Source organism: Drosophila ananassae (genome assembly GCF_017639315.1).
Source record: "Drosophila ananassae strain 14024-0371.13 chromosome Y unlocalized genomic scaffold, ASM1763931v2 tig00000155, whole genome shotgun sequence".
Classification (NCBI taxonomy): Eukaryota; Metazoa; Arthropoda; class Insecta; order Diptera; family Drosophilidae; genus Drosophila; species Drosophila ananassae.
In genome coordinates, this window is record NW_025319088.1 from 41,458 (window position 1) to 113,546 (window position 72,089).

At 33.3% G+C, this 72,089-nt stretch overlaps 1 protein-coding gene, 2 long non-coding RNA genes and 1 pseudogene across 3 annotated transcripts; all 4 read right to left on the reverse strand.

The window, feature by feature from the left end:
* Positions 1-8,028: 8,028 nt before the first annotated feature.
* LOC123258247 lies at positions 8,029-8,562 on the reverse strand. The gene is made up of 2 exons (XR_006508003.1): positions 8,421-8,562; positions 8,029-8,365 (listed from the first exon to the last, which is right to left on the reverse strand). It is a non-coding gene; the product is annotated as an uncharacterized LOC123258247 (long non-coding RNA).
* Positions 8,563-15,887: 7,325 nt separating this feature from the next.
* On the reverse strand, positions 15,888-16,655 carry LOC116654886. The gene is made up of 2 exons (XR_006508002.1): positions 16,283-16,655; positions 15,888-16,227 (listed from the first exon to the last, which is right to left on the reverse strand). It is a non-coding gene; the product is annotated as an uncharacterized LOC116654886 (long non-coding RNA).
* Positions 16,656-36,514: 19,859 nt separating this feature from the next.
* LOC123258248 lies at positions 36,515-41,770 on the reverse strand. Its single transcript, XM_044718120.1, has one exon. The coding sequence runs from the start codon at positions 41,768-41,770 to the stop codon at positions 36,515-36,517; it is 5,256 nt and encodes a 1,751-aa protein (XP_044574055.1).
* Positions 41,771-70,291: 28,521 nt separating this feature from the next.
* LOC26513650 overlaps positions 70,292-72,089 on the reverse strand; it is a 2,284-nt pseudogene continuing 486 nt past the window's right edge.

Consider the following 72,089-nt stretch of genomic DNA (forward strand, 5'->3'; position numbering starts at 1 on the left):
TTTTTGCCAAATATAACATGTGTGGAAAGTCCCAACCTTCTTACTTAAAAAACACCAAAGTTATAGCATTTCCGATCAATCAGTTATATGGCAGCTATAGGATATAGTCGACCGATCCCGGCCGTTCCGACTTATGTACTGCCTGCAACAGAAAGAAGGGTGTGTGCAAAGTTTCAACTCGATAGCTTTAAAACTGAGAGACTAGTTTGCGTAGAAACAGACAGACAGACAGACGGACAGACGGACATGCTCATATCGACTCAGGAGGTGTTCCTGATCAAGAATATATATACTTTATAGGGTCGGAGATGTCTCCTTCACTGCGTTGCACACTTTTGACCAAAATTATAATACCCTCTGCAAGGGTATAAAAATTAGTTCCACATGGAACCAACTTAAAAAAACACTAAAATTATGCCAATTCCGATCCTTATATGACAGATAAAGGATATAGTAGGCTGATCCTTATGCAATTTTGTTGATAAGATATTTTGGCCAAATATAACATGAGTAGAAAGTCCGAACCCCCTAACTTAAAAAACAGCAAAGTTATAGCATTTCCGATCAATCAGTTATATGGGCAGCTATGGGATATAGTCGCCCGATCCTTATGAAATTTGGCAGATGGGATTATGTTGCCCAAAACGGAATCTGGTCCAAGTCCCATCTTTCTAACTTAAAAAACACCAAAATTATGCCAATTCCGATCCTTCTATGACAGATATAGGATATAGCTGGCCGATCCTTATGAAATTATGTAGATAAGATATTTTTGCCAAATATAACATGTGTGGAAAGTCCCAACCTTCTTACTTAAAAAACACCAAAGTTATGCCATTTCCGATCAATCAGTTATATGGCAGCTATAGGATATAGTCGACCGATCTCGGCCGTTCCGACTTATGTACTGCCTGCAACAGAAAGAAGGGTGTGTGCAAAGTTTCAACTCGATAGCTTTAAAACTGAGAGACTAGTTTGCGTAGAAACAGACAGACAGACAGACAGACGGACAGACGGACAGACGGACATGCTCATATCGACTCAGGAGGTGTTCCTGATCAAGAATATATATACTTTATAGGGTCGGAGATGTCTCCTTCACTGCGTTGCACACTTTTGACCAAAATTATAATACCCTCTGCAAGGGTATAAAAAGGTTACATGATGGAACAGTAAATCACCCCCAAAATAAAACAATGAAAGTTAACAACATACAAGAAGATTGTTTTTTAGAAGAAGGTCAGGAATAAACCTACTTTATCTAGTACGAATCAACAAAAAATATAACAAAGAGTTCATAGTGTTAATCGATACAGGCGCAACAGCTTGTTACGTTAATAGCAGAATATTTTCAAATAAAAACGAACTTCCAATACACAAAAGAGTATCAACGGTCAATGGATACTCGATAATAAAATATTACCAAATAATAACAATTTTTAATAAAAAATACATATTTTTTTTTGAAATCGAAGGGTTAGAAACTGACTTGTTAGTCGGCTATAACTTACTGAGAAAAATAGGAGCAATAATAGACACGAAAAGAGGTGTCATTTGCTATCATGGGAAAGAGGAAAAGTTACTTTTTCATAATAAAGTGTGTAACGAAAAAACTTCGCACACCGAGGAAAAAGGTAATCATTCTCTGAATGAATTCATGATAAACAAATATTTCAACAAGATGAAAGAATCCAAATCAGATTCAGTCAAGGTTGAAATAAGCAGCACAAAGTCCGACGCTTCAAGTGATAATATTTCTATTAAAACTCATGATAATAATACTGAAGATTTGACTTCAATTTCTCAAGCTTCGGTCACAAACGATATAATAAATAATATTAAATTAAAACCGGAGGGCCAAACTCCGAGAAATAATTACAGAACATATAAAGGAGGAACACTCAAAAATAAATATGCAAATCCCGTTCAGAACGGATATCAGAGGCGAAATAAACCTCGAGCACGGCAGACCAATATATAGTAAGCAGTATCCTTATGCCCAATCGGTGGCAGAATTCGTGAATAAAGAAATTAATAGAATGTTGGATGAAAATATAATCCGACCCAGTAGGAGCCCATATAATTTTCCAGTACTTGTAGTGCCAAAAAAGGGGTATAATGAAGACGGCACTCCAAAATTAAGACTTGTAATCGACTTTAAAAAATTAAATGAAAATACAATTCCTGATAGATACCCAATGCAGGACCCAAGCGTTATTTTAGCCAATCTAGGAAAAGCAAAATTTTTTTCCACAATTGATTTGGAATCGGGATTCCACCAATTACTTATGTGAGAATCAGACATATGTAGAAAAAACTTCTTTTTCTATAAATAACGGAAAATATGAATACCTAAGAATGCCTTTCGGGTTAACAAATGCTCCAAGAATTTTCCAACGAGCCATGGATGATATATTAAGAGATCAGGTAGGAAAAATCTGTCACGTCTATATGGACGATATTATAATCTTTTCGAATTCATTAGAAGATCATTATACCGATCTGGCCAAAATAGTTAACATTTTATTAGAAGCAAACATGAAAATTTCCTTAGAAAAATCCAAATTTTTTTTAATGGAGACAAGCTACCTTGGTTACGTAGTTTCACACAATGTAATTAAAACGGACCCAGAAAAAATTGCGTCAATTCAAAAATACCCAATACCAAAAAATATTAGGGAACTCAGAAGTTTCCTTGGATTAACAGGCTACTGTAGAAAATTTTTCCGCAATTATGCTTTTATAGCAAAACCATTGACCACGTATTTAGGAGGCCAAAATGGAAAAATATTAAAAAATATGTCAAAAAAAATGTTAATACAGTTAGATGATGCCGCCATAAAATCGTTTAACGACCTCAAACAAAATTTATCAAATCAAATCGAATTAGTCCAACCAGATTATAGTAAAAAATTTATTCTAACTACAGACGCTTCAAACGTAGCACTGGGAGCGGTACTATCACAAGAGGGCAAACCGATAACGTTTATATCAAAGACCCTAAATAAAACTGAACAAGCGTATGCAACTAATAAAAAAGAGTTACTAGCAATGCCTTTGCTGATCTAGGTTCTGAGGTATGGGCATTAAAAAATCTCAGAAATTATTTATACGGAGTAGTGGGGATAGAAATACATACTGATCATCAACCGCTAGTGTATTCTATATCCGACAAAAACCCAAACATAGAAATGAAAAGGTGGTATTCATTTATACAAAGCTTTACTCCTACTATTAAATACCAACCAGGGACAACAAATGTCGTAGCAGACGCTTTGTCGAGAATACAAATCAATAATCTAACCGAAACAGATCTATCAGATAATGGATCAGAACATAATACAATTCATTCCGCAGAAAGCAGTTTTGAGAATGTAATTGAAGAGACAAAAAAGCCACTAAATCAATTCAAAATTCAACTCCTAATCACAACTGGAAGATTAACTATTCACGAGTCAATAAGAATATTCAATAACACAAGACATATTATTGAATATGACACTCCAGAAAATTTAGTATCAATTTTGAGAGAATACATTCAACCAAATGTAACTGTAGGCCTCCATTGCACACTAGAAGATCTATATATTATACAAAAACCTTTAAAAGATAACTTTGTAAACAAATTTCTTTTTACAAAAATTTTTGTCCAAGACGTAGAGAACGATGAGGATAAAGCCATAATTATTGAAGAGACTCATTGCCGCGCTCACAGAGGTTTAGAAGAAAATTACAAACAAATAAATAGATTGTATTATTGGCCACAATTATTTATAAAACTAAAGGAATATATTAAAAACTGTACAATTTGCAACCAGAACAAATATAATAGACATCTGATAGAAATACCAATAGGCGAAGCACCCATACCAGTTAATGAAGGCGAAAATCTTCATGTCGATATATTTTACGCAGATAAAAAAATGTTATACTCAAAGTTTCTAACAGTAAAGGAAATCGAAAATAAATCTAATATTGAGAATAAAGTTTTGGAACTCTTACAACATTATCGTTTAGCAAAGATAATCATGACAGACAATTTATGGCATATTCGATCAATCATATAATAAACATGTAAATTATATGTTTTAATTCCCGATTTAAAATAAAAAAATAAAAATTAAGATTTTTATTTTATAAATTTTATTATTAAATTCAAGAATGAGTTATAAAGATATCCTATTGGATTGATTGTTGATTATAAACTGATTTTAAAAATTCAATTTTCTTATAACTATAGCTTTTATCGGTGACAGCGACGCTGGCAGAATAGATGGACTTTGGTTGAATAGTTTTGATTGGTCAGATTTTTATGCTGACATTTAGGTTCCCAGGATGGGCACTTGTTTATGAATTTGGAGCAAAAGGGGTTTGATGTTTACGTCTACTGTCGTCGATAAAGGCGTGTGAATGGTTTATGTCTATGTTTATGTCTGGATGCCAATGATAATGCTATGGGAAAGGGTTTGTGTCTAGCCTATTTGAATTATTCCCACAAAAGGCTCTGGAATGTTGTTTATATACGATTTGATAGGTATGGCAGGGTACACTGGTTTTTTGGGGGTTCGTTATCTAGGGTATTTGCAGATACATTAAGTGTATCTGTGGATACACTACTCGCCCCTCCTTTAGAAATTTCAACATCCTTGTTGAATTCGACAACAATTTCCTTGTGGTTGGCTAAACGCTTATAAGTGAATATTACATAAATTGTTATGCTTACAACTATAAGTATTAGGCTTATAAATACAATCCATTTGTAGACAATATCTTGTTTTTGTTGATTGATTAATGATTCTTTAAGTTTTAAAATTGGTGTTGGTTCATGTAGAGTTACATTGGTACTTGACAATATTATTTTATATTCATTTATATTCTTTGAAGTAGTGAATTTGATATTTCTTATTTCAAGTGTACATTGGCTTAATTGTATAATATTATTTCCTTCAATTGTTTTATTAAATAATTCACAATTTTGGTTAATTTGCGTTTTACTTAAATTATATGTTATTATAATATTTGGTTCAATGTATTTTATAAATTCTTTTTCTGAAATAAAAGTGTGTTGACAAATTGCTAATTGATTTGTAAGGATCTTTGAAATACATTGGTCAGTTACTAAATATTTTTGATCCATTACATCCACTAAAGGATTTGCAGAATTTTCCAAATAATAAACACTTTTATTATTATTCATAAAATATTCAAATTTATCATTTATGTCAATTTGGCGGCCTAAATTATCTGGATATTTAATTATTCTGTATTTTTGAGTTTCATTAAAAGATGTTGGTATATGGGCTAAAATAAAAGTATTTTTGGTTTGACTGCATATCCAAGCTGAAGTCTTTATTGATAATAATTTTTCTTCATTAATGTCATCTAACTCTTCATGTTTTAATATTTTAGGATTAAATATTCCAATTCTTGTTAACTGAATCCCCATTTGTAAATCTTCAATGTATTCTAGAAAAATGTGTAAAGAATATCTAAAAAGGTGCAAGGCCTCATTTTCCTCTTCTTCCCGTATTAATTTATTTATGTCTTCTGTATGTTTATTTATTATACCAATGATTTCATTAAATTCTGAATTTTCTATCATATTTTCTTTTATATTATTTAATTTTATTTCTAACTCTTTTTTATCTTCTTCTGTTAGTGTACCAAACAAATATTTGTGAGCTGATCCTACAATATTTACTAGTCCCCGTTTTTGTCTATTTGATGGGATAATCCCTTTTATTTCATGTTTTAATTGTTTAAGTGCTAAAGCTATATCTGGAATTGTTTTATATAAATTTTCATATTTTATAAATTCTTGGTATGTATTTAATATTTTTGTTTGATTTATTTCTATCATGTGGTGTTCGTAATTAAGAGGTATTTTTATAGTTCCTGTATTCAATAGTAAATAGCCATTTTTTGAAGTAATTGGGACAATACTAATTTGCTGAGCTGTTATTAATGGTAACGTTGTCCATGGTACTATTATTATCACTTTCAATATCAGAGTCAGAATTTTCAACATTTCTGGAATAACGAGAAAAATTGCGTTTTTTAAGTTTTTTAAATTTACTTTTGTGTTTTATTACTTTGTGACCCCTATTTATTTCCTGCCAGTGTTTTTCATCTTTTTGTAAAATTTTTCCTGTTTTTTTAAATGGATTAACAAGTTTCGGCTTACGTTTCATATCTTTTTCAACTTTTGCATAATTTAAATCTACCTCATACTCTTCCCGTTTTTCATTAATATTATCAATTTTTGATTCTTTTATTTTTTGGAAATTTTTATTAGGTTTCATACCGAAAATAAATATTTCAGCAGGGGTTCTACCTGTAGTGTCATGTGTTATTTCATGATTATAAACATATGTAGCTTTTTCGATATTCATGAGCTTGTCTTCCGCATCATTAAGTGTATTTATGATTCGTAATTTTTCATTAATTGTTTTGTGAACTCTTTCTATATCAGCTATACCATTCTTGCTGCTAGTAATTTCGATCTCAATATTTTCTTTTTCTAACCAATTTTGTAATGATTTGAATACTAATCCGGGATCTTGATCCATTTTTATTATTTTTGGTTTACCTAACATATTAAATATTTTAAGTAATGCTTTTTTACTTTCGATCCAATCTGTGGTATGAGTTTCTATAATTGAAACAAATTTTGAATAGATATCAATACAAGTTAAAAATTGTAACCTCCTGCATAGCTGTATCAAAGTTTTTCTCGGGCTGCCATAATAGGCAAATCCAGCTACTGCATAATTTACTAGATACTAGCAACGGGACCCTTATTAAGTGTAGCTCTTTCGGGAGATGGGGTGGGTTTTGCTAATATCAGTAAATTTGATCACTACAAGAATCATTAAAGAGTCCCTACTGAAACTAAATTTCCACTTGATCGTGGAGAACGCACAAAAAAAAAAAACCAGAAAACTTGGGGTCATTGCCCCCGAGAAGATAAGCTTAGGAATTGCATGATAACAAGGAGGAAAGAAATCACAACAGAGAAAAAGAAAAAAAAATGTGCCGACAATGATGTTAGAACTCGGACACGGTTTCACTACCCACCCTACCTTAGTCTTAAGAGAATTGTTGTTAAGACCCCAATTATCATTTCTACTCACATTTCCAAGGTCACGGAAATACTGACTTACTCCCTCATACTTCTATTTTTTTTAAAGTAATATATTTTCACAAACTTCAGCTTAACTTTAGGAGCTTACAATAATAAAAGAGAAGTAATTTCATGTTCAATTCAGGTATGATCTTAGAATTTTGGGTTAATTAACATTATTGGCTAAAACCTATCTTAATAATATAGTATAATAATAATAATAATAAGATGGACCTCATTCATTATTTGAGATTTAAAATTGACAACAAATTTTAAGTTGCTAAGTTGCTCTATTTGAGTTCGCATGCACTTGAAGGTTTAGGCTAGCAAAAAAAAACAAATGACGAAAGCAAAACAAACAAGCACCTGCTGTCTGCAAGCTTATCGGCTTGGCAGAGATTATTAGTGGTTATTGATATGAGCATGGCAGAATAGCATAATTGCTCGATTGATAGGTAATTTGTTTTCTTTTTTTCATATACATTTTTTTTTTTTTTTTTTTTTCTTTTAAATCTTACAAACCAGTTCTTAGAATTTTTAACCTCCTACACATTCTGATCTTTTAAAATTTTTCTCTTTTAGGCATTTAGTTATCTTTTAAAATTTTCTCTTTTAGGTAGTTAGTTATCTTTTAGGTTTTATTTTTTTTTTTTGTTCACTCACCCCAATGTGATGATCCTCGATGAAGGCCTTCATGTTGGAGTCTCGTAGAGGTTGGGCTGATTAGTTGAGAGGTTGAATTTCTTAAATATATCTTACAACTACATTATTTCTCTTTTTGCATGCCTTTCCTTATTTACATTTTTGTTTTTCTTTAGTTCAATTCGAGTTCGTAGAATTTAATGTACTTTAATAGAATTCATAATTTCTTTTCACTATATATATATATTTTTTTTTTTTCTCTAAATTTCTAGTTCAATATAAGTTCATAATATTTTAATGTAATTTAATTTTTGTGTTTGTGAACAACAACCGAAATGTAATAAACGATTGGAAGGCGACTCTCGTTCGCTATTGTATACTTTGATATCGTTTTATATTTATAGGTGATATCCGAAATTTCTCCTATCCGGTGTATCAGTATTGATTTGCGAATAAAGGTAGACGGGATAGACTAAGTGGGTGTTTTTTTTTATCTTTGATAGGGTTACTCATCCTGATAAAAACTATGTGTAATGATCCAGGTATGGAATCCAGGTGGTGCGGGTGGGACTCTCGTGGATTTTCGGCCATAGAAGACGCCTTATGGAAACAAGGTTGAGATAAAAATTCGGCTGGCGAGCTTGAAAATCATTACCTGATCCCAGGCTAGGTTTGTTTGCGACTTTACTGATGTCGTTGCTTTACTTATTTTTCCAATGATGTGTGGGGATTTTTCAGATTTAATTTGTTTTATTTTGTTGTGATCACTTTGCACGTGTTTCACCCACTTGATTTATGTATATGTATATATATGATTTATGTATTTATTGACAGCTCAAAAAAGAAAAAGACTTTTGAAGGCACCTAATAAGCTGCTAGGGCTAATGTCAAGGTAAGTACTAACGCCTAGTATGCACATTAGGAATGAATAAAACAAAAAAAAAATTGCTAACACCTATCGATAAAAGTGGAGAGTTTCGTTAAGATTAGACGTTATTCTAATCTAATTTTTTTTGAAACTCGAATGGGCAGCACAGGTGACCATTACAACCACAGATAATCTGTCGAGTAATCCGGAGACATGATTAGCTGGAATTAGCATTTTATATCTTTGGCATGATACGTTCCTAGCTCTTTTCCACTCAGGGTTTCTAGCAAATAATAAGCGTTTCCCAATTTCTTCTTCACTCTGCATTTCGAAAACAACGGGCCTAACTTTTTATTGTAGTTTTGACTAAAGTTGCTCAACTGGAAATTTCTTTTAAACACTTCTTGGCCTTCTTTAAACGACACAAACTTGCTTCTCAAGTTGTACTGTTTTACATTCTGTTCATAAGCTTTTCGACTATTTGTTTGTATTTCCTGACGTAACAATAAAAGCTTTTCTTGCCGATCCATTGTAGGAGATTCTTCGAGAAGTGATAATTTGTTTAATAATCGGTAATCTTCAGCGTGGTTAATCATATTGAAACCAAAAAGAGCTTTATAAGGAGAACATCCAAGAGACTGATGTAAAGCTGATCGTAAAGCGGACGAAATGCGAGTTAAATTCGCATCCCAGTCTGTTTGATCATTTTTGAGATAGGAACGAATAGCTGCAATTAAAGAGCGATTAACTCGTTCAGCTGCATTGCTTTGCGGAGAATATAGCGCGGTAAAAATGTGTCGAATTCCAAACTTAGTCAACATTGCTTCAAATTCTTTTGCTTTGAATTGTGAGCCGTTGTCACTAACAATAGACTCTGGAACTCCAAACTCACAAAAAATTCGCTCTTCTAGAAATGTGTTAATAATTCCTGTAGTAGCTTTCTTTAACGGACAAAGCCAGTGATATCTACTGAAATGGTCAAGTACTATAAATAATCCAGTATTGCCTCTTTTACTACGGGGATATGGGCCGAGAATATCAATATATAGTCTTTGGAAAGGACGTATGGAAATACTTTGTTCTCCCATTGGCGGTCTTAATATTTGGTTAGGGGCTTTTGTCTGTTTACAAACTTCACAGTTCCGAATGTAATCTCTGACTTCTTTAGATAACCCTGGCCAAAAGAGATTGCGACGCAAGCGTTCTATAGTTTTTTGCATTCCGCCGTGTGCAGACACAACACTATTATGAGCTTGCCAAATAGCCTGGGCTCGTAATGGTTCTGGAACCCATAGTTTCCAACTATCGGCTTCTTGATCTGGATTACCAGTCGCATGCTCCGTTCGGATATACACAAATTTTTCGTGTATACGTAAATCTGGAAGTTTATCTTTATTCTGCTCTACTTTCAATCGAAGTTCGACATAGTCTGACTCCATAAATGCTGGTGAGTCTAAGTCAATTGCGGGTCCTATCATCTCTAAACTGTCTATGGACTCGTCACACATTCGAGACAACGCATCTGGAACGATATGATCTTTCCCTTTACGATGAGAAATGGTAAATTTAAATCCTTGCATTCTATCAAACCATCGGGCGACTCTTCCCGTGGCACTTTTTCGTTGTTTTATAAGCCATGTTAGACTAGAATGATCGGTCACTACTTCAAATGGCTGCATTTCTAAATACCCCCGAAATCTTTCGATGGCTGCAATAACTGCTAGACATTCCCGCTCTGTTACACTATAATTTCTTTGAGCCTTAGACAATTTTTTTTGACATGTATGCGATCGGTCTTTCTTCTCCTTCGTCGGATAATTGCACTAACACAGCCCCAATGCCAAAATCACTAGCGTCACAATGAAGAAAAAACTTCTTGGTAAAGTCAGCATTTTGCAAAACGGGTGCGGAAGTAAGTTGGACTTTCAATTTTTCCATGGCTTCCTGCGCTTCATTCGTCCAGGTGAACTTTCTACTTTTTTTTAACAGTTCTGTCATAGGAAATGACAACTCCGCGAAGCTAGCAATGAACCTACGGTACCAATTACAAATTCCTAAGAAACCTCTTAATTGTTTCATGTTACGAGGAGCCGGCCAATTTAGAATACAGGATATTTTTTCCGGATCCGTAGATATTCCTCCATTTCCAATTATGTAACCCAAGTAGTTAACTTTTGTTACACAAAAATGGCTTTTCCTAACATTTAACGTTAAGTTTGCTTTGCGAAATTGCTGTGCAATTCGTACAAGGACTGCTAAATGGGATTGAAAATCATCTGTAACAATACACAAATCATCTAAATATCCGAAAACACAGTATCGTAGATCTGGTGGAATAAGATCATCCATCAGACGACACATGGTTGACGGTGCGTTGCACAGACCAAAAGGCATAACTTCGAATTGAAATAATCCTCGACCTGGCACTGTAAACGCTGTTAAGGGTTTAGCTTCCTCGGTTAATTCAATTTGCCAATAGGCATCTTTTAGATCCAGTTTACTAATAATATTTGCCTTTGGAAGACGCGAAAATATTCCCTCAATACTTTGTAGTGGGTATGCATCTTTCAGAGTAACCTCATTTAATTTTCGAGCGTCCAGACAAATTCGGACTTTATTTGGTTTAATAACCATTCGAATGGGTGAGCTCCATGCACTTTTAGATGGTGCAATCACTTTAAGTTCTAGCATACGATCAATTTCAGTATATAAGACTTTCTCCACAGCTGGACTAATAGGATAATGTCTCTGTTTAACAGAAGACGCATTTCCCGTATCTATATGATGTTTAATTAAGGACGTTCGCCCCAAACCTTGTTTTTCGAAATTGGGAAACATTTCTTTCACTGCTTCTAATTGCTGAAGTTCCATGGCAGTCAACGGATATTGATCCTCTTTGGCGGTGTTAAAGTCCTGCCCACTATCTGCTGGCTCAATGGATCCCACTATTCCGGGCGCTAATTGAAACGTTCGCCAGAAATCAATTCCGAGAATAAGACGCTGTGCAATTGTCGGAATAACATAGAGTTCCACTTCCTTTTCTTCTCCTTTATATCTCATTGCTACTTTTAATATGCCTGAAACTTGATGTGGTTTAGCATCCGCCGTTTTAACCTGCGATACTATTGATTTATATCCACCTACACCACTAAAGTCTTGGTTTGCTAACTCAGCTCCAATACAACTAATATTTGCTCCGGTGTCTAGTAACCCCCATTCTGTAAAATCTAAAAATTCTACACTAGCATAACTTCGGTTATCCGCATTATTTTGAAATATAGTAGATATTAATCTATGTTGTTTCTTACAAAGGTTCTTATAATATTTCTTTATCCGAATCGAATTTCTTTTTCGAGGGATTATATTTTCCGAAAAAATTTTATTTCTAACTTCATAATAATTTTTCAAACGTTCTTCATATGGCCTAAACTTAGTATCTACCTCATTTTCTATCTTGGCATCTGGTATATTATCTTGAGTTGTAATGATACGCTCTTCTAGTTTCTTATTTAAAATTGTGTATCTATTTAAATTTGTAAACTCCGAGTTATTTATTGGTGGGACATCCGATTGTTTTGAGATGCCCCGGATTTCCGGTTTTCCGAACTGGTTTTACAGTAAATACAATTGGGCTTATAGATGTCAGGCTTCCCGCATCCATAACAAAATATACGTCTATCCCCTAGACAATCTTGCCAAAAGTGTCCAGTTACTCCGCAATTCCAACAAGTTATGTTAGACGGATTTCTATGTATAGCCGCGATGTCTACGCTGTTGTTTTCGGATTTATTTTCCTCAATCTCCTCTACTGCATATACACGATAAGGTCCTCCCTCTTTCGGTTTCGTTACGTTGCGAAGAGATCGCCCTGCTTCTTGTAAAAAGTGTTCTCTCCTTTGTACTAGCCGTCTTAGATGATCGATGGAGTATATTTCTTCAAATAATAATCTATCTTTCATATCAGTAAGTAAATTTCCCTGGACTAGTTCGATTAATTCTGATTCCTCAAACTCAACAGATAGCTTATCCATTAGTTTGCAAATAGCTTCGTAATATGTGTCAAATGTTTCGCCAGGTTTTTGTTTTCGAGCTCGAATTTGTTCACGCAGTTCTGTTTTTGAACGATTCTCTTTATATTGTTCACGTAACCCAGAGCAAAATTGATTCCAAGTAAATGTTTCTGTTCGTTTATGAAATCTCCAGAACCATGAACTAGCTTTGCCTGTTAAAAGCTGATGAACATTTTTGGCCATTGCCTCAAAATCATTATTAAGGTGTTCTCGTGTTAACACTTTAACTCGATACAAAAATTCGTCAACAGATAATCCTTCCGCAGTTCCTTCGAACCGAACTCCCCATTTTTGGATAATATCTGCTACTTTGTTGCTAGTATGCCCTGAGGAAAAAGCTCTAGGGCTTGGTACATCGAAGTCCCTTTGATCTTGACCCATCGAATTTTCAACTCCGTTTCTTAGTACCAATGAAGAAAGCATTCTATCTACTGTTTCTCTAACTAGGTGTTCTATGTTTGGTCGTACCCAATTATCATTATTTCTTGGAAATTGCCTTGGAGGTCTGCCTCGCTGTGATCTTCCCCGTTGTGGACTAGTCCTTGGTATTTCATAATTTAAAGGCCGAGTATTTAAGCTTCTTTCACTCTCGCTTGCTGGGTTGCTTTGAGCCCAGTTCAATCGCTGCTCAGACCGAATCTGTGACGTACCTACATTTCCCTCCTCTAGCTGGAGCTGTCTAACCACAGACCTAGTGTTTGGTCGATTTAACTGTCGCTCTTTTTCTTCTCCAGGCTTCGCCCCAGGAGAACAGTTTCCTACTACTACTCGTACATCCTTTTTCAATACTTTAGCTAAACATGATGGACATTCATTCTCCTTGTCAGGATGAAATCTCAGTTCCATACAAGATTTATGAAAAATATGCTTGCAATTGGTAATTACACATGGCTGCGTATTTTCCATGACGTTTTCGCAAATAACGCATACGTTCGGTATTGCCTCTGCACCACTTTGTTCCGGGGTACGTTGAATTGGCATTTTAAATTAATATTTTTTTTTATATTTGTATAGATTGATTACTTAAAAGTTTCCGTTTGTTGACCTTTGTTGGAAATGTGAGTAGTTAATTTTCTTTTTCTGCATATTGTTAACTGTCCCTCCTCTAAATTTTTAGGTTATTTATTTTTTTTTTTCTCTATTTAATTAATATGTTTGGTCTATTTCAATTACATTAGGTTACACTAGAATGCTTCAAAAAGGTTTTGCTTCTACGCTTATATCAACGGACAAAAATACGCTCTCGCATAGGTTTCTGTATTCCAGCCAATACTAGCATAATAACAGAACCAATTCTATTCATTCCCTTTATACATATGTAACCCACTGGATGAATATTTGTTGCTTGACTCCGGTCTTTTTAAAATATCCCTGATTATATACCTTACTCTTCGGTCGGGTTGTTCGATTATTCAAGCTCCCCAAATTCCAGAAGGGTATACCATTTCGATATTCTATCCTAACAACCAATTTTCATACGAAAGCAAAACGAGCAATTATGTTTACTGTGGATGAGTACTCAGAATTAGATGTTCAACAGTATTCTGCACCAGTGTTCCGAAAAGTTAACCTCTTTCCTTTGGTCGCAATTAATAAGCCTCCGCTTGTTAATGCAAAATCCTAAATAAAAAAATGTTATTTCGGCTCTAACGTTCTACTCTTCCACGGGCCGACGGTTATTGAATCTATTACGAATCCTTTTCACCGTGCCTCACCGTATGGGCGCCAAATTCTTTGTAACCTCCTGCATAGCTGTATCAAAGTTTTTCTCGGGCTGCCATAATAGGCAAATCCAGCTACTGCATAATTTACTAGATACTAGCAACGGGACCCTTATTAAGTGTAGCTCTTTCGGGAGATGGGCTGGGTTTTGCTAATATCAGTAAATTTGATCACTACAAGAATCATTAAAGAGTCCCTACTGAAACTAAATTTCCACTTGATCGTGGAGAACGCACAAAAAAAAAAAACCAGAAAACTTGGGGTCATTGCCCCCGAGAAGATAAGCTTAGGAATTGCATGATAACAAGGAGGAAAGAAATCACAACAGAGAAAAAGAAAAAAAAATGTGCCGACAATGATGTTAGAACTCGGACACGGTTTCACTACCCACCCTACCTTAGTCTTAAGAGAATTGTTGTTAAGACCCCAATTATCATTTCTACTCACATTTCCAAGGTCACGGAAATACTGACTTACTCCCTCATACTTCTATTTTTTTTAAAGTAATATATTTTCACAAACTTCAGCTTAACTTTAGGAGCTTACAATAATAAAAGAGAAGTAATTTCATGTTCAATTCAGGTATGATCTTAGAATTTTGGGTTAATTAACATTATTGGCTAAAACCTATCTTAATAATATAGTATAATAATAATAATAATAAGATGGACCTCATTCATTATTTGAGATTTAAAATTGACAACAAATTTTAAGTTGCTAAGTTGCTCTATTTGAGTTCGCATGCACTTGAAGGTTTAGGCTAGCAAAAAAAAACAAATGACGAAAGCAAAACAAACAAGCACCTGCTGTCTGCAAGCTTATCGGCTTGGCAGAGATTATTAGTGGTTATTGATATGAGCATGGCAGAATAGCATAATTGCTCGATTGATAGGTAATTTGTTTTCTTTTTTTCATATACATTTTTTTTTTTTTTTTTTTTTTCTTTTAAATCTTACAAACCAGTTCTTAGAATTTTTAACCTCCTACACATTCTGATCTTTTAAAATTTTTCTCTTTTAGGCATTTAGTTATCTTTTAAAATTTTCTCTTTTAGGTAGTTAGTTATCTTTTAGGTTTTATTTTTTTTTTTGTTCACTCACCCCAATGTGATGATCCTCGATGAAGGCCTTCATGTTGGAGTCTCGTAGAGGTTGGGCTGATTAGTTGAGAGGTTGAATTTCTTAAATATATCTTACAACTACATTATTTCTCTTTTTGCATGCCTTTCCTTATTTACATTTTTGTTTTTCTTTAGTTCAATTCGAGTTCGTAGAATTTAATGTACTTTAATAGAATTCATAATTTCTTTTCACTATATATATATATTTTTTTTTTTTCTCTAAATTTCTAGTTCAATATAAGTTCATACTATTTTAATGTAATTGAATATAATTATGACTATTATTTTTCTATATCTATAATTTCTTTCGTATTCATTTCTTTTACATCTAATTTTTTTTTCAATTTCTAGTTCAATATAAGTTCATAATATTTTAATGTAATTTAATTTTTGTGTTTGTGAACAACAACCGAAATGTAATAAACGATTGGAAGGCGACTCTCGTTCGCTATTGTATACTTTGATATCGTTTTATATTTATAGGTGATATCCGAAATTTCTCCTATCCGGTGTATCAGTATTGATTTGCGAATAAAGGTAGACGGGATAGACTAAGTGGGTGTTTTTTTTTTTTATCTTTGATAGGGTTACTCATCCTGATAAAAACTATGTGTAATGATCCAGGTATGGAATCCAGGTGGTGCGGGTGGGACTCTCGTGGATTTTCGGCCATAGAAGACGCCTTATGGAAACAAGGTTGAGATAAAAATTCGGCTGGCGAGCTTGAAAATCATTACCTGATCCCAGGCTAGGTTTGTTTGCGACTTTACTGATGTCGTTGCTTTACTTATTTTTCCAATGATGTGTGGGGATTTTTCAGATTTAATTTGTTTTATTTTGTTGTGATCACTTTGCACGTGTTTCACCCACTTGATTTATGTATATGTTGTAGCTGGTACTAAGGTGTGCGTCTGCTTAGTTTGACAGCTCAAAAAAGAAAAAGACTTTTGAAGGCACCTAATAAGCTGCTAGGGCTAATGTCAAGGTAAGTACTAACGCCTAGTATGCACATTAGGAATGAATAAAACAAAAAAAAAATTGCTAACACCTATCGATAAAAGTGGAGAGTTTCGTTAAGATTAGACGTTATTCTAATCTAATTTTTTTTGAAACTCGAATGGGCAGCACAGGTGACCATTACAAAATTTTCTTTGATCAATAAAATAATAGTCAATTACATATTTTTCACGGATATTTTTACTTTCAGGGGTTTTTTCAAATGTTAATGCTACTTTTCTATGTTCTGCCTTGCATAAATTACAAATATCGCATTTATTAATTATATTTTGGATTAATTTTTGTGCATCTGGAAAATAGTATTTAGCTTTAAAATCTTCATATGTTTTTTTAATACCTTGATGAATAGTTTTCTCATGAATATTAATTACTTTCTCGTGAAAATCTGCGTAGGTAGATATATTAGGAAGTATTACTGATGTTTTCATTAATTTTGTTCCCAAATTTGGTTTAATTAATTCCATGAAAGCCCTTTGAAATATTGCGAAATCTTCGTCATTATTTATGTACATTACAAAATTGTGTCCACATACAAATTTAAGAATAATATCTTTTGCTGTACGTTCCGTCATGTTACTATATTTTATTGTATTAATTGATTTATTAAAATACCGGACTAATTCATTACTATCTTCATTTCCCTTTTCAAATATTAATTGGTGACTGAAAACATTAATTGGACGCTCTGTAATCTGAATACAATTGCCATTATCTTCTTGGGCGCTATGTATAGTAGCTCCTGTGCTTTGTAAATTATCTTCGTTTTGAAATGTTTCTTCTAGTTGTTCATTATTTGATTCTTTTTTAGGTAGCCTAGATAAGGCGTCTGCTACATAATTTTCCTTTCCTTTAATGTAATTCACACCACAATCATATTGACTAAGATATATTTTCCATTTTTGCAATTTCATATTAGGTTCTTTAATATTGTGTAACCAAACTAGTGGTTTATGATCGGATGTAATTTTAAATTTTCTTCCAAATAGATAGGGTCGGAAGTACTTAGTTGCCCAGACTACGGCTAATAACTCTTTTTCGATAGTTGAATAATTTATTTCATGATCATTTAATGTTCTACTTGCGTAGCAAACTGGTCTACCTTCTTGAGCTAGGACAGCTCCTAAAGCATAATTACTAGAATCAGCCGTTAATTCAAATGTTTTTTCAAAATCTGGATATCTAAGGATTGGATCATTTGTAATTAGTGTTTTTAATTTTTCAAATGCTTCAACGTAATTATTATCTTTGACATTAATTTTTGAACCCTTCTTAAGGCACTGGGTCATTGGTTTAGCTATTTTTGCAAATTCTCTAACAAACTTTCGGTAAAATCCACAAAGACCAATAAATGATTTAATTTGTTTAGGAGTACTTGGAATTTTAAAATCGTGAATAGCTTGAATTTTATTTGGGTTTGTTTTAATTCCTTCAGTAGTAATTATATGGCCTAAAAATTCTGTTTCTCTGTTCATGAATTCACATTTATCTAATTGAAGTTTAAGATTGGATTTTCTAATTCGGACGAAGACTTTTTGAAGGGACTGAATATGTTCTTGTAAGGTGGTTGAAAATATAATAATATCATCTAAATATACTAGGCAATGAGTTCCTATTATATCATGAAGAATATTATTCATACATCGCTGGAATGTAGCAGGAGCATTTTTTAGACCGAAAGGCATTCTAGTATATTCATAGTGTCCTTTCTTGGTGGAAAATGCTGTTTTTTGAATTGATCTTGGGTCCATTTCAATTTGATGGAATCCCTTTGCCAGATCTAACGTTGTAAAATATTGACATTTTCCTAACTTATCTAGTATTTCATCCATATTGGGGATGGGGAATTTATCGTCAATAGTTATCTCGTCAAGTCCTCTGTAATCAATAGCCATACGAAATTTTGGAATGCCCGATGCATCCATTTTCTTGGGTACTATTACTATAGGACTACAATAAGGAGATTTAGATTTGCGGACAATACCTTGTTTAATCATATCTGCTATTTGGTTTTCTACTTCATTGTCATAAATAGGGATAAGTATATGGTCTTCTATATATGGGATCTTCATGTTTAGTTTTTATTTTATGTTTGATTTCATTTGTGAAGATCAAATTATCACCCTCATGATACTGAATATCAAAGAATTTGGACATTAGAGTGCCGATTTTTCCTCACTGTTGAGATTATCATCTCGAATATAACTAGTTTTTAATTCCGTTTCCAATGCGTAAATGTGTTCTTCATCCTCTAACATGTTTGTATTATTTTTGTTATGTTCCTTTATTATATTGATCATTGGAAACTCGTAATTATTTAGTTTAACAGTATTCTTTCCAAAATCTATTTGGGCTGATGTAAGGTTTAAAATATTACGTCCTAAAAGAAAATCGTAATGATTGGAAAATTCTTTGACAAAAAATTTTTGTTTAGATTTAAATAATTTCGGAATTATAAATTCAATGGATTTATTCAAAGTGACTGAATTTCCTACTGTTTCAACTTTTATATTATTCTCTTTAATTGGATATTTTAAAAAAACTACATTTATTAAACTTATACTGGAACCAGTGTCAATAAGGCAAATGCATCTATTCTCAATAGACTCTATTATAAATTTTTATTTTTATTGCTGTTGTGTTTCTTCCGAGGCTTGTGTCTGAAATATTTTATCGTATTTGCATATAGATATGTACACTCGTAATGGTAATTTTTCACGAATTACTTCTGCTATATGATCACCTAATACTCTCGAAAATATAACAGTGTTTGCTGCATTATTTTTCAGACTTAACTTATTACAAATTTTGCTTGTCTGTTTATCTAATTCATCAATAAACTTAAACTATTTTGATATTTAATTTTATGTAAATCCATGATCATGAGATGTGGGGGTTTTGATGAGTTGAATTCACTGATGAGTAAGGTTTTTAATTCATTCCAGTCCTGGGTTGAATTCCTAAGAAGAATTGTACGTGCAGGTCCAACGATGAGGTTTAGGATAGCTCCTTAAATGATTTCATTCTGAGTAGACAATGTTGTTTTGTATTGGGTAATCAAGTTATCAACACTTTTTATAAATAGTGCTAAATACATTGTATCACCATAAAATTTGTCAATTTGCTTTAGTTGCATGAAGAAATGATTCATATTGCTGTCAGACAGGATGTGCCTTGCTGCAGCTGATGTGGATGCTTGTTCAGATTGCATTTTAAAGTTTATTTATTTAATTTGGTATATATATGTTTTTATTTTTTAAATTGTCTTGATTATGTTAATAATTTTATTTCATTTGTTTATTTCAAATAGACATTAGAAATCCTCATTCGTGATTTGACTAATGCTGTGTTCCCTGGTATTAAAATTTTTTTTTTATGTAATGTTTGTTGCACTTCACACTAGAAATTCTCATTCGTGATTTGTTTATAGATTCGTTTTGCGGATACAATAAATTCGCGATGTATTTAGTTCGATACTTAAAACACGCGAGGATAATTGTATCCTACCGACTGCGCCAATTATATGTTTTAATTCCCGATTTAAAATAAAAAAATAGAAATTATGATTTTTATTTTATAAATTTTATTATTAAATTCAAGAATGAGTTTTAAAGATATCCTATTGGATTGATCGTTGATTATAAACTGATTTTACAATTTCAATTTTCTTATAACTATAGCTTTTATCGGTGACAGCGACGCTGGCAGCATAGATGGACTTTGGTTGAATAGTTTTGATTGGTCAGAGTTTTATGCTGACATGTAGGTTCCCAGGATGGACACTTGTTTATGAATTTGGAGCAAAAGGGGTTTAATGTTTACGTCTACTGTCGTCGATAAAGGCGTGTGAATGGTTTATGTCTAAATAAATATTTGAATTATTCCCATAGTAGGCTATGGAATGTTGTTTATAAATGATTTGATAGGTATGGCAGGGTATACTGGTTTTATGGAGGATTCGTTATCTAGGGTATTTGCAGATACATTAAGTGTATCTGTGGATACACTACTTGCATAATATTTTTTCTATTGAATGGTTTTTGTAATAAAGCGAAAAGCTCTCGGAAAATTGTAAAAGTTCACCATCTTGCAAGAGCACAGCACGAACAAAAGTGAGCCGTTTAATTTGCATTGTATTACCATATCGAGGAAGGTCCTTGCCATCTATACGTTCAATTACATTTATGAGTACGTAAAAGCATATATATTTGTTGAAATTTGTGGGCTGATGCAGGTGCTCGCTGGCGGCAATTATCGCGGGCTTTGGCTGATTAAATTGAGATTTCTCTGGTTGAGCCCGATTCGGATTTCGACCCTTTACCACTGAAATCGGGCTGGCGGCGTTCTGCCAGTTGTAGTACCACTGTTGTATAATACAAAATAAATATCATTAATTTCCCAGAGCCACAAACATTATCAAACAAATTGGTTTTTTTATAGACTGGAACTATTTCTCAAATTTTCTAAAATTTAATTCACTTTTTCAAAAAATTTCATGGCAGCAAAAAAAATATAAAAATAATAAAAAATAATAAGGAAACAGTTTTGGGATGATACTTCGGACGCGCATTTACAAGAAACTAAAATTAAAATTTGATTTAGGAAAATCTAAATTAAAATAATGCAAGTATTCATAGAAGAAACCTCCTTGCTTGGGCTGGCGGCGTTCTGCCAGTTGTAGTACCACTGTTGTATAATACAAAATAAATATCATTAATTTCCCAGAGCCACAAACATTATCAAACAAATTGGTTTTTTTATAGACTGGAACTATTTCTCAAATTTTCTAAAATTTAATTCACTTTTTCAAAAAATTTCATGGCAGCAAAAAAAATATAAAAATAATAAAAAATAATAAGGAAACAGTTTTGGGATGATACTTCGGACGCGCATTTACAAGAAACTAAAATTAAAATTTGATTTAGGAAAATCTAAATTAAAATAATGCAAGTATTCATAGAAGAAACCTCCTTGCTTGTCCAGTTCTCAATAAGAACAAAAGCAAAATAATATAAATATAAAAATAGAAGGTAGAAGAGGAAAGAAAGGTGGAAGTTCCACCGTGAGATCATTATACAAGAGTCAAAATAAAATTAAAAGTAATAGACTTGGGGCGGAAACTTATATGGAACAACCCGAGAATCCAAACTTTAAATTAGATTTAAGAAAAACTAAATAAATATAATCAAAATATATAAGAATAAAAGAATCCTCCTTGCTTGTCCAACACTTAAGAAAAACAAAAGCAAAATAATATAAAATAAAAAATAGAAGATAGAAGACTTAAAGAAGAAGAGATGAAAAACGGAAGAAGGAAGAAAAAGTTCCACAAATGAGATCATGAAAAAAAAAATATCAAAATAAAATTAAAAGTAATAGACTTGGGGCGGAAACTTATATGGAACAACCAGAGAATCCAAACTTTAAATTAGATTGAAGAAAAGCTAAATAAATATAATAAAAAATATGTAAGAATAAAAGAATCCTCCTTGCTTGTCCAGTTCTTAATAAGAACAAAAGCAAAATAATATAAATATAAAAATAGAAGGTTGAAGTGGAAAGAAAGATGGAAGTTTCACCGTAAGATCATTATAGAAGAGTCAAAATAAAATTAAAAGTAATAGACTTGGGGCGGAAACTTATATGGAACAACCCGAGAATCCAAACTTTAAATTAGATTTAAGAAAAACTAAATAAATATAATAAAAATATATAAGAATAAAAGAATCCTCCTTGCTTGTCCAACTCTTAAGAAAAACAAAAGCAAAATAATATAAAATAAAAAATAGAAGATAGAAGACTAAAGGAAGAAGAGAAGAAGAACGGAAGAAGAAGTTCCACAAATGAGATTATGAAAAAAAAGAGTCAAAATAAAATTAAAAGTAATAGACTTGGGGCGGAAACTTATATTGAACAACCCGAGAATCCAAACTTTAAATTAGATTTAAGAAAAACTAAATAAATATAATAAAAATATATAAGAATAAAAGAATCCTCCTTGCTTGTCCAGTTCTTAATAAGAACAAAAGCAAAATAATATAAATATAAAAATAGAAGGTTGAAGTGGAAAGAAAGATGGAAGTTCCACCGTAAGATCATTATAGAAGAGTCAAAATAAAATTAAAAGTAATAGACTTGGGGCGGAAACTTGTATGGAACAACCCGAGAATCCAAACTTTAAATTAGATTTAAGAAAAACTAAATAAATATAATAAAAATATATAAGAATAAAAGAATCCTCCTTGCTTGTCCAACTCTTAAGAAAAACAAAAGCAAAATAATATAAAATAAAAAATAGAAGATAGAAGACTTAAGGAAGAAGAGAAGAAAAACGGAAGAAGGAAGAAAAAGTTCCACAAATGAGATCATGAAAAAAAGAGTCAAAATAAAATTAAAAGTAATAGACTTGGGGCGGAAACTTATATGGAACAACCCGAGAATCCAAACTTTAAATTAGATTGAAGAAAAGCTAAATAAATATAATAAAAAATATGTAAGAATAAAAGAATCCTCCTTGCTTGTCCAGTTCTTAATAAGAACAAAAGCAAAATAATATAAATATAAAAATAGAAGGTTGAAGTGGAAAGAAAGATGGAAGTTCCACCGTAAGATCATTATAGAAGAATCAAAATAAAATTAAAAGTAATAGACTTGCGGCGGACACTTATATGGAACAACCCGAGAATCCAAACTTTAAATTAGATTTAAGAAAAACTAAATAAATATAATAAAAATATATAAGAATAAAAGAATCCTCCTTGCTTGTCTAACTCTTAAGAAAAACAAAAGCAAAATAATATAAAATAAATAATAGAAGATAGAAGACTAAAGGAAGAAGAGAAGAAGAACGGAAGAAGAAAGAAGAAGTTCCACAAATGAGATCATGAAAAAAAGAGTCAAAATAAAATTAAAAGTAATAGACTTGGGGTGGAAACTTATATGGAACAACCCGAGAATCCAAACTTTAAATTAGATTTAAGAAAAACTAAATAAATATAATAAAAATACATAAGAATAAAAGAATCCTCCTTGCTTGTCCAACTCTTAAGAAAAACAAAAGCAAAATAATATAAAATAAATAATAGAAGATAGAAGACTAAAGGAAGAAGAGAAGAAGAACGGAAGAAGAAAGAAGAAGTTCCACAAATGAGATCATGAAAAAAAGAGTCAAAATAAAATTAAAAGTAATAGACTTGGGGCGGAAACTTATATGGAACAACCCGAGAATCCAAACTTTAAATTAGATTTAAGAAAAACTAAATAAATATAATAAAAATATATAAGAATAAAAGAATCCTCTTTGCTTGTCCAACTCTTAAGAAAAACAAAAGCAAAATAATATAAAATAAAAAATAGAAGAAGAAGATAGAAGACTAAAGGAAGAAGAGAAGAAGAACGGAAGAAGGAAGAAGAAGTTCCACAAATGAGATTATGAAAAAAAAGAGTCAAAATAAAATTAAAAGTAATAGACTTGGGGAGGAAACTTATATTGAACAACCCGAGAATCCAAACTTTAAATTAGATTTAAGAAAAACTAAATAAATATAATAAAAATATATAAGAATAAAAGAATCCTCCTTGCTTGCCAACTCTTAAGAAAAACAAAAGCAAAATATTATAAAATAAAAAATATAAGATAGAAGACTAAAGGAAGAAGAGAACAGGAAATGAAGAAGTTTGAAGTTCCATGAGATCATTATAGAAGAGTCAAAATAAAATTAAAAGTAATAGACTTGGGGCGGAAACTTATACGCCACAACCAGAGAATCCAAACTTTAAATTAGATTTAAGAAAAACTAAATAAATATAATAAAAATATATAAGAATAAGAGAATCCTCCTTGCTTGTCCAACTTTTAAGAAAAACAAAATAATATAAATAAAAAAATATAAGATAGAAGACTAAAGGATGAAGAGAACAGGAAATGAAGAAGTTTGAAGTTCCATGAGATCATTATAGAAGAGTCAAAATAAAATTAAAAGTAATAGACTTGGGGCGGAAACTTATACGCCACAACCAGAGAATCCAAACTTTAAATAAGATTTAAGAAAAACTAAATAAATATAATAAAAATATATAAGAATAAAAGGATCCTCCTTGCTTGTCCAACTTTTAAGAAAAACAAAATAATATAAATAAAAAAATAGAAGATAGAAGACTAAAGGAAGAAGAGAACAGGAAATAAAGAAGGTTAAAGTTCCATGAGATCATTATAGAAGAGTCAAAATAAAATTAAAAGTAATAGACTTGGGGCGGAAAATTATACGCCACAACCAGAGAATCCAAACTTTAAATTATATTTAAGAAACACTAAATAAATATAATAAAAATTTATAAGAATAAAAGAATCCTCCTTGCTTGTCCAACTCTTAAGAAAAACAAAAGCAAAATAATATAAAATAAAAAATAGAAGATAGAAGACTAAAGGAAGAAGGAAGAAGAAGTTCCACAAATGAGATCATGAAAAAAAAGAGTCAAAATAAAATTAAAAGTAATAGACTTGGGGCGGAAACTTATATGGAACAACCCGAGAATCCAAACTTTAAATTAGATTTAAGAAAAACTAAATAAATATAATAAAAATATATAAGAATAAAAAAATCCTCCTTGTTTGTCCAACTTTTAAGAAAAACAAAATAATATAAATAAAAAAAATATAAGATAGAAGACTAAAGGAAGAAGAGAACAGGAAACGAAGAAGTTTGAAGTTCCATGAGATCATTATAGAAGAGTCAAAATAAAATTAAAAGTAATAGACTTGGGGCGGAAACTTATACGCCACAACCAGAGAATCCAAACTTTAAACTAGATTTAAGAAAAACTAAATAAATATAATAAAAATATATAAGAATAAAAGAATCCTCCTTGCTTGTCCAACTTTTAAGAAAAACAAAATAATATAAATAAAAAAATAGAAGATAGAAGACTAAAGGAAGAAGAGAACAGGAAATAAAGAAGGTTAAAGTTCCATGAGATCATTATAGAAGAGTCAAAATAAAATTAAAAGTAATAGACTTGGGGCGGAAACTTATACGCCACAACCCGAGAATCCAAACTTTAAATTAGATTTAAGAAAAACTAAATAAATATAATAAAAATATATAAGAATAAAAGAATCCTCCTTGCTTGTCCAACTCTTAAGAATAACAAAAGCAAAATAATATAAAACAAAAAATAGAAGATAGAAGACTAAAGGAAGAAGAGAAGAAGAACGGAAGAAGGAAGAAGAAGTTCCACAAATGAGATCATGAAAAAAAAGAGTTAAAATAAAATTAAAAGTAATAGACTTGAGGCGGAAACTTATATGGAACAACCCGAGAATCCAAACTTTAAATTAGATTTAAGAAAAACTAAATAAATATAATAAAAATATATAAGAATAAGAAAATCCTCCTTGTTTTTTGCGCGGTTCCCACTGCATACGTACAGCCCACCTCCCGTCCAACCGACCGAGGGACGCTGCCGCGTAACGTACGGCTCGAATCGCGGGAATAGATCCGAGACAGATAAGCGAGGAATAGGAGAAAGATATTACGAGGAAGGGTGTTGCATAGATAAGGCGGTTAATATAAGCGATTTAAGATTGTTAGTAGAGCAAAGTGATAAGATGTGGTAGAGACCATTGTAGTCCGAACATAATACCCTGAACGGATCGTGTTGGGCATATGTCGAACTACAATGGCTGAGGAGTAGAGGACGAAAGTTTCTGGTCCTTCTACTAGGAATGTTAAAATTTAAACGTGTTAGTAAATGCTGGTCTATATTTCCATAAATAAGATTATATAGAAACATGACACCCAGCATCGTTCTACGATTTGTTAATGATGGTAAGTTGATTAGTAAAAGTCTACTATGATAAGAGGGGAGGTAAAGATTTGCATCCCAATTAAGTCCCCTAAGAGCAAAAGTAAGGAAGTTTTTTTGTACAGATTCAATGTGATCTTGGTGTACTCCATATTGAGGACTCCAGACACACGATCCATACTCTAGAATCGGACGGACCAGTGATGTATATAACGTTTTAGTTATGTACGGGTCATTAAATTCTTTTGACCATCTTTTGATAAAACCAAGCACACCCATGGCTTTATTAACCATGGTAGATACATGGTCGGTAAATTTAAGTTTCAAATCTAATAGGACACCTAGATCGTTAACCTGAGTTAATCGTTCTAAGGCGTTCCCATAGAGAAAGTACATAGCCTGGTGAGGACTAGATCGGTAAAAAGACATAAGTTTACATTTCGATCCATTAAGCTTTAGGTTATTTGCTAAACACCAATTTTGAAGTTTATCCAAATCGGATTGAAGTCTAGACTGGGCGCTAGTGAATTTATACTGAAGGCATAGCTTAACGTCATCAGCGTACATAAGTACAAGTGAATTAGTTAAGGCAAGGGGCAAGTCGTTAATAAACAAAGTAAAGAGTAGGGGTCCAAGATGGCTTCCTTGGGGCACCCCCGATGTGGCGCGGACTAAACGCGAGGTAACATCTTTAAAGAAAACACGTTGGGTTCTCCCTGATAAGTAGCTCGAAATCCACATAAGAAGATCAGTTGGGAATCCCAAAAGACTGAGTTTACTTATAAGAAGCGAATGGTTAACAGAGTCAAATGCTTTACTGAAGTCAGTGTATATGACGTCTGTTTGTAAGCCATTCCGGAAGCCATCCGTGATAAAAGATGTTAGCTCCAATAAGTTGGTAGTGGTACTGGCACGGAGTTATTATTGAACTACATAGGTGTTGCAAATGTGGAGTGATAAGTTTTTCAAAAAGCTTTGGAATTGCTGACAATTTAGAGATGCCTCTATAATTAGCAGCGTCGGATTTTTTCCCTTTTTTATGCAGCGGAATAATGAAGGATTCCTTCCACATAAGGGGAAAGATCGAAGTTTCCAGCGATAGATTAAAGAGTTTAACAAGCGGTTTGCACAGTGCCTCGGCGCAGTACTTCAGAACACAGCCTGGTACTCCATCAGGGCCTGGCGAATACACGGGCTTAATCTTAAGAAGATCCGATAACACACCACTTTGATCGAAAGATGGGCAAAATATAAGGTTGCACAGTGGTTCCACAAGAGGCCAAAAATCAAAAAAAGTGATAACAAAGAATAGAAAAAAATTGCACGCAAATTGTCTCTAAAATGTTCAAACTTCTTGATGGCAAACTGGTTTTGTCTGGAAATCTAACGGGACTTTCTAAAAATTGAATGCAAAGCGTAATCATGTGTACATTTTTGAAGTGCAGCTGTACTAAGCAAGAATTTTTACAAAACAAAATTGCGATTCAAAGTGGTCAAACGTTTGTCATAGTGATCCGATTTTCATTATTCAAAATGCATTTTGAAGTTGAAGGTATTTACTTTAAATGTATATATTAAGAATTAAATAAATCCAACAAATTTTTTAGTGAAATTAACAAATTTGATTTAATATTTTTTGTGTATTTTGTGAACGTATTTTTTATGTTTACCTAAAGTTTTAGTTGTGTTCCCCCCCGATTCCCCCATAGATATTATGTTCATTGTATTAATCAGAGTTTTTACTTAATAAAAGTGTTTAAGTCATCTGCAGAAATTTGCAGATGTGCTTACAATCGTGAAAATTCGAACACCCTCTTAACTTTTTCAGGGTCAGTTTTGCACTACAAAAATTTATTTTCGCTTGTGGGGTTGTTGTTCTGTTGCTTTGTCCTTCGTCCTTTGAGTTTGTGTTTATTAATAGATTTGCATATAATAGTTTTGATTTATATTTTGTTTATTCCATTGCTTTAAACTTTATTAAGTTCTTCTTATAAGTGTGTTTTCTCACGTTTATATGCTTTTAATGTAGGGTGCAGCGAATAGGGCTTACAGAATTTTATGTTGATGAAGTCTTATAACTCTTTCTTTATACAAATATAAGTAAACATCAATATTTAGTTTGTTTTTTTAATAGTAAGACTTCCCTCAACTTAATAGTTACGTAAAACTTCTTAGGGATTACAATTTAATGCTTGTATTTAAAGGTCAAATATTTAATTTTAGTATTGGAAAAAAAATAATTTTATGAAAAATCGCGCCATTGGTTTGTATGGAAGCTATACGATACGTTTTTTTTACAGTGTGTTTAGAATACTTTTATAGATTTTTGGAAAAAATTTCATTGCGATATCGCCACTAGAAATATTTTTGGCGCGGCACCATACAAGCCCAACCACTGTCGATGGTTCAGTTATATGGCAGCTATAGGATATAGTCACCCGATCCTTATGAAATTTTGTAGATTAGATATTTTGACCAAATATAACATCTTTGGAGAGTCCCAACTCTCTAACTTAAAAAACACCAAAGTTACGACATTTCCGATCAATTAGTTATATGGCAGCTATAGGATATAGTCGGCCGATCCTTATGAAATTTTATACATAAGATATTTTGGTCAAATATACCATGTGTGGAAAGTCTCAATCCTCTAACTTAAAAAACACCAAAGTTACGGCATTTCCGATCAATCAGTTATATGGAAGCTATAGGATATAGTGGTACGATCTGGTAATTTTTTTTTATAATATATTTATAATACTTTTCTAGATTTGTGGTGAAAGTTTCATAGCGATAGCACACCTAGAAGTAGTTATGGCCGCGGTTCCATACAAGCCCGACCACTGTGGGTTGGCTGATTGGATATTATAAGTGTAAGGCTGAGCTAAACTGCTGCTAGGTGAATAGGTAGTTTGAAAAAACTGTGCAAAGAGATCGGCCATCGCCTGATCGGTGTTCGCAGAAGAGTTCTCAAACGTAAGCAGTGGGGGAAAAGATACATGTTTACGCTTAGTGTTTACGAAGTTATAAAACTGCTTCGGATCCTGAGTAAACTGAATCCTGCAGCGGCGAATATAACTCCTATAACATTCTGCGTTATGCACGGTGAAATTAGACCGAGCTACTAAGTATCTTGAATAACTAACTGTACAGCCAGATAATCTATGTTTGTTTAATAGTCTACTCATACTATTCTTTAAATTTATAAGGTGCCTTGTATACCAAGGCGGATTCGTTGAAGCGGACGGATATTTCCACGGCACGCAAACGTCGAAAAATATGTTCAAAGTGTAATAAAATTTTTGTAATGCAATGTTTATATCCTCGCATGCCAGTAAATCAGACCAATCAGATTCCAAAATTAACTTATTTAATTTCATAAAGTCAGCCTTACGAAAGAAACGAACTTTCTGGGATTTAACTGTAGACTTAAGGTCAAAAAAGTAGTTATTTTCGATTGAAACCTCAAGAGTGGGATGATATGGATCCTCAGGGTCAGAAAGGGGCAAAGTTCTGGAAAGAGTAATTCCATCAGGATCAGAAACGAAGCATAAGTCCAAAAGCCGACCTAAAGAATTTCTGACGTGGTTAATTTGCCCGAGTGACATGTCAAACATGCCCTCAGGGAAGACATGGTGGGAGTTAAGCTGTAAAGACGGTGAATTATCAACATTGGACCACATAAGTTCTGGGATATTAAAGTCACCCAGAGCTATCAGCTGGTCACCATCAGACAGACGGTCGAAAACCAAACGAATAGCGGACAAATGTTGCCAGTATGTTGGCGGTTCGGACGAAGGTGGTATGTACGAACAGGTAACATACAAAGATTGATCGGACAAAGTGATTTTGATGCAAAGAAATTCAATGTCACCAAACTCTTGTGATTTTACCTCTTCAGAAGCGAATTTGGAGTCTACAGAAATTAGCACTCCTCCTCCCCTTCGCAAGGTTCTATCACATCTAAAAGTGGTGTACCTACTAGGAAAAACTTCGGAGCTTAAGATCTCCGGCTTTAACCAAGTTTCTGTAAATACAATAATATGGGATGCAAAAAAAGAACTATCAGAATACAGTTTGGGAAGTTTACTACGTAACCCTCTTGTATTCTGATAGGTAAGTGTTAATGAAGACATTAGTTTTTTGGGATTGAGGAAGAAGAGGTGGAAGGTTGATCAGTGGCCTTAACATGTGGGAGTTTTACACCCACAGGTTTGGTTATCTTTTTTTTCACCGTACTTGGCTGATGTTCTTGGACGAAAATGTTCTCTGGCCAAAAGCTGGCGGAACAGATCGTCTTGAACATCTGCAAGGGCACACGTATTTTGAAAGATGACGTGTGCCTGGTGTAAGAATATTTGAATTTTGTAATATCCACCACCTTTATGTCGGCTTTTGCTTTGGCTTTGATGTAAGCCGAGATACTTTTAAGAACTTTTTTAGAAAACTTTTAAGAAAAACAAAATATAAATAAGAAAATAGAAGATAGAAGACTAAAGGAAGAAGAGAACAGGAAATGAAGAAGTTTGAAGTTCCATGAGATCATTATAGAAGAGTCAAAATAAAATTAAAAGTAATAGACTTGGGGCGGAAACTTATACGCCACAACCAGACAGTCCAAACTTTAAATTAGATTTTAAACTAAATAAATATAATAAAAATATATACGAATAAAAAAATCCTCCTTGCTTGTCCATCTTTTAAGAAAAACAAAATAATATAAATAAAAAAATAGAAGATAGAAGACTAAATGAAGAAGAGAACAGGCAATAAAGAAGGTTAAAGTTCAATGAGATCATTATAGAAGAGTCAAAATAAAATTAAAAGTAATAGACTTGGGGCGGAAACTTATACGCCACAACCCGAGAATCCAAACTTTAAATTAGATTTAAGAAAAACTAAATAAATATAATAAAAATATATAAGAATAAAAGAATCCTCCTTGCTTGTCCAAGTTTTATGAAAAACAAAATCATATAAATAAAAAAATAGAAGATAGAAGACTAAAGGAAGAAGAGAACAGGAAATAAAGAAGGTTAAAGTTTCTTGAGATGATTATAGAAGAGTCAAAATAAAATTAAAAGTAATAGACTTGGGGCGGAAACTTATACGCCACAACCAGAGAATCCAAACTTTAAATTAGATTTAAGAAAAACTAAATAAATATAATAAAAATATATAAGAACGAAAAAATCCTCCATGCTTGTCCAACTCTTAAGAAAAACAAAAGCAAAATAATATAAATAAAAAAATAGAAGATAGAAGATAGAAGACTAAAGGAAGAAGAGAAGAAGGACGGAAGAAGGAAGAAGAAGTTCCACAAATGAGATCATGAAAAAAAGAGTCAAAATAAAATTAAAAGTAATAGACTTATGGCGGAAACTTATATGGAACAACCCGTGAATCCAAACTTTAAATTAGATTTAAGAAAAACTAAATAAATATAATAAAAATATATAAGAATAAAAGAATCCTCCTTGCTTGTCCAACTCTTAAGAAAAACAAAAGCAAAATAATATAAATAAAAAAATAGAAGATAGAAGACTAAAGGAAGAAGAGAAGAAGGACGGAAGAAGGAAGAAGAAGTTCCACAAATGAGATCATGAAAAAAAGAGTCAAAATAAAATTAAAAGTAATAGACTTGGGGCGGAAACTTATACGCCACAACCCGAGAATCCAAACTTTAAATTAGATTTAAGAAAAACTAAATAAATATAATAAAAATATATAAGAATAAAAAAATCCTCCTTGTTTGTCCAACTTTTAAGAAAAACAAAATATAAAAAAAAAAATAGAAGATAGAAGACTAAAGGAAGAAGAGAACAGGAAATGAAGAAGTTTGAAGTTCCATGAGATCATTATAGAAGAGTCAAAATAAAATTAAAAGTAATAGACTTGGGGCGGAAACTTATACGCCACAACCAGAGAATCCAAACTTTAAATTAGATTTAAGAAAAACTAAATAAATATAATAAAAATATATAAGAATAAAAAAATCCTCCTTGCTTGTCCAACGTTTAAGAAAAACAAAATAATATAAATAAAAAAATAGAAGATAGAAGACTAAAGGAAGAAGAGAACAGGAAATAAAGAAGGTTAAAGTTCCATGAGATCATTATAGAAGAGTCAAAATAAAATTAAAAGTAATAGACTTGGGGCGGAAACTTATACGCCACAACCCGAGAATCCAAACTTTAAATTAGATTTAAGAAAAACTAAATAAATATAATAAAAATATATAAGAATAAAAAAATCCTCCTTGCTGGTCCAACTTTTAAGAAAAACAAAATAACATAAATAAAAAAATAGAAGATAGAAGACTAAAGGAAGAAGAGAACAAGAAATAAAGAAGGTTAAAGTTCCATGAGATCATTATAGAAGAGTCAAAATAAAATTAAAAGTAATAGACTTGGGGCGGAAACTTATACGCCACAACCCGAGAATCCAAACTTTAAATTAGATTTAAGAAAAACTAAATAAATATAATAAAAATATAGAAGAATAAAAGAATCCTCCTTGCTTGTCCATCTTTTAAGAAAAACAAAATAATATAAATAAAAGTAGAAGATAGAAGACTAAAGGAAGAAGAGAACAGGAAATAAAGAAGGTTAAAGTTCCATGAGATCATTATAGAAGAGTCAAAATAAAATTAAATGTAATAGACTTGGGGCGGAAACTTATACGCCACAACCCGAGAATCCAAACTTTAAATTATATTTAAGAATAAACTAAATAAATATAATAAAAATATATAAGAATAAAAGAATCCTCCTTGTTTGCTCCTTGCTGCCCAACTCTTAAGAAAAACATAAGAAAAATAATATAAATTAAGAAATAGAAGATAGAAGACTAAAGGAAGAAGAGACCAAGTAAGCAAGAAGATGGAAAGTTCCACCATGAGATCATTATAGAAGAGTCAAAATAAAATTAAAAGTAATAGACTTGGGGCGAAAACTTATATGCCACAACCAGAGAATCCAAACTTTAAATTAGATTTAAGAAAAACTAAATAAATATAATAAAAATATATATGAATGAAAAAATCCTCCATGCTTGTCCAACTCTTAAGAAAAACAAAAGCAAAATAATATAAATAAAAAAATAGAAGATAGAAGACTAAAGGAAGAAGAGAAGAAGAACGGAAGAAGGAAGAAGAAGTTCCACAAATGAGATCATGAAAAAAACAGTCAAAATAAAATTAAAAGTAATAGACTTGGGGCGGAAACTTATACGCCACAACCCGAGAATCCAAACTTTAAATTAGATTTAAGAAAAACTAAATAAATATAATAAAAATATATAAGAATAAAAGAATCCTCCTTGCTTGTCCAACTCTTAAGAAAAACAAAATAACATAAATAAAAAAATAGAAGATAGAAGACTAAAGGAAGAAGAGAACAAGAAATAAAGAAGGTTAAAGTTCCATGAGATCATTATAGAAGAGTCAAAATAAAATTAAAAGTAATAGACTTGGGGCGGAAACTTATACGCCACAACCCGAGAATCCAAACTTTAAATTAGATTTAAGAAAAACTAAATAAATATAATAAAAATATATAAGAATAAAAAAATCCTCCTTGCTGGTCCAACTTTTAAGAAAAACAAAATAACATAAATAAAAAAATAGAAGATAGAAGACTAAAGGAAGAAGAGAACAAGAAATAAAGAAGGTTAAAGTTCCATGAGATCATTATAGAAGAGTCAAAATAAAATTAAAAGTAATAGACTTGGGGCGGAAACTTATACGCCACAACCCGAGAATCCAAACTTTAAATTAGATTTAAGAAAAACTAAATAAATATAATAAAAATATAGAAGAATAAAAGAATCCTCCTTGCTTGTCCATCTTTTAAGAAAAACAAAATAATATAAATAAAAGTAGAAGATAGAAGACTAAAGGAAGAAGAGAACAGGAAATAAAGAAGGTTAAAGTTCCATGAGATCATTATAGAAGAGTCAAAATAAAATTAAATGTAATAGACTTGGGGCGGAAACTTATACGCCACAACCCGAGAATCCAAACTTTAAATTATATTTAAGAATAAACTAAATAAATATAATAAAAATATATAAGAATAAAAGAATCCTCCTTGTTTGCTCCTTGCTGCCCAACTCTTAAGAAAAACATAAGAAAAATAATATAAATTAAGAAATAGAAGATAGAAGACTAAAGGAAGAAGAGACCAAGTAAGCAAGAAGATGGAAAGTTCCACCATGAGATCATTATAGAAGAGTCAAAATAAAATTAAAAGTAATAGACTTGGGGCGAAAACTTATATGCCACAACCAGAGAATCCAAACTTTAAATTAGATTTAAGAAAAACTAAATAAATATAATAAAAATATATATGAATGAAAAAATCCTCCATGCTTGTCCAACTCTTAAGAAAAACAAAAGCAAAATAATATAAATAAAAAAATAGAAGATAGAAGACTAAAGGAAGAAGAGAAGAAGAACGGAAGAAGGAAGAAGAAGTTCCACAAATGAGATCATGAAAAAAACAGTCAAAATAAAATTAAAAGTAATAGACTTGGGGCGGAAACTTATATGGAACAACCCGAGAATCCAAACTTTAAATTAGATTTAAGAAAATCTAAATAAATATAATAAAAATATATAAGAATAAAAGAATCCTCCTTGCTTGTCCAACTCTTAAGAAAAACAAAAGCAAAATAATATAAAATAAAAAATAGAAGATAGAAGACTAAAGGAAGAAGAGAAGAAGAACGGAAGAAGGAAGAAGAAGTTCCACAAATGAGATCATGAAAAAAAAGAGTCAAAATAAAATTAAAAGTAATAGACTTGAGGCGGAAACTTATATGGAACAACCAGAGAATCCAAACTTTAAATTAGATTTAAGAAAAACTAAATAAATATAATAAAAATATATAAGAATAAAAAAAATCCTCCTTGTTTGTCCAACTTTTAAGAAAAACAAAATATTAATAAAAAAAATAGAAGATAGAAGACTAAAGGAAGAAGAGAACAGGAAATGAAGAAGTTTGAAGTTCCATGAGATCATTATAGAAGAGTGAAAATAAAATTAAAAGTAATAGACTTGGGGCGGAAACTTATACGCCACAACCAGAGAATCCAAACTTTAAATTAGATTTAAGAAAAACTAAATAAATATAATAAAAATATATAAGAATAAAAAAATCCTCCTTGCTTGTCCAACGTTTAAGAAAAACAAAATAATATAAATAAAAAAATAGAAGATAGAAGACTAAAGGAAGAAGAGAACAGGAAATAAAGAAGGTTAAAGTTCCATGAGATCATTATAGAAGAGTCAAAATAAAATTAAAAGTAATAGACTTGGGGCGGAAACTTATACGCCACAACCCGAGAATCCAAACTTTAAATTAGATTTAAGAAAAACTAAATAAATATAATAAAAATATAGAAGAATAAAAGAATCCTCCTTGCTTGCTCCTTGCTGTCCAACTCTTAAGAAAAACAAAAGCAAAATAATTTAAATTAAAAAATAGTAGATAGAAGACTAAAGGAAGAAGAGAACAGGAAATAAAGAAGGTTAAAGTTCAATGAGATCAATATAGAAGAGTCAAAATAAAATTAAAAGTAATAGACTTGGGGCGGAAACTTATACGCCACAACCCGAGAATCCAAACTTTAAATTAGATTTAAGAAAAACTAAATAAATATAATAAAAATATATAAGAATAAAAGAATCCTCCTTGCTTGTCCAAGTTTTATGAAAAACAAAATCATATAAATAAAAAAATAGAAGATAGAAGACTAAAGGAAGAAGAGAACAGGAAATAAAGAAGGTTAAAGTTTCTTGAGATGATTATAGAAGAGTCAAAATAAAATTAAAAGTAATAGACTTGGGGCGGAAACTTATACGCCACAACCAGAGAATCCAAACTTTAAATTAGATTTAAGAAAAACTAAATAAATATAATAAAAATATATAAGAATGTGATGATTAACTTTATTTATTGAAATATAAGAGCTGGCTCAATCGCTTGATTTCGCCATCTGTCTAACAAAGCAAAGCAAAAACTCACACGCCGAACTTGCAATCGACGCTTCTCGTTCCTTCTTCTTCTCTACATAAACTTCTTGTGTGCCCAGTTTCCAAATCGAATTGTTAATTAATGCAGTTTTTTAGTTTTACAGTGACCGTTCATCAACATCCCGGCCTCCCCTGAAACACTGTTTCAGAATTTGGTAATAGGGCGAGCTTCACAATTGGACGGGTGGTTTCTCCAGTTGGAGTCCTAAGTCGTACAGCGCGGACCATTCCATCCTTCCCTGGATACGTTTCGATGACTCTTCCGAGAGGCCATGCTGCTGGCGGGGTGTGAGAATCCTTAAGGAGCACGATGTCATCTTTGGCCATGTTGACCGATTTGTTCATCCACTTTGGCCGATGCTGGAGTGATGTAAGATATTCCATGTGCCATTGTTTCCAGAAGCCTTGCAGCATAGCTTGAGTCTGTTGCCAATAATCCAAACGGTTGATTGGTACAGTTGATAGATCGCCTTCTGGTACTGTCGTGTAGGGACGACCAATGAGGAAGTGTGCTGGCGACAGATAGTTGACCTCAGTGTCCGAAGTTGAGAATAGTGGACGTGAGTTGACCACAGCTTCTATTTGGGCGAGAAGTGTGTGCATTTTCTCAAAGGTGAGGACATTCTTGCCAATGACTCTATGAAGATGCAGTTTGACAGAGCGCACAGCTGATTCCCATTTGCCACCCCAGTGTGGTGCATGGGGGGGAATGAAATTCCAGTTTATTCCTTCGTCTGCCAGGGCCTTCAGTACAGTGTTGTTGTGTTCGTCTGACTTCAAAAGAGTTTGCATTTCGTTTAATACCCTTTTTGCCCCGACGAAGTTTCTCCCGTTGTCGCTATACATTTGCGAGCATTTTCCGCGGCGAGAGATGAATCGTCTGAGTGCCGCCAAGAATGTGTCGGTTGTAAGATCTGTAGCCAATTCCAAATGCAAGGCAGAAGTGGCTAGGCATACAAATAGGCAGATGTAACCCTTTTCCTTGCGTGGATTTCGTCCCTTGTGGACCTTGAGGGTGATTGGCCCGGCGTAGTCGCAGCCAGTGTTTGCAAACGGAAATGCCTGCCGAACCCGGACAGACGGCAGATCTGACATGAATTGGTGAGATGTGTGTTGCCGTTGTCTAAAGCATTTTAGACAGTCATGCGTGATCTTTCGAATGAGGTTGCGTGCGCCAAACACCCAGTAGCGTTGGCGTGCGATCACGAATAACGCCGATACTCCAGGATGTAAGTGAATCCGGTGCTCATGTTCCAGAATGAGTTTTGTTATGCGATGAGATTTGGGCATAATTATTGGATGCTGCACATCCGCTGGCAGTTCTGAGTTACCTAAGCGGCCACCCACTCGCAGGAGTCCATGTTTGTCGATTTGCGGTGAGAGGGTGCGCAATTTTGATTTGTTTCCCAAATCTTGCTGGTTGAGGAGTCGCTTGTAGTCAGCTTGGAATTCGTCTTGGGCATGGCGAAGGTACAGGATCCGTGCGTCATGGATCTCCTCAAGTGTCAGCGTAGCGGTGTTGGATTTTCTGCGAGTGCGTCGGATGAACTTGAGAACGTAGGCGAGAATACGAAGTAGCTTCGGCCACGAGGAGACACGGTCGATCAGTTCATCCAATAGTGAGGTTTCAGTGTTGTATGTTCTCATTGTCGTGAAAGCGGAACCTTTTACTTCAGCCTGGACTTGTTCATCTGAAATGAAACTAGAATGAGGAGTGCTAGGTGTTTTTACCCATTCAGCTTCGGTTGAGTATAGCCAGTGTGGGCCCTTCCACCATAGGTTGTGGTTTACTAAGTCAGCAGCTAGCATGCCCCTTGAAGCGCAGTCAGCAGGGTTGTCATCTGATTTGACATGTTGCCAGTGATCTCGTGGAATAATGCCGAGGATTTCGGCAGTGCGGTTTGCGACGAAAGTCTTTAGTTTGGCAGGTATGTGCGAGAGCCAAGCCAAAACAATGGTAGAGTCGCACCAGGCGTAAACAGTGACGTTGTAGTTTTTCAGTGCAGCTTTGACTGAGTTGATGAGTCGACTTAGTAGCAGTGCGCCGCACAATTCCAGGCGTGGAAGTGATTGTGTTTTGAGCGGTGCAACACGAGTCTTTGCAGCAATAAGAGTAACCTGTATGTTACCATCAGGGAGAGTGACTCTACTGTAAACGGCAGCGGCGTAGGCTTTTATAGATGCGTCCGAGAAGGCGTGCAATTCAATTGTATCAGTAGAGTTGCCAATGTAGCGTGGAACCTCAAGTTCATTGAGCGTGTTGATATCGTTCTTGCATTTGAGATACCAATCTTCCAGGCTGAGCGGTAGCGGGCTGTCCCAGTCTAAGTTGAGAACCCAAAGTTCTTGGAACAGGATTTTGAATTGAATAACCACTGGAGCCAGCAATCCAAGTGGGTCGAAAATGCGAGACACGTCTGATAAAACTTGCCGTTTTGTAATCTTTCCCTCGCTGGGCAAAGATACCTTGTATGCCTTGTCCGTGTGCGGTTGCCAATGAATTCCCAAAACCTTGTTCGTAGTTTCGAGTGGACTGTATGATGTGTTGTTTGTGATTGTTGTCTCAGGATCGACAACGCGGTTGCTGTTGGAAATCCATTTTCCAAGTTCGAGTTGAGCACATGACATTAGTTGAATTAGTTCTTTTTTATATTGTAGAAGCTTTTCCTCGGTGTCAGCTCCTGTTAAAACGTCGTCAACGTAGAAATCTTCAAGAAGAATGCGCGCAGCAGTTGGATACAAATGTTGGTAGTCTCTGGCCAGTTGCTCAAGAACCCGTACAGCCAGAAATGGTGCACACGCAGTGCCATAGGTTACAGTGCAGAGTTGGTAATGTAGAAGTGGAGCTGAAGGATGTTCTCTCCAAACGATACGTTGATAGTTGCGGTGATGCTTGTTGATCCAAATTTGCCTGAACATCTTGATGATGTCCGCAGAAAAAACGTATTTATGTAGGCGGAAGCGTACGCATACATCGAACAGGTTTCGTTGAATGCTCGGCCCAACGTTCAGGGTGTCGTTTAAAGATTGACCAGAAGAATCTTGGAATGAACCGTCAAAAACTACTCGTAGTTTCTTTCCAAGTACCGGGTGATGTGGCATGTAGAATACCCTTCCATCGTTGGTGAGAATTTCGTCAGGGTTCATTTGGCGCATGTGGCCTAGAGAAATATACTCTTGCATGAATTTTACATACCGTGAGTGCAAATCTGCGTCTCTATGTAGACGGCGCTCCACAGAAGCAAAGCGTTGGGTTGCTCCCTGCAGAGTGTCAGTGAATTGTGGATCTGCATCCTTGAATGGAAGCTCTACGGTGTATCTTCCCTTGGAGTCGCGTGAGTGCGTGGTTTGAAAATGCTCTTCAACCTTAACATTTTCAGGATCATGGTGAGTGGTGATTTGGGAGTCCTCGATTTCCCAAAACCTTTGTAGAGTAGCATGGATATCGACTGTAGACAAAAATGACGTGGTGATTGATGGATTTTGATACGCAATCGATGTGATAACCCATCCAAAGATTGTTGAAATAGCTATTATGTTGCCTTGCGCATCCAGCTTCCTGTTGCCGGTTAAAATAGCCCATACAGAATCGGTGCCTAGTAGGACGTCTATAGGCGATGCCGAGTTGAATTCAGTGTCTGCAAGCGGAATCCCATTGAAGATCTCAAGCGCAGATGCATCAATGTTTTCCCTTGCCAGCGTAGATGTGATTTTTCCTAGAATATGAGCTTTTACTTGTAGCGAGTGATCAGAAACTCGAGACTTGATCGTGAGTGTGCTGAATCCCCTCGTGGTATCGGCCTTGATTGAAGAAATGCCGGAAATGAGAATCCGCCCAGGAACCCGACTAAGACCCAGTGCCTTAATACAGCGTTCCGATACATATGATAACTCCGAGCCCGTGTCGAGTAGCACCCGGCAGTTTGTGTATGTGCCTTGAGAGTTGCGGATGTGTACCAATGCAGTTGGCAAGGTACATGTTCGTCCTACTTGCCCATGTGACAATAGGGTTGGCGTGCGTAGTGCCTGTGACATGTGACTCGCAGTCACCGATGTCGTGTCTGGATCCTTGTGATCGCTTGAAGACGTGGATGTGATTTGACCCTCGTTGGTCTGCATAGCATGCGTGTGTATGAGTGTGTGGTGTCTGCTGCCACACTGCTGACAGTTGTACTTTGAGCTACAGTTTGATGACCTGTGACCTGGTTTGAGACAGTTAAAGCAGAGAGATTTGTGCTTTACAAAAGAACGGCGTTGGTCGATAGACAAACCAATGAATTGAGGACACTTAGACAGTTGATGCCCATCCGCATTACAATTCACGCATTTTGTCAGCGCAGCAGTTACCATGGCTCTGCTTGTCTTCTTATTGTTACCACCCTGTCTCGGTACAGGATCGCTTTGACACAGCTCAAATTCTTCACATCGTGCATCCAGGAACTTGAAGAACTCTTCGACTTTTGGTGAATTTGAAGCACGGCTTGCATCTACCCATTTGCGGCGTGACTCTGGATCGATTTTGTTCAGCAATAAATGGATAACCCAGCAGTCTCGGTCCATATGGCCAATTGAGTCCAATGCACGGATGACCTCATTTGCACCATCTGATATGCTACGCAATATGGATACCTCTCCATTGTTAGTCGATGGTAGCTCCATAAAGGTGTCCAACAGGTTGTGAATAATTTGCCGTGGTCGGTCGTATCTCTCGTTGAGGCGTTCCCAAGCGTTGTCATATGCCGTCTCAGAAATCGGCAAATGGCGTACCAAACTTGCAGCCTCGTCCACGAGGAACGATTTTAGATAGTGGTACTTTTGTATCTTACCCAGATGTTGCTTGCTATGTACAGTGCTTATGTACAGTGCTTTGAAGGCTGGCCACTCCTTGTAATTGCCACCAAACGGTTTTATGTGTATTTTCGGTAATTCTGTCTTCCTTACTGGCGCCGCGGCGTCAGCCTGGGTTGGTGTTGAAGTTGCTCCTAGGCGTTCGAAAAACTCTTGTTGTTGCTGCACTAAGCGAGAAATAGCGTCGTTGTTAGCTATTGAATCTCCTTCTGCATGTCTTGTTGGTGTTGTCGGCTCCTGTGAGCGCTTGAGGGAAAACAAAAGCGCACGGGCTTTTATGTACTTCGCCTCATACTCGTCGTAGTCATCCGCAGGATCAACCCAGCCCTCGACGTCGTCAAGCACGCTCAGATCATCTCCGGCAAGTTCGAAATCATTCCAAACCTTGTCGAGCCTGACTAGCAGTACCTCCACGGCGTCAACGCCGATTGATGCGGAAGAGTTTTCTGCTGTGTGTAGCAGTTTGGTGAGGCTGGATTTGAGACGGCCCCTCACTCCCTTTAGCCGTTTGAGTTGTTCCATCGCAATGGTGCTTTACTTTACTAACAATAACGAATCTGGCTCTGAAGGACCAAACTTCCTTATGATGATTAACTTTATTTATTGAAATATAAGAGCTGGCTCAATCGCTTGATTTCGCCATCTGTCTAACAAAGCAAAGCAAAAACTCACACGCCGAACTTGCAATCGACGCTTCTCGTTCCTTCTTCTTCTCTACATAAACTTCTTGTGTGCCCAGTTTCCAAATCGAATTGTTAATTAATGCAGTTTTTTAGTTTTACAGTGACCGTTCATCAACAGAATGAAAAAATCCTCCATGCTTGTCCAACTCTTAAGAAAAACAAAAGCAAAATAATATAAATAAAAAAATAGAAGATAGAAGACTAAAGGAAGAAGAGAAGAAGGACGGAAGAAGGAAGAAGAAGTTCCACAAATGAGATCATGAAAAAAAGAGTCAAAATAAAATTAAAAGTAATAGACTTGTGGCGGAAACTTATATGGAACAACCCGTGAATCCAAACTTTAAATTAGATTTAAGAAAAACTAAATAAATATAATAAAAATATATAAGAATAAAAGAATCCTCCTTGCTTGTCCAACTCTTAAGAAAAACAAAAGCAAAATAATATAAATAAAAAAATAGAAGATAGAAGACTAAAGGAAGAAGAGAAGAAGGACGGAAGAAGGAAGAAGAAGTTCCACAAATGAGATCATGAAAAAAAGAGTCAAAATAAAATTAAAAGTAATAGACTTGGGGCGGAAACTTATATGGAACAACCCGAGAATCCAAACTTTAAATTAGATTTAAGAAAAACTAAATAAATATAATAAAAATATATAAGAATAAAAAAATCCTCCTTGTTTGTCCAACTTTTAAGAAAAACAAAATATAAAAAAAAAAATAGAAGATAGAAGACTAAAGGAAGAGGAGAACAGGAAATGAAGAAGTTTGAAGTTCCATGAGATCATTATAGAAGAGTCAAAATAAAATTAAAAGTAATAGACTTGGGGCGGAAACTTATACGCCACAACCAGAGAATCCAAACTTTAAATTAGATTTAAGAAAAACTAAATAAATATAATAAAAATATATAAGAATAAAAAAATCCTCCTTGCTTGTCCAACGTTTAAGAAAAACAAAATAATATAAATAAAAAAATAGAAGATAGAAGACTAAAGGAAGAAGAGAACAGGAAATAAAGAAGGTTAAAGTTCCATGAGATCATTATAGAAGAGTCAAAATAAAATTAAAAGTAATAGACTTGGGGCGGAAACTTATACGCCACAACCCGAGAATCCAAACTTTAAATTAGATTTAAGAAAAACTAAATAAATATAATAAAAATATATAAGAATAAAAAAATCCTCCTTGCTGGTCCAACTTTTAAGAAAAACAAAATAATATAAATAAAAAAATAGAAGATAGAAGACTAAAGGAAGAAGAGAACAGGAAATAAAGAAGGTTAAAGTTCCATGAGATCATTATAGAAGAGTCAAAATAAAATTAAAAGTAATAGACTTGGGGCGGAAACTTATACGCCACAACCCGAGAATCCAAACTTTAAATTAGATTTAAGAAAAACTAAATAAATATAATAAAAATATAGAAGAATAAAAGAATCCTCCTTGCATGTCCATCTTTTAAGAAAAACAAAATAATATAAATAAAAGTAGAAGATAGAAGACTAAAGGAAGAAGAGAACAGGAAATAAAGAAGGTTAAAGTTCCATGAGATCATTATAGAAGAGTCAAAATAAAATTAAATGTAATAGACTTGGGGCGGAAACTTATACGCCACAACCCGAGAATCCAAACTTTAAATTATATTTAAGAAAAACTAAATAAATATAATAAAAATATATAAGAATAAAAAAATCCTCCTTGCTGGTCCAACTTTTAAGAAAAACAAAATAATATAAATAAAAAAATAGAAGATAGAAGACTAAAGGAAGAAGAGAACAGGAAATAAAGAAGGTTAAAGTTCCATGAGATCATTATAGAAGAGTCAAAATAAAATTAAAAGTAATAGACTTGGGGCGGAAACTTATACGCCACAACCCGAGAATCCAAACTTTAAATTAGATTTAAGAAAAACTAAATAAATATAATAAAAATATAGAAGAATAAAAGAATCCTCCTTGCTTGTCCATCTTTTAAGAAAAACAAAATAATATAAATAAAAGTAGAAGATAGAAGACTAAAGGAAGAAGAGAACAGGAAATAAAGAAGGTTAAAGTTCCATGAGATCATTATAGAAGAGTCAAAATAAAATTAAATGTAATAGACTTGGGGCGGAAACTTATACGCCACAACCCGAGAATCCAAACTTTAAATTATATTTAAGAATAAACTAAATAAATATAATAAAAATATATAAGAATAAAAGAATCCTCCTTGTTTGCTCCTTGCTGCCCAACTCTTAAGAAAAACAAAAGCAAAATAATATAAATTAAGAAATAGAAGATAGAAGACTAAAGGAAGAAGAGACCAAGTAAGCAAGAAGATGGAAAGTTCCACCATGAGATCATTATAGAAGAGTCAAAATAAAATTAAAAGTAATAGACTTGGGGCGAAAACTTATATGCCACAACCAGAGAATCCAAACTTTAAATTAGATTTAAGAAAAACTTAATAAATATAATAAAAATATATATGAATGAAAAAATCCTCCATGCTTGTCCAACTCTTAAGAAAAACAAAAGCAAAATAATATAAATAAAAAAATAGAAGATAGAAGACTAAAGGAAGAAGAGAAGAAGAACGGAAGAAGGAAGAAGAAGTTCCACAAATGAGATCATGAAAAAAACAGTCAAAATAAAATTAAAAGTAATAGACTTGGGGCGGAAACTTATATGGAACAACCCGAGAATCCAAACTTTAAATTAGATTTAAGAAAAACTAAATAAATATAATAAAAATATATAAGAATAAAAGAATCCTCCTTGCTTGTCCAACTCTTAAGAAAAACAAAAGCAAAATAATATAAAATAAAAAATAGAAGATAGAAGACTAAAGGAAGAAGAGAAGAAGAACGGAAGAAGGAAGAAGAAGTTCCACAAATGAGATCATGAAAAAAAAGAGTCAAAATAAAATTAAAAGTAATAGACTTGAGGCGGAAACTTATATGGAACAACCAGAGAATCCAAACTTTAAATTAGATTTAAGAAAAACTAAATAAATATAATAAAAATATATAAGAATAAAAAAAATCCTCCTTGTTTGTCCAACTTTTAAGAAAAACAAAATATAAATAAAAAAAATAGAAGATAGAAGACTAAAGGAAGAAGAGAACAGGAAATGAAGAAGTTTGAAGTTCCATGAGATCATTATAGAAGAGTGAAAATAAAATTAAAAGTAATAGACTTGGGGCGGAAACTTATACGCCACAACCAGAGAATCCAAACTTTAAATTAGATTTAAGAAAAACTAAATAAATATAATAAAAATATATAAGAATAAAAAAATCCTCCTTGCTTGTCCAACGTTTAAGAAAAACAAAATAATATAAATAAAAAAATAGAAGATAGAAGACTAAAGGAAGAAGAGAACAGGAAATAAAGAAGGTTAAAGTTCCATGAGATCATTATAGAAGAGTCAAAATAAAATTAAAAGTAATAGATTTGGGGCGGAAACTTATACGCCACAACCCGAGAATCCAAACTTTAAATTAGATTTAAGAAAAACTAAATAAATATAATAAAAATATATAAGAATAAAAGAATCCTCCTTGCTTGTCCAACTTTTAAGAAAAACAAAATAATATAAATAAAAAAATAGAAGATAGAAGACTAAAGGAAGAAGAGAACAGGAAATAAAGAAGGTTAAAGTTCCATGAGATCATTATAGAAGAGTCAAAATAAAATTAAAAGTAATAGACTTGGGGCGGAAACTTATACGCCACAACCCGAGAATCCAAACTTTAAATTAGATTTAAGAAAAACTAAATAAATATAATAAAAATATAGAAGAATAAAAGAATCCTCCTTGCTTGCTCCTTGCTGTCCAACTCTTAAGAAAAACAAAAGCAAAATAATATAAATAAAAAAAAAGAAGATAGAAGACTAAAGGAAGAAGAGAAGAAGAACGGAAGAAGGAAGAAGAAGAACCACAAATGAGATCATGAAAAAAACAGTCAAAATAAAATTAAAAGTAAAAGACTTGGGGCGGAAACTTATACGCCACAACCCGAGAATCCAAACTTTAAATTAGATTTAAGAAAAACTAAATAAATATAATAAAAATATATAAGAATAAAAAAATCCTCCTTGCTGGTCCAACTTTTAAGAAAAACAAAATAATATAAATAAAAAAATAGAAGATAGAAGACTAAAGGAAGAAGAGAACAGGAAATAAAGAAGGTTAAAGTTCCATGAGATCATTATAGAAGAGTCAAAATAAAATTAAAAGTAATAGACTTGGGGCGGAAACTTATACGCCACAACCCGAGAATCCAAACTTTAAATTAGATTTAAGAAAAACTAAATAAATATAATAAAAATATAGAAGAATAAAAGAATCCTCCTTGCTTGCTCCTTGCTGTCCAACTCTTAAGAAAAACAAAAGCAAAATAATATAAATAAAAAAAAAGAAGATAGAAGACTAAAGGAAGAAGAGAAGAAGAACGGAAGAAGGAAGAAGAAGAACCACAAATGAGATCATGAAAAAAACAGTCAAAATAAAATTAAAAGTAAAAGACTTGGGGCGGAAACTTATACGCCACAACCCGAGAATCCAAACTTTAAATTAGATTTAAGAAAAACTAAATAAATATAATAAAAATATATAAGAATAAAAGAATCCTCCTTGCTTGTCCAACTCTTAAGAAAAACAAAAGCAAAATAATATAAAATAAAAAAAAGAAGATAGAAGACTAAAGGAAGAATAGAACAGGAAATGAAGAAGTTTGAAGTTCCATGAGACCATTATAGAAGAGTCAAAATAAAATTAAAAGTAATAGACTTGGGGCGGGAACTTATACGCCACAACCAGAGAATCCAAACTTTAAATTAGATTTAAGAAAAACTAAAAAAATATAATAAAAATATATAAGAATCCTCCTTGCTTGTCCAACTCGTAAGAAAAACAAAAGCAAAATAATATAAATAAAAAAAAAGAAGATAGAAGACTAAAGGAAGAAGAGAAGAAGAACGGAAGAAGGAAGAAGAAGTTCCACAAATGAGATCATGAAAAAAACAGTCAAAATAAAATTAAAAGTAAAAGACTTGGGGCGGAAACTTATACGCCACAACCCGAGAATCCAAACTTTAAATTAGATTTAAGAAAAACTAAATAAATATAATAAAAATATATAAGAATAAAAAAATCCTCCTTGCTGGTCCAACTTTTAAGAAAAACAAAATATAAATAAAAAAAATGGAAGATAGAAGACTAAAGGAAGAAGAGAACAGGAAATGAAGAAGTTTGAAGTTCCATGAGATCATTATAGAAGAGTCAAAATAAAATTAAAAGTAATAGACTTGGGGCGGAAACTTATACGCCACAACCAGAGAATCCAAACTTTAAATTAGATTTAAGAAAAACTAAATAAATATAATAAAAATATATAAGAATAAAAAAATCCTCCTTGCTTGTCCAACGTTTAAGAAAAACAAAATAATATAAATAAAACAAGAAAGGAAAGCTAACTTCGAGCGGAGCCGAAGTTGATATACCCTTGCAGTTCAGTCGCAGTCCGCTAGGTGGCGCCACGCATCTTATATTATTACATATATAGAAAATCGTATATAGTCGGCCGATCCTTATGAAATTTGGCAAATCAGATTATTTTGTCCAAAATAGAATCTGTACCAAGTCCCATCTTTCTAACTTAAAAAACACCAAAGTTATGCCAATTCCGATCGTTGTATGACAGCTATAGGATATAGTTGGCCGATCCTTATGAAATTTTGTACATACGATATGTTGGTCAAATATAACATGTGTAGAAAGTCCCAACCCTCTATCTTAAAAAACAACGAAGTTATGGCATTTCCGATCAATCAGTTATATGGCAGCTATAGGATATAGTCGACCGATCCCGGCCGTTCCGACTTATGTACTACCTGCAAGAAAAAGAAGGATGTGTGCAAAGTTTCAACTCGATAGCTCTAAAACTGAGAGACTAGTTTGCGTAGAAACCGACAGACAGACGGACAGACGGACAGACGGACAGACGGACATGCTCATATCGACTCAGGAGGTGATCCTGATCAAGAATATATATACTTTATAGGGTCGGAGATGTCTCCTTCACTGCGTTGCACACTTTTGACCAAAATTATAATACCCTCTGCAAGGGTATAAAAATAGAAGATAGAAGACTAAAGGAAGAAGAGAACAGGAAATAAAGAAGGTTAAAGTTCCATGAGATCATTATAGAAGAGACAAAATAAAATTAAAAGTAATAGACTTGGGGCGGAAACTTATATGCCACAACCCGAGAATCCAAACTTTAAATTAGATTTAAGAAAAACTAAATAAATATAATAAAAATATATAAGAATAAAAGAATCCTCCTTGCTTGTCCAACTTTTAAGAAAAACAAAATAATATAAATAAAAAAATAGAAGATAGATGACTAAAGGAAGAAGAGAACAGGAAATAAAGAAGGTTAAAGTTCCATGAGATCATTATAGAAGAGTCAAAATAAAATTAAAAGTAATAGACTTGGGGCGGAAACTTATACGCCACAACCCGAGAATCCAAACTTTAAATTAGATTTAAGAAAAACTAAATAAATATAATAAAAATATAGAAGAATAAAAGAATCCTCCTTGCTTGCTCCTTGCTGTCCAACTCTTAAGAAAAACAAAAGCAAAATAATTTAAATTAAAAAATAGTAGATAGAAGACTAAAGGAAGAAGAGAACAGGAAATAAAGAAGGTTAAAGTTCCATGAGATCATTATAGAAGAGTCAAAATAAAATTAAAAGTAATAGACTTGGGGCGGAAACTTATACACCACAACCCGAGAATCCAAACTTTAAATTAGATTTAAGAAAAACTAAATAAATATAATAAAAATATATAAGAATAAAAGAATCCTCCTTGCTTGTCCAACTCTTAAGAAAAACAAAAGCAAAATAATATAAAATAAAAAAAAGAAGATAGAAGACTAAAGGAAGAATAGAACAGGAAATGAAGAAGTTTGAAGTTCCATGAGACCATTATAGAAGAGTCAAAATAAAATTAAAAGTAATAGACTTGGGGCGGAAACTTATACGCCACAACCAGAGAATCCAAACTTTAAATTAGATTTAAGAAAAACTAAAAAAATATAATAAAAATATATAATAATCCTCCTTGCTTGTCCAACTCGTAAGAAAAACAAAAGCAAAATAATATAAATAAAAAAAAAGAAGATAGAAGACTAAAGGAAGAAGAGAAGAAGAACGGAAGAAGGAAGAAGAAGTTCCTGATGTTCCTGACAAATGAGATCATGAAAAAAAGAGTCAAAATAAAATTAAAAGTAAAAGACTTGGGGCGGAAACTTATACGCCACAACCCGAGAATCCAAACTTTAAATTAGATTTAAGAAAAACTAAATAAATATAATAAAAATATATAAGAATAAAAGAATCCACCTTGCTTGTCCAACTTTTAAGAAAAACAAAATAATATAAATAAAAAAATAGAAGATAGAAGACTAAAGGAAGAAGAGAACAGGAAATAAAGAAGGTTAAAGTTCCATGAGATCATTATAGAAGAGACAAAATAAAATTAAAAGTAATAGACTTGGGGCGGAAACTTATACGCCACAACCCGAGAATCCAAACTTTAAATTAGATTTAAGAAAAACTAAATGAATATAATAAAAATATAGAAGAATAAAAGAATCCTCCTTGCTTGCTCCTTGCTGTCCAACTCTTAAGAAAAACAAAAGCAAAATAATTTAAATTAAAAAATAGAAGATAGAAGACTAAAGGAAGAAGAGAAGAAGAACGGAAGAAGGAAGAAGAAGTTCCACGAATGAGATCATGAAAAAAAAAGAGTCAAAATAAAATTAAAAGTAATAGACTTGAGGCGGAAACTTATATGGAACAACCAGAGAATCCAAACTTTAAATTAGATTTAAGAAAAACTAAATAAATATAATAAAAATATATAAGAATAAAAAAATCCTCCTTGTTTGTCCAACTTTTAAGAAAAACAAAATATAAATAAAAAAATAGAAGATAGAAGACTAAAGGAAGAAGAGAACAGAAAATGAAGTTTGAAGTTCCATGAGATCATTATAGAAGAGTCAAAATAAAATTAAAAGTAATAGACTTGGGGCGGAAACTTATACGCCACAACCAGAGAATCCAAACTTTAAATTAGATTTAAGAAAAACTAAATAAATATAATAAAAATATATAAGAATAAAAGAATCCACCTTGCTTGCCCAACTTTTAAGAAAAACAAAAGCAAAATAATATAATAAAACTTATATGGAACAACCCGAGAATCCAAACTTTAAATTAGATTTAAGAAAAACTAAATAAATATAATAAAAATATATAAGAATAAAAAAATCCTCCTTGCTTGTCCAACTTTCAAGAAAAACAAAATAATATGAATAAAAAAATAGAAGATAGAAGACTAAAGGAAGAAGAGAACAGGAAATAAAGAAGGTTAAAGTTCAATGAGATCATTATAGAAGAGTCAAAATAAAATTAAAAGTAATAGACTTGGGGCGGAAACTTATACGCCACAACCAGAGAATCCAAACTTTAAATTAGATTTAAGAAAAATCCTCCTTGTTTGTCCAACTTTTAAGAAAAACAAAATATAAATAAAAAAATAGAAGATAGAAGACTAAAGGAAGAAGAGAACAGAAAATGAAGTTTGAAGTTCCATGAGATCATTATAGAAGAGTCAAAATAAAATTAAAAGTAATAGACTTGGGGCGGAAACTTATACGCCACAACCAGAGAATCCAAACTTTAAATTAGATTTAAGAAAAACTAAATAAATATAATAAAAATATATAAGAATAAAAGAATCCACCTTGCTTGCCCAACTTTTAAGAAAAACAAAAGCAAAATAATATAATAAAACTTATATGGAACAACCCGAGAATCCAAACTTTAAATTAGATTTAAGAAAAACTAAATAAATATAATAAAAATATATAAGAATAAAAAAATCCTCCTTGCTTGTCCAACTTTCAAGAAAAACAAAATAATATGAATAAAAAAATAGAAGATAGAAGACTAAAGGAAGAAGAGAACAGGAAATAAAGAAGGTTAAAGTTCAATGAGATCATTATAGAAGAGTCAAAATAAAATTAAAAGTAATAGACTTGGGGCGGAAACTTATACGCCACAACCAGAGAATCCAAACTTTAAATTAGATTTAAGAAAAACTAAATAAATAAAATAAAAATATATAAGAATAAAAAAATCCTCCTTGTTTGTCCAACTTTTAAGAAAAACAAAATATAAATAAAAAAATAGAAGATAGAAGACTAAAGGAAGAAGAGAACAGAAAATGAAGTTTGAAGTTCCATGAGATCATTATAGAAGAGTCAAAATAAAATTAAAAGTAATAGACTTGGGGCGGAAACTTATACGCCACAACCAGAGAATCCAAACTTTAAATTAGATTTAAGAAAAACTAAATAAATATAATAAAAATATATAAGAATAAAAGAATCCACCTTGCTTGCCCAACTTTTAAGAAAAACAAAAGCAAAATAATAAAATAAAACTTATATGGAACAACCCGAGAATCCAAACTTTAAATTAGATTTAAGAAAAACTAAATAAATATAATAAAAATATATAAGAATAAAAAAATCCTCCTTGCTTGTCCAACTTTCAAGAAAAACAAAATAATATGAATAAAAAAATAGAAGATAGAAGACTAAAGGAAGAAGAGAACAGGAAATAAAGAAGGTTAAAGTTCAATGAGATCATTATAGAAGAGTCAAAATAAAATTAAAAGTAATAGACTTGGGGCGGAAACTTATACGCCACAACCAGAGAATCCAAACTTTAAATTAGATTTAAGAAAAACTAAATAAATATAATAAAAATATATAAGAATAAAAGAATCCACCTTGCTTGCCCAACTTTTAAGAAAAACAAAAGCAAAATAATATAATAAAACTTATATGGAACAACCCGAGAATCCAAACTTTAAATTAGATTTAAGAAAAACTAAATAAATATAATAAAAATATATAAGAATAAAAAAATCCTCCTTGCTTGTCCAACTTTCAAGAAAAACAAAATAATATGAATAAAAAAATAGAAGATAGAAGACTAAAGGAAGAAGAGAACAGGAAATAAAGAAGGTTAAAGTTCCATGAGATCATTATAGAAGAGTCAAAATAAAATTAAAAGTAATAGACTTGGGGCGGAAACTTATACGCCACAACCCGAGAATCCAAACTTTAAATTAGATTTAAGAAAAACTAAATAAATATAATAAAAATATATAAGAATAAAAGAATCCTCCTTGCTTGTCCAACTTTTAAGAAAAACAAAATAATATAAATAAAAAAATAGAAGATAGAAGACTAAAGGAAGAAGAGAACAGGAAATAAAGAAGGTTAAAGTTCCATGAGATCATTATAGAAGAGTCAAAATAAAATTAAAAGTAATAGACTTGGGGCGGAAACTTATACGCCACAACCCGAGAATCCAAACTTTAAATTAGATTTAAGAAAAACTAAATAAATATAATAAAAATATAGAAGAATAAAAGAATCCTTCTTGCTTGCTCCTTGCTGTCCAACTCTTAAGAAAAACAAAAGCAAAATAATTTAAATTAAAAAATAGTAGATAGAAGACTAAAGGAAGAAGAGAACAGGAAATAAAGAAGGTTAAAGTTCCATAAGATCATTATAGAAGAGTCAAAATAAAATTAAAAGTAATAGACTTGGGGCGGAAACTTATACACCACAACCCGAGAATCCAAACTTTAAATTAGATTTAAGAAAAACTAAATAAATATAATAAAAATATATAAGAATAAAAGAATCCTCCTTGCTTGTCCAACTCTTAAGAAAAACAAAAGCAAAATAATATAAAATAAAAAAAAGAAGATAGAAGACTAAAGGAAGAATAGAACAGGAAATGAAGAAGTTTGAAGTTCCATGAGACCATTATAGAAGAGTCAAAATAAAATTAAAAGTAATAGACTTGGGGCGGAAACTTATACGCCACAACCAGAGAATCCAAACTTTAAATTAGATTTAAGAAAAACTAAAAAAATATAATAAAAATATATTAGAATCCTCCTTGCTTGTCCAACTCGTAAGAAAAACAAAAGCAAAATAATATAAATAAAAAAAAAGAATATAGAAGACTAAAGGAAGAAGAGAAGAAGAACGGAAGAAGGAAGAAGAAGTTCCACAAATGAGATCATGAAAAAAAGAGTCAAAATAAAATTAAAAGTAAAAGACTTGGGGCGGAAACTTATACGCCACAACCGGAGAATCCAAACTTTAAATTAGATTTAAGAAAAACTAAATAAATATAATAAAAATATATAAGAATAAAAGAATCCACCTTGCTTGTCCAACTTTTAAGAAAAACAAAATAATATAAATAAAAAAATAGAAGATAGAAGACTAAAGGAAGAAGAGAACAGGAAATAAAGAAGGTTAAAGTTCCATGAGATCATTATAGAAGAGTGAAAATAAAATTAAAAGTAATAGACTTGGGGCGGAAACTTATACGCCACAACCCGAGAATCCAAACTTTAAATTAGATTTAAGAAAAACTAAATGAATATAATAAAAATATAGAAGAATAAAAGAATCCTCCTTGCTTGCTCCTTGCTGTCCAACTCTTAAGAAAAACAAAAGCAAAATAATTTAAATTAAAAAATAGAAGATAGAAGACTAAAGGAAGAAGAGAAGAAGAACGGAAGAAGGAAGAAGAAGTTCCACGAATGAGATCATGAAAAAAAAAGAGTCAAAATAAAATTAAAAGTAATAGACTTGAGGCGGAAACTTATATGGAACAACCAGAGAATCCAAACTTTAAATTAGATTTAAGAAAAACTAAATAAATATAATAAAAATATATAAGAATAAAAAAATCCTCCTTGTTTGTCCAACTTTTAAGAAAAACAAAATATAAATAAAAAAATAGAAGATAGAAGACTAAAGGAAGAAGAGAACAGAAAATGAAGTTTTAAGTTCCATGAGATCATTATAGAAGAGTCAAAATAAAATTAAAAGTAATAGACTTGGGGCGGAAACTTATACGCCACAACCAGAGAATCCAAACTTTAAATTAGATTTAAGAAAAACTAAATAAATATAATAAAAAAATATAAGAATAAAAGAATCCACCTTGCTTGCCCAACTTTTAAGAAAAACAAAAGCAAAATAATATAATAAAACTTATATGGAACAACCCGAGAATCCAAACTTTAAATTAGATTTAAGAAAAACTAAATAAATATAATAAAAATATATAAGAATAAAAAAATCCTCCTTGCTTGTCCAACTTTCAAGAAAAACAAAATAATATGAATAAAAAAATAGAAGATAGAAGACTAAAGGAAGAAGAGAACAGGAAATAAAGAAGGTTAAAGTTCAATGAGATCATTATAGAAGAGTCAAAATAAAATTAAAAGTAATAGACTTGGGGCGGAAACTTATATGGAACAACCAGAGAATCCAAACTTTAAATTAGATTTAAGAAAAACTAAATAATTATAATAAAAATATATAAGAATAAAAAAATCCTCCTTGTTTGTCCAACTTTTAAGAAAAACAAAATAACTTTTTAATAAGAAATAATATAAATAAAAAAATAGAAGATAGAAGACTAAAGGAAGAAGAGAACAGGAAATAAAAAAGGCTAAAGTTCCATGAGATCATTATATTAGAGTCAAAATAAAATTAAAAGTAATGGACTTGGGGCGGAACCTTATATGCCACAACCAGAGAATCCAAACTTTAAATTAGATTTAAGAAAAACTAATTAAATATAATAAAAATATATAAGAATGAAAGAATCCTCCTTGCTTGTCCAACTCTTAAGAAAAACAAAATAATATAAATAAAAAAATAGAAGATAGAAGACTAAAGGAAGAAGAGAACAGAAAATGAAGAAGACAGAGTTCCACCGAGGGATCATTATAGAAGAGTCAAAATAAAATTAAAAGTAATAGACTTGGGGCGGAAACTTATACGCCACAACCAGAAAATCCAAAATTATTATTAGATTTCAGAAAAAAAAAATTAGTAAATAAAAAAAAAAATAAATAAAAAAATAAAATAAGGAGTTGTCATTGAGTTGAAACCCAGAACTGAATGACTGGGAATGCCCGAGGGGCCCCTATTTATACCAAAATCTCAAATTTGACAAAGTGCAAGGCTTGCTTTGTTAAGCCTTAACCTCAATGACCTTAAAACAACAAAAATGGCAAATTTAAATGTCAATTTTAGAAAATATTTTTATGATTCGAACATTTTTAGCTTTTTTAGAAACAATTTTCTTGGAAAACAGTTCGACTCTTGGCAGATCTGATGACTCTTGTCATTGTTGCTGTTGATGTTGTTTGTCACGTGCGCTCTACACACTCGCACACACATACTCGAAACATACACACATTTTCGCCGGGCGCACACACCTCAGCTAATGGTGCTGTCAGGAGCGCATTGAACAACATCAATCATACGCACTGTGGTACACTCCCGCATACAACGCGCTGCCATCTTGCGAGTGACGTGAATCGGGGCCGGGCACTTCTCTCCAATCTCTTTGCCGTGGCCAGCTTTGACATATCCCAGAGAATGGGTATGGATATGGGTATGGGTATGGGAATGGGACTGGATCTGTATAGTTCGGTCTGGGGTGGGGAGGGATTCTGTCCATTTGCCTGTTGCCACTTTGTTTTTTCTACGCTTTGATTAATGGCATCTGAAGTGACCTTGATTTCGGTGAATGCCACGCCCAACATACTCCCAACATATCCCACATGGCAATGCAATTAAGTTCATTTTCATAGGATAAGTATATGTATGTAAATAGTGTTATGGGATAGTGATGTGGCTGGCTTTAATTAATATAATACTTGAGCCTGAATAATTGATGCAATCGTTTAGAGCGAGGATCTTTCTTTGACACCTTTGGGGTGATACGCTCCGGTGTTTACCCGTCCCAGGAACTCTGCTTACTTTCATCACAATTCATCAAGCTAATAAGTAACCGTAAGCTGATAGCCACCAGGACATGTGTGGGCTGGGCCATGTCCTGGGCAAATTGCGTAGACGTTTCTAATAATAACTGTGCGCACTTTCTAATTTCTTGCTGAAACGTCAGCCACCGACACAGGCAACAAAGCAAATACTCACATTATCACAATTCCTACACGTCAACACGGTCATGTCAGCGAGTCCTGGTCAAAGGGTCCTGCGACAGCAGTTGAACCACAACGGCAACAAGCAAAAAAATTATGTTTCTAATTATCAACAGAAGCACGAAAACACATGTGTCTGGATAAAATATGAGTGATAAATCCGACATTTGAAGTAAGCCAGATGAACCAAATGGTAAACATAATCATGAAAGGTCCTTAAAGTAAATATAACACTTTGCCAGTTGTTAATCTTTCAGGACCTGTAAGTCCTTATCTTTTTAGATGCTCACTTATAATTTTCCTTGACTTATGATGCCACTTTCTTGCCCGATTTGGGCTAAAGATGCCAATCCAACTGCTGCGGTGGCTGTAATTAGAAATCTATCGCATCGCATGGCTTTGCATCCGCCTACTAATTGAGTAATTTATGCGTGCTTGTCGTTACGCATCCGCCATTCCGGCGTAGAAGATGCGGAAACCCTTTTGCATTTCCGTCTCGAAGCCATGAAAACCGCCGCCTTACGAATTGCTCGCAAAAGCCATTTAAGCCCGACGGCGCGTTATCTTCGCCGAATGGCGAACGACGAATGCTGAATCCTGAATTCTCAATCCTGGCAAATTCCGACGACATTTTCGCCGGTCAGCTGGATCTTGTTTGCTCGGGTCTTCAGCCACTTTCCATGGGTTTTGGCCGACCAGGGTTTGTGTTTGTCGCAGCAAATTCATAAAACGTGACAAGAAATGCAAAATGATTCCACACCGTGTCTGCCTACCTGTCCTGATTGAAAAAGGCAAAAACAACGGCACGACGAACGAAAGTTAGAGGCCTGCTACATTAATTTTACATTTCTTGCGGCGGGTATCCGGTGACGTTGTGCCCTCCGGCGCAGATTTCCGACAGTGTTTTGTGCCGAAAAAGAGTTCGACCCTTTTACACTTAAACCGGCTTGATTAGCCCAAGGACTTGAAGTCCTTGGTTGGGTATTTCCTGTTTCGTTGTTTTGAATAAAAATTTAAAATAGAAGTGTGTTATTTATAGTCTATTTCTATATAATTTTCAACAAATTTTCCTTTAATTTTTGTTCATTTTCCACTAAAATTTAAGAAATTATGAAATAAATACAGTTTTTGATTATGAATTAGCTTCTTTTTGAGGTAACTTCATCAGTTATTCCAACTATTTCAAGCAAAGCTAAGGGAAACCCGCAAACAAAAGCAATGGATAGATAAACTTGAGGAATGTCAGTAGTTTCTGAAATCCATCGGGGCAAGGAGATTCCTGTGAATCCTTTTGTTTTCGTGCCATGGTCCGTAAGACGACAAGCAACGTCGTCCGCTGTTTTTAAAAGAAAATTTTATTGTCCAATTGCTGCGCTCCTCCTACAAGACCAAATGTTATGGCCATAAAAGTGGATGAGGGAGTTAGGGAGGAGTCCTCCCAATAAATTTCCCATGTATTTTTAATTTTCTATGCAAAACTTTCAGCATCCTGTCGGTAATGTCCTGACCAGCATTTGGCTTATTATTTTGCTGCATCAGCTTTTCCGTTTTTTTCCCCATTGTTTCGATGGTTTGACTTTTTATATTTTGCTGCACTGTTTTGCTCCACTTTCGGGGAATATTTTATGACATTTTTCAGGTGAGACTAAAAAGTTGTGGACGGACATGAGACCGAAATTCAGGTTTACTTCAAAGTTTTAAAACAAATTCCCTTAAATAAACTCTTAATCAGTTTATTTTATTTAAAGTTGGTTAGTGTTTCAGTTATTTTAAAGATAAATTAGAACTGACCCTCGCTTTGTGTTTGAAGTCATTTCATTATGGCATACTAATGGCATTTTGGTTTTTCTTTCTTGTTTTTTTGCAATTTGTGCGGATTTTTTGTGTTTTAAAGTGGGCGTGACAAGTTAAGGCTCTTGAACGCGAAGAAATTCTTTTGTACCAAAGTTGTTTGGCCTCGAGGGCCTCGAGGACAAATGGCGCACACAAAAGGTTTAGGGATAAAAAGGGTTTCATTTCTTATTATTATTTTTGTTGTTCTCTGTATATGTACCGGGGAACTCTGTTATTGCCGTTGGTGTAACAAATATGTCGGGCTGTTTTATTCATTAGAAAGTAACTCTTTTATTTTCCTGGCCACCTCGCTGACAAATGGCGTTCGTCAGGTCAGCTGGAAAATATCATGGCCATTTGGCTAATGAGTAGGCCGTGTGCGAGATTTGGTTTCTAATTAAAGTGGTAGGATGGGTCTGTAATGGGATGGATGGGATGGAATAGGATGGGTCTGTCTGCGGGCCTGTAATTCTTGTTGGCCGTTCTGCAATGAAAACAGATCGACGAAACGCCATGTAAATTTTCAGTATTACTTATTCAACCTTTAACAGCAATGTTGATATTAAATTATCGTTAGAAATCTCTTTTATGATTTTCAAATTTGTTTTAATTGCGATTGGGAGCCTGTTACACTCAGCATGACTCCCTCTTTTCAGAACTGAATTGCAATTTTGAGTATCATGCATCAAATTGCAATCAATCATTTGAAATGAAAAACACATACCAACACCCACCCCCATAAATACCACACTCACTGGTACTTAATCAACTGCGGGTGTTAGTGTAGTTAGGGGAAAAATTATTTGGTCATTTCCTCGGGAGGTGGTGGGGCTTTGGGAGGGGGCTGGGAAATGGATTTTCACGCTGACTGACTTGACAGGTGGAGGCTTCGATGATGGTTGTATAATGAACAAACGAACTTTCCCATTAAAGGGTAAACAAGTCTGATGGTATAGGTTAAGAGGTACTTTCATAAATTCTATTAGATTATTGGTTAAAAATAAACTATATTATATAGGCTATTACTTGTTTTTTGTTCATAATTACTCATCACACAATCTTTAAAGTCTGCGAAGAATATCCTTCGTAACTGTATATTATATACTCACCTCTCATGTCATGCCCTGTATTTTTGTAAGGACATTCGAAATCTTTCGCCCAGTGCCATAAATAATTGGAAACACCTTTGCAATGGCAGGACGGAAATGAAATTCGATTTGTTGACAATGTTTGAGTTTTAATATTTTGTTCGTTGGGTAGGTGGTGGGATAAGGGAACCCTGATCTTTGGAACAAAGACCTTTTCAATTTAAGTTCTTTTGCCTTGCAAATATTTCATTTCGTACTTAGAAAACATTTTGAGCTTGTTAAAATGTTATCGGGGGCTTAGGGACCAACTGAAAGCCACTTCCAATGCCGGGGCCCTGCCAAAATAGCACTTAGAGGGCAAATATTTGTTTGCAATTTATATACGCCTTAAGCGACTTGTCAAGCCCCGATGTAGATCCGAAGTCCCGGGGCCAGGACTCATTTGCAAAGCTTAAAAAACTCACGAGAACACGCCCCATTTCAATTTTAAGCCATAAATCCACAACACATGCCAAGAGTTAAATCGATATATATATATATATATATACATATATATATAATTAAATATCTTCTTCAAAAATAGTTTGAAAAAAATATATTTTTATTTGAGTTCCGTTTTTGATACAGTGTGATTTTTAAAACTGCTTAGAATTTTTGGAGTTTCAGAACTAACTTAACTTTGGGGCTCTAAGTCCCTTTTATAGCTACCCTTGCTGAAGCTTTTTGCAGATCAAAGCTCGAAAGAAGCTTTTCTCTCAGAGAGGCTTTGTTTTCTGAAGGAAATCGATTGAGTCGGAACCTATTACTTGAGGTGTCAGTTGACGTGGAAGACTTTGGGTCTCAATTAATCGAGGTGACAAGAAAATGTGAAATTTCCTGTGAAGTGGATGCCCATTTAAGAATGGTTTGAGCTGTTTAGTTTTATTTCACTTAAAAGGAGTGAGAAAGATTTGAGTCGGGATTCTGTTTACCAAAATATTGTTTTGGTTTTCAATCTGAAGTGGCTCTTAGAAATTGGAAATCTTAAATGAGACTGTTTTCAGCCGAATTGAAAAATTAAATGTTTATGTTTTTACAAAAATTGGAATGATGCAATTTGCAGCTGGATTACGAATTTCAATACAAAAGGCTTCAGCTTCGGTTTACAAAATTGGTTTACAAAATTTACTGATATACACTTAAAGAAATTTTGTTGATATGTTACTTCCCCATCCTTAAGAATTTAGCCTGTCCTCAGGCGGTTAGTTTGGGGTATAACTGTAGGTCATGTTCTTTATTCTCTGAACTTATAGTTTCTTCTTCGGGAGTTATAACCTTTTGTTTTTTATAATTAATTATTATCCTTTTTGGGATGTTCTTAAATTTATAAATCAAATATATGATTATAATAATAATTATTACTACTAGTAGTATTAGTAAAATTGTTTGAGTTTTAAAATATTGTTTTGAGTGGTTTTGGAATATTTCTTTGGCTACGATATACGATAAAGGTTCGAGTTTAGTTATGTTGTTGTTTACATAAATAGTTCGGGTGTAATCAAGCATAGTATTTGTTATTATTACATCTTCTATTTGTATAGAACAGTTGAATACTTTTATTATATTGTTTCCTTCTGCTATTAGATCTTTATTTATACAATTCTGATTTAACAAAGTTTTTGGTAAATTCCATGTTATTATAATGTTGGGTTCAATATAATTTAATTCGAAGTTCTTGTACATTTTTGTATATCTACATTCTGTATTTGTTTGTCTTAAGAGACCTATTATACATTTATTATTTACTATTTCTTTTGTTTTTACTTTAAAGACTTGCTGATTTTTTATGTAATATTTATCATGCAATGTTTCGGTTATTATATTCTGATTCTGATCCGGATACGGTAAAATTTTGTAAATGGGGGTTTTAATAATAGTACGAGGAATATGAGAAATTATCAATATTTCGTTAGTATTAACTTGTAACCAAGTAGATGTTTTAATATTTAACAATTTTTCTGAATTAATATGTTTAAGCGGGTCATGTTTTAGGAGCTTTGGGTTGAATATGCCTAATCTTGTAAATTGCATTCCTAATTCAATGTCTTCTATGTATTCTGTAAATTCTTGTAAATTGAAAATAAGGATTGCTAACCTTTGGTTTTCATTTTGGTTTTCATTTAAACGATTTACTGTTTCTATTCCTTTATTAATTGCATCAATAACTTTATTTAATTCGTTGATCTGTATACTATTTTCGGACAAGTTATCAATTTTTGATTCTAATTCTTCCCTATCTTGTTGATCCAATGTGCCAAATAAATATTTATAAAAGGTACCTACAAAATTTGCAAGTCCTCTTTTGTTTCGTTGAGCAATTTTTATTCCATTCATTTCTCTATTTAATTTTTCTTTTAGATATTGAATTTGATCCAAATGTTCAAATTCTCGTGTTTGTTCCATTAGATTTTTATAAGTTTGTTCAGTTTTAGTTAAATTGACTGTGAGACAATGATATTCATAATTAGTGGGCAGATCTATGTTACCTGTTTGGAAAATTAAGTATCCATTTTTTGCTTGAATTGGATTGATATCTATGTTCTGACACATGGCGTGATATATAAGACATAATAAAGTTATTATATAAAAGATAATTTTATTAAGCTGGGTTGTCTTCCGGTGGAAATCTGGAATTATTATATTTGCTGGTATTAATTTTCTTTTTCTTTTTAAATTTCGATTTATAGTGTGTGATTTCTCTACCTCTATTTTTTTCTACATAATGTTTTTCGTCAGTTTGTGTAATTTGGCCTGTCTTCCTAAAAGGATTTGTTGTTTTAGATTTTATAAGTGGAGCTTGTCTATACCTAGTATCAATATCGAATGTATGACGATTTTTATTAAGCTTGTTTATTTTCTTTATTTTATTCACTTGAATATTATAACTTGGAGTTCCGGCGAAAATAAAAATGTCTGCTGGTGTTCTACCTGTAGAGCTATGTTTTGTTTTATGATTATAAATATAAACGATTGTTTCAAATTTAGTAATTATATTTTCAGGATTCCGTTCACAATTTATAATTCTTAATTTTTCATTAATAGTTTTATGAAATCTCTCTATGTCAGAAACGCCATTTTTACTTGTGGTTATAGTTATTCTTACATCTTCTGATTGCAGCCAAAGTTGCAATGCTGAGCACATAAATGCAGAGTCTTTGTCGGCTTTAATTTCTTTTGGTTTACCCATTACATTAAATATCATGAGTAATGCCCTTTTTGCTTCTAACCAATCCCTACTGTTGACATTTATTAAAGCAGCATATTTGGAATAAATATCAATGCAAGATAAGAATTGTTTATTATCGATCATGTAAAAATCTATAACATATTTTTCTCTGGGGTTAAAGGTTTCTGGGGTTAATTCAAATGTAAGTTTTGTATCTCTGTGTTCTGTTTTAGCAAGGTTACAAATTTCACACTCATTTATAATATTCTGAATTAATCTCTGATAATCGGGAAAATAATATTTTTCTTTAAAAAGGCTTGTTTGTTTTTCTATTCCTGGATGTAATAATTCTACGTGAGCTTTAAGGACAATTTCCTTGAATTCGGCGAATGTTTGGACATCTGTTAATATTGTACTAGTTTTCATAACTTTGGTTAAGTTGTTTGGGCTGATGATTTCTATATAAGCATTTTGAAATATTATGAAGTCCATTTCACAAGGAAAATAAATAACACTTTTTTTAGAGCACAAATATTCTTTAATTAATTCTTTTGCATATTCATGGGTCATTTCTTTATAAATTATTTTAAGGTTGGTTTTATGAAAGTATTGGCTCAATTTGACTTCATTTGAGTTTCCTCTATGAAATTCAATTTGTCTATTGTAATAGTTTAAAGGTCTTTCCGTTATTTCTATATAATTCTGATTGTCTTCATGTGCACTATGAACTGTTGCTATTGTGGGTAATGACTCGGTATTATCCGGTGTTTCTCCTAAAAAATTTTCTTCTAGCTTCACTCTTGACAGAGCATCAGCTACCTGGTTTTCCTTTCCCGGCAAATATTTAATAGTGAAGTCAAACTTGTTTAATTTTATTCTCCATCTTTGTAGTTTCATGTTTGGTTCTTTTATATTATGAAGCCAAACTAATGGTCTATGATCGCTAAGGATTTCGAATTTTCTACCAAAGAGATAAGACCTAAAATATTTAGTGGCCCAGACTATAGCCAGAAGCTCTTTTTCTATTGCTGAATAATTAATTTCATGTTCATTAAGAGTTCTACTTGCATAACAAATAGGTTTATGATTTTGCGATAATACTGCGCCTATGGCGACATTGCTAGCATCTGTTGTTAAGGAAAATAATTTTTCAAAGTTAGGGTAAATTAAAATTGGGTCTGATGTAATAAGAAGTTTTAATTTCTCAAATGCTTCTAAATATTCTTTATTGGTTGAATTTATAGTGGAACCTTTCTTTAAGTTTACAGTCATAGGTTTTGCAATTTTAGCAAAATCAGGTATGAATTTTCTATAAAATCCACAGAGACCTAAAAATGATTTTATTTCTTTTTGGGTTTTTGGTATTGGAAATTTTTGTACTGCCTCAATTTTTTGGGGGTTTGGCTTTATTCCTTCTGTTGTTATTATATGTCCAAGGAATTCAGTTTCCTTTTTCATAAACTCACATTTGTCAAGTTGAAGTTTAAGATTAGCTTCTCGAAGTTTTGAAAACACCTTTTTTATGGACAATATGTGTTCTTCTAATGAAGTAGAAAATATAATTATGTCATCCATGTAAACAAGGCAATGCTGGTATATTAAATCTTCTAATAAATTGTTCAAGCAACGTTGGAAAGTTGCAGGCGCATTTTTCAGACCAAATGGCATTCGTGTGTATTCGTAATGTCCATTTTTAGTAGAAAAAGCTGTTTTTGAAATAGAATTTTCATCCATTTGAATTTGATGGAAACCCTTGGCAAGGTCAATTGTTGTAAAATATTGACACTTTCCAAGTTTGTCAAGTATTTCATCCATAACTGGTATCGGATACTTATCATCAATAGTTATTTCATTTAGACTTCGATAGTCTATTACTATTCGAAATTTCTTTTTACCTGATGCATCTTCTTTCTTTGGGACTATCCATATTGGAGAACAATAAGGGGATTTCGATTTACGTATTATTCCCTGATTCATCATTTCTTTAATTTGGACTTCTACTTCTTGATCATAAGCTTGGGGGTATTTATAAGGTTTTTTGTAAATAGGATCTTCATGTTTGGTTTGGATTGAATGTTTTATAGCACTGGTAAAGGTCAAATTTTCACCTTCCCTGTACTGGATATCCCTAAATTCAAATAAAATGTTATTTAATTTAGTTATTTCTTCTTTATTAAGATGATTTATTCGAAATTTTTTATTTTCTTCTAAGTCATTATTAATTGCAAAATTAAAAGATATATCCTCAGATGAAGGTGGACTGAGATAATCTTCCAATGTTTCAATTTCGGAATTCTTGAAATCTTCGTGGTTATATATCATGGAAAAAACAAATCCGCTCAAAGTGACTGTTTCCTGTTTATAATTAATAATTGCTTCACATGCTTCTAAATACTCTCTTCCTATCAATATGTCATATTTTTGCGAAAAATTGTGAACCCAAAATGGTTGATCGATCGGACAAAGTTTACTTGATTTAAAATTTACGGACTTATTTAATTTAATTACACCATTAATTGTGTGCACTTCTAACGTTTTTAATGTTTGTGGGAAATTAAAATAATTTTCTTTTATTAGGTTTATTGAACTTCCTGTATCTATTACACATTTAAATGCGCGATTGTTAATAGTTATTCTGATGTAAGGATTTCTATTTCTTCTATTGGATACGAGGCTATTTGATGAAAATTTTCGATTTCCATTCTAGATTGATCGCTTGAATATTCACGCTGTCTTTTCACTGGTTTGTTAGAATTATAACCTTGTAAAGAAGATGTTGGCTGTTGATAATTCATAGGATTCTGAGCTCTACCATGATTTAAATTTTGCTGCAATTCCTGTTGAAATTGTTGTTGATTGAAATTATTTGGTTGTCTATAGTTACTTTGCTGATTATAATTTTGTTGATTATTATTATTATAAAAGGAATTATTTCTTTGGAAATTATTATTTCTTTGATAATTTCTCCTATCTTGTCCGTTTTGTTTTGAATTATGTTGTGATTTAACTTTATCAGAACCAGAATCATAACAACCTTCTTGTTGTGCTACTTGTTTAAGTTTACTGACTGTAGTTATATCGTGCCTTGCTAATGTCATGAATAACCTGTCAGGAAGTTTTCTCATTATTACATCTTTTACAGTATTATTCATGGCATTATTATAAATCATTGTATTTAAATTGTTATTTTCTAACGACAATTTGTTTGTTATGACAAATATTTTATATTCTAGATCCTCGACGAACTTACGAATGCTTCCATTGAAAGGGGTATTGTAGAGTCGTCTTAGTAATTCCTCGCATGGGGTTTGGGTTTTATACTCATCGATGAGAGCAATCCTTAGATCGGGCCAATTGGTTGCTGCTGATATCTGTGACACTCGCTGGGCATCTCCTGATAATTGCATCTCGATTGCACTGAAGAATACAGCTGTTTGACGCGGATCAGTTGATGGATACAAATTTAAAATGTATTCGATCCGTCTGATGAATGCACTTAATTCCCTGGTGCTTCCATTAAAATTGGGAACTTGCCTAATCTGGCTTAAAGCCTGATTAAGGTGTAGCTCGGAGAGTAACTGGACTTGTGCTACTGGTTCGGCCATTGTAATGTTCGTATTTCTTATTTGTTTCGGTAGCGGTCACACTATGAAAGCGGGCTACTAATTTATTTTAAGTTTTTGTGTTTTGTATATTTTCGGTAGCAGTCACACTTCGAAAAGTGGGCTACAAATTGAAACTAACACGTAAGTTTTTTTGCGGATGTGAATAGCGATTAACACTCGCGGTTAGTATTAAGGCTGCAGTTGCATTAGCACAAAATACTTCAACGATGTTCTATGATCTCGATTGATCACTGGTCACTTTTACACATCCTACCGACTGCGCCAATTAAATATCTTCTTCAAAAATAGTTTGAAAAAAATATATTTTTATTTGAGTTCCGTTTTTGATACAGTGTGATTTTTAAAACTGCTTAGAATTTTTGGAGTTTCAGAACTAACTTAACTTTGGGGCTCTAAGTCCCTTTTATAGCTACCCTTGCTGAAGCTTTTTGCAGATCAAAGCTCGAAAGAAGCTTTTCTCTCAGAGAGGCGTTGTTTTCTGAAGGAAATCGATTGAGTCGGAACCTATTACTTGAGGTGTCAGTTGACGTGGAAGACTTTGGGTCTCAATTAATCGAGGTGACAAGAAAATGTGAAATTTCCTGTGAAGTGGATGCCCATTTAAGAATGGTTTGAGCTGTTTAGTTTTATTTCACTTAAAAGGAGTGAGAAAGATTTGAGTCGGGATTCTGTTTACCAAAATATTGTTTTGGTTTTCAATCTGAAGTGGCTCTTAGAAATTGGAAATCTTAAATGAGACTGTTTTCAGCCGAATTGAAAAATTAAATGTTTATGTTTTTACAAAAATTGGAATGATGCAATTTGCAGCTGGATTACGAATTTCAATACAAAAGGCTTCAGCTTCGGTTTACAAAATTGGTTTACAAAATTTACTGATATACACTTAAAGAAATTTTGTTGATATGTTACTATATATATTCTAGACTACAGAAACGTGATTTAAATAAAAAGTCTTCCAACATAATAATTACCTTTTGGAGAAAGAAACGTTCAAGTAGTCAAGTGTGATGTATTTTTTTGAAAATAATTAATATTAGATACTTCTTGCAGCATTCCAAGGATCAAAAGCAACTGGTTGCTTCTTTACAGCCAGGTGGCGTGCTTCGAGGCAATCAAATTGAAATTTATCTGTTGACCTTATTTGGGATCTTATTAATGCCATTGGACAGACAGGCGCTGTGAACGGTACACGACTTCAATGGGCCACGGCCATGAAAAGGACATTTATAACCAGGACAAAGACAAAGAAAAGCCAATGGCCATGTGCGGCCACTTTGCTGATGGCACTTCCACAGTTCCCCCAGGCCATGGCGTATTTTTCAATCTCCACTAATTTATGTCAATTTGGATATTTATGTGACGCACTGCGGTCCGGGTCCCCTCCCCACACTACACCAGGCCGAAACTCCATTAGCCCCTAGTACGCGATTCTACGGATTTTGGAACGGAGCAATGGGGAGAGAAGCGTTTCCTGCGCTGCGCCACATGCTGCGTAATTACAATTTGTTATCGCTTTAATTTATGTGTCCTTGTGTGCGACTCCGCCTGGACCGACTAGAAGTATATTAGCTCTCCGGGATGACGCTTATCCCGGTGCGGTGAAAGGCTTAAAATAACAAGCAATCAAATTGCAAAAATAATATCAAATACATTTTTGTCCGATTTTTTTTCGGAGTTGAGCGGGTGTACATGGGTATGTATATTCATTCTCATAGGTGAATACCTTAATTACTTCCTTACCGTAGTATCAGAAGCATCCATCAAATTTACATGCAGCCTATACTTCGACTTTTTTTAAACCCATAATTGCAATATTTTGTGTGCAAGGTCCGTGCTTATTTTTCTTAAGACTAAAGGTAGTTAAAGAATGTTAGCTTATAATTTTGTTGCAATAAATTGAAAACTTTTTTCCAGTTCGTTGTGGTGTAAAGTTAAATAAATAAAACCTCTTTAGTTGCATAAGGTAACAGCCTCTAGAATATTTAAACCGCTTTCGTTTTTGATGCTTCGAGTAGAATTTTGAATGCATCAAAATTGATGCACTTTAAATTTGCAAATTTTTCATGCTCCTGGCGGATTAGATGCCAATTAAGAGTCACGTGTACTAAATGCCAAGTGCCCCAGCATGTCTCACTAATTGCGAATGGGAGGCGGGTCCTGCAACTCCCGCCTATACTTCTAATGTAAAATGCATGGGCTTAATAACATTTCCATGTCTGGGGCGATATTGAAATGTGCTCTTGTTCGCCCCGGCAATTAAGTGCAACCTGCGATACGGGATATGACTTTGGCTATGTACGAGTATGTCTACGACTCCTTGACATTTGCCGTGCACACTCGGATTATATTGAATGTTAAGCCACAGCCACCGGCTCGGCAATATTAGCTGTATATGACAAACAGCGAGGACTAACCCAGTTCCAAGCCAGCACAAAGTACCACGTTCCTGTGGTGGCATCAAACAACAGCAATGGGTGTGCCACTTCGACCCAATTTGCACTCAAAAAAATTTTTCCAAATATCTAAAAATATTTCAACTTTAATTTTGATGTTTCTAAGTCTCACATTAGAGTTAGAGAGATTGACTAAACATAATAATATTGGAAACTTTTAATGAATAGAAGCATCAGTTATCTGAATACTATCAAACTAAGGCATGCAGGTCGTCATTTCTACACAAATTATTCCTAAAAAAATAAAATAAGAATATATATTCAAAAAATTTTGGATTTAGATTGTTAGTTATCGGTATCACATTTTTGTATGTCCGTCAAATTAGCGTCGCCTAGTTAGCGTCGAAGAATTTTTTTATTTTCAATTATTTTACTGTTTATCCACTAAATTGATTGAAATAAAGTTTAGAATTGTAAAGAATTGAATAATTTATAGTTTTTTCTTACTTTGGGCGGGATCAACAACTTTAAAATACCATTAAAATACATTTGAAAAATTGGCCCCACACTGTTTTGGGTCCTAGCTCAGAAATAAGAGGAGGCCCCAAAAAGCCCGATATTGCAGCTAATAGGTCAAAATATTGAGGGTAATTCCTGAAGGTTTCATAAAAATCGCTCCCTACGTTTTGGAGAAAATCGGATAAAAGTGGGCCAATCTCGTTGACGGCCCATACAAAAATGACCACCAAAAATTGTTTTTAATATTCTGAAGCTCTAAGAGGAGGCCCCCATATGCACGGTAGTTGAGTCGATGTATCACCTTTTCTAGTATATCTGAAGCAAAAATCATTCAAATCGCTCCCTACAATTTTGAGAAAATCGATTTTTAGTTCCCCATTGATTTTAATTGATAAGGGAGGCGCCAACTCGTGAACCGGAACCAGTCCACGAACAAGTTCGTTCCACTAGTTCCAAATCTACAGACCGCCTTTGTTGGGCATGAATATGCTTATTGAGTCCTTTACAGAGGATGCCCCATTATGCACGGTATGCCGTTGCAAAGCTAATTTTTCATATAATTTAATAAGACTATTTGCATTAAAATCGCTCCCTACGATTTGACGCAATTTATCTTTAAAAATTTCTGCATTTTCTTTACCAATACTGGACCTTGTTCCAAACACAAATCGCGCCAATGTTAAATTTGAATGGCCTAACATGATTTCTTTATGGAGGATGCCCCATTTTGCACGGTATACCATTGTAAAGCTAATTTTTTTCTGAATCGAATGAGATTATTTCTTTTAGAATCGCTCCCTACGATTCGATGGAATCAATTCTTGAAAATTTCTGAACCTATTTTACCAATACTGGCCCCATAACCGCTTCACATGTTTTGTTGCTGGTCAACATGGCGGCAGCCATGATCGAATTTGAATTTCCCCATTATCTCCCTTTGTAGAGGATGCCCCATTTTGCACGGTATATCACGAGAAAGCTAATTTTTTGCTTAATCGAATACCGGTAGTTCCATTCAAATCGCTCCCTACGATTCGATGGAATCAAGTCTTGAAATTTTCTGAACCCAATTGACCAATACTGGCCCCATAACCGCTTCACATGTTTTGATGCTGGCCAACATGGCGGCAGCCATGATCGAATTTGAATTTCCCCATTATCTCCCCTTATAGAGGATGCCCCATTTTGCACGGTATATCACGAGAAAGCTTATTTTTTGCTTAATCGAATACCGGTAGTTTCATTCAAATCGCTCCCTACGATTCGATGGAATTAAGTTGGGCCCGGAACCCTGCACCGCCAGAAGGAACAGCAGCCGGACAAGCAGAAGCAGGACCAGCAGCAGCTGAACCAGCAGCAGCTGAACCAGCAGCAGTTGGACTCGCAGCAGAAGATGGTGCCGAACTTGCCGGTGCAGAAAACGACTGATTGGCCGATCAATAAAATATATGTTACCAAGAAAATAAATTAAAAATATAATGAAATAAAAATAAAAAAAAAAATTCAAATGAATAATTTACATTTTATTTTTATGTGTTATTTTTTAGGTGTTATTTTATTATTCTTGTTTCTTCAGCCAGCCAGAATAGCCAGCAGCCTGTTGGGATTGGAGAGGAATGCGGGCGTGTCGACCGTCACATAGATATGCAGAGCCGGCATAATGTCGATGAAGTAGTCGATGCCGTCCTTCTTGAATACCTGGTAGATCAGTTCCAGCATCTGCCACGTCTCGGGCGAGATGGACTTGGCCGTCAAAATTTAAAATATAGACCTTCATTGAGAGAGAATCCCAACCCACCAGTAATGTTGTGCTGGAAAATGTGTCCCACCACATTGATAACAATCGGATGAAGATTGAGGAGGACGTCGGGATGCTTCTCCATCACACTGAGCAGAGTCTCGATGGTGTTCACCGGCAACAGTTGCTCCGTTAAGGTGCACACGATCTTTTGCATCATGTTGGTCAGATCTTCGTTCTCGGTTTCACGGTTAACCAATAATGGTGAGCAACTCCTTGGTGATGTTCTTAATCTGACCGTCAACGGATTGGGTCGCCTCGTCCTGGGATGAGAGGAACATCTGCAGGCCAATGACCGCCTCCACTTTAAAGGGCAGTTCCTTGTCCGTTAGCAGGGCGTTCGTGGTCAGCCGCATGACCTCGGCCAGGTACTGGGGATTCTTTATCTGCACTTCACAGAAATAGTGCAGAACCCAACATGCACGCGCTCGCATATTGCCGGCGGGATTCTGGAACTCCGGGAAAACGTATGTGGTTAGCATAGATACCACTTGGTACCAGTATTGAGCCTTCTTCAGCAGGACATCCGCTAATGTTCCAATCATGTGCGGAATCAATCCTTTTGCTTGTAGTCCGCATTCGGCGACGTGATGACCTGCATAATTGTGCTCATGGCCTTGCGTTTCTTGCACATGGAATGCAGCATAAATTGGGCAGCCATAACTGGCGTGGCATAGTCCTCAAATATATCTGAAAATTAGGGAATTAAGTAGGTTCTTTTGTTTCAACAGATTCCTATTATTTACCAAACTTCAGGCGGACATACTCGTCCCTTCTCCCGCAGGTCCTGATCGGAGTCGGCACTAACTGCCACTATGTGCGGCTTGATTAGCTTCCAGGTATAGGCCTGGCTTACACTAAAAAGTGTAATAATATAAATAATATTATTATTAGGGATTAGGGATAAAGTGGCAGGTACTTACGCATTCTTCAGATAGTTGAGCACATTCGTGAGGACACGCGGCGCGACGTAGATACGATTCCAGTACTGGTCGAGGATCTTGAGAAACAACCCCAGGACACCTTAGCTGAACGTTGGCGAGCACTCATCGAATTTTAGGTAATTTTCACTAACTACGTTGCTGAGACTTCCATACCTAAAAAAGAAAAACAGAAAAATTAATGTTTTCGGCAAACAATTTGTGATTCTTTGGGAAACTTACCATTCGAACATGCGAACCATGAAGTGGAGAGCCCACTTCTTGGTCTTCCAGTAGGCGAATTTGGTGTGCTCATCATCGTCCAAATGGGAGCTATCGGACACATTCCAATCCCATTGGGGGTGAGGCAGGCTGTACTGCGTAAGGGCGAAGTAGATCTTAAGGATGTGCTTCTGGAGCAGCACCGACTGCTCGGTCAGGAGGCGCACCATCAGCGCACCAACATCGGCAGCAAGAGCTTCACGGCCTCGTTCATGGGCGTTTGCTCCTCGCTCCGCTTGTACTCGTAGGTCTTCACCGGCTGGTACATGTTCATCAGGGCGCCACTCCAGCCGTTGACATCATGATTCTGCAGATAGATAGCTGATGTTGTCCACCACCTGGGGTCATAGTCCCGGGAAGTCCCCCTTGA

Coding starts and splice junctions, on each gene's coding strand:
- LOC123258248 (XM_044718120.1), bottom strand. CDS start 41,770: ATGGAACAACTCAAACGGCTAAAGGGAGTGAGGGGCCGTCTCAAATCC.